The 72,089-nt window shown below is 44.6% G+C and overlaps 4 protein-coding genes across 4 annotated transcripts; 2 read left to right on the forward strand and 2 right to left on the reverse strand.

The window, feature by feature from the left end:
• Positions 1 to 7,834: 7,834 nt before the first annotated feature.
• Positions 7,835 to 8,455, reverse strand: LOC138914919 (uncharacterized). Its single transcript, XM_070219625.1, has one exon. The coding sequence runs from the start codon at positions 8,453 to 8,455 to the stop codon at positions 7,835 to 7,837; it is 621 nt and encodes a 206-aa protein (XP_070075726.1).
• Positions 8,456 to 20,244: 11,789 nt separating this feature from the next.
• LOC138914921 (uncharacterized) lies at positions 20,245 to 21,042 on the forward strand. The gene is made up of 2 exons (XM_070219627.1): positions 20,245 to 20,582; positions 20,679 to 21,042. Exons 1-2 carry the CDS (start codon positions 20,245 to 20,247, stop codon positions 21,040 to 21,042), a joined length of 702 nt encoding a protein of 233 aa, XP_070075728.1.
• Positions 21,043 to 34,732: 13,690 nt separating this feature from the next.
• Positions 34,733 to 35,477, forward strand: LOC138914814 (uncharacterized). Its single transcript, XM_070219474.1, has 2 exons — positions 34,733 to 34,746; positions 34,852 to 35,477. The coding sequence occupies exons 1-2, from the start codon at positions 34,738 to 34,740 to the stop codon at positions 35,326 to 35,328; spliced, it is 486 nt and encodes a 161-aa protein (XP_070075575.1). The 5' UTR covers positions 34,733 to 34,737; the 3' UTR covers positions 35,329 to 35,477.
• Positions 35,478 to 56,634: 21,157 nt separating this feature from the next.
• On the reverse strand, positions 56,635 to 60,353 carry LOC138914922 (uncharacterized). Its single transcript, XM_070219628.1, has 4 exons — positions 60,044 to 60,353; positions 59,811 to 59,961; positions 57,301 to 59,747; positions 56,635 to 57,215 (listed from the first exon to the last, which is right to left on the reverse strand). The coding sequence occupies exons 1-4, from the start codon at positions 60,351 to 60,353 to the stop codon at positions 56,635 to 56,637; spliced, it is 3,489 nt and encodes a 1,162-aa protein (XP_070075729.1).
• Positions 60,354 to 72,089: the final 11,736 nt, after the last annotated feature.

Below are 72,089 nucleotides of genomic sequence, written 5' to 3' on the forward strand. Positions count from 1 at the left end.
ACAAAAATGTGGTGAACCGCGAGTTCTTAAGGAGCGGCTAAAGATAAATTTCACCTCAGGGATTTCTACGGTTAGATACAAACAGTCCTTCGGTGAACCGCGAGTTTTTAAGGGGCATTTAAAGTGGAGCCCAAATGTCTTGTATGAACTGCGATTTCTTTATTGGCATGTTCAAGGTAAATTTACTTTCTATATAATTGGTTCAAAGTTTTTTATAGAACTGTTGGGGGCTCGCCCTAAAAAAAAATAAAAATCACTCACTTAATTTGCTTAATAATTCTATCACTCTAACTTACTCTCACTCTGACTTGTATCACTTGTTTTTCCTTACGAGTGATCAAGTGAACCAAGAGACCCAGCACCACTCACTAGAATCTAACTTGTAAGTGAGTGGACTTGAACTCTATTTTAAAAAACTGACTTGTTTGTAAATTCAAGTGGACTCATGAAGGATTCTAATGTACATATCACACATAAAAAAACGCATAGGCTTACCTTGAGGTGTTTGTGCAGATTTCTCTTCGATTTATCATCGAATTTTATTGTTTTATTAACACACAACACGCACTTGCTGTCCGGGTTAAAAAATTTGCCATTTAATATTTTTGGCAACACTTTCTCATTTAAATTTTTTTTCGGCCATGTCTGTCGCGCAAAGTCAACTCGTTTTGTGCATATGTGAAATTTGCTATGCAAAGGTAACTTCACAAAACAAACATGAGAATGGCTAAGTTCCAGTGAGTTTAAATAATGCGTTCCGACTATTACAATTTCGAAACGAAACGTTCATGTACAATGTAGATGTGTAGATGAGGTGGATTTAGCTTATTTCAGTGTCGCAGTCAGATTTGGCTATTTTAAATCAGTGCAATGTTTAATACTTATGTAAGTACCTTAATAATTCCGAAGGTATATACAAATCTGTAGCTAGGTAAGTTAAAAGGTACCCAATTTTCTTGTATACCTAGGTAAGGTAAAAGGTACCACTAAATTGTACCTAGGTACATACCTAGGTAAAAGTATCTAGGTATGGTCCAACACTGCTCACTAGATAAGTCGATCTAGCCATGTCCGTCTGTCTGTCTGTCCGTCCGTTTTGACGCAAACTAGTCTCTCAGTTTTAAAGCTTTTTTGTTTGCTTATGCTTTGTTTATTAAATCTTCTCTATAATGAGACTAACAATAAGTATATAAAATCTTAAGAATTTAAGAGCTTAGACCAACGGACCCTAATATTTATAGCTTTATCATAGCAGATCGATTCGATTTAGACGAGTTCTGTTCGAAACCCGTGTTAGGTTCATTGCGAGATTACTTGGGTGCAGTGTAAGCTTATTATGGTAGGCCGCTATCTGCTTTGATATTTCATCTTTAACCGGTGGTATGCTTAGATCCCTTTGGATGTTTTCGTTCCGAACATACAATGGCGCCCCAGTTCGCAGGATTTTTGATTGTGAGCGCTGTATGATGTCAACGTTGCTTTTGCTCGCATTCCCCCAAAGCTGGGCACCGTAAGTCCAAATGGGCTTAAGGGTTGAGTTATAGAGACGAAGTTTGAAGTCCAGACAGGGGTGATTGAGACAATATAATCCAGTGTAGGCTGCTAGCTTTAAGTCTGATGAGTACTTTCTTGCATTCAATGTGCCTCCGCCAGGTTAGGCGTCTGTCGAGGTGGACGCCGAGATATGTTACATCGATGGCTTGGGAGATCTGCGTATTATTCAAAGTTAGCGGGGAGCACGATTATCTATTAAGGGTAAAAGTTATATGTTTACACTTTTGTTAATTAATTTTGATACGTGAGTCTGATAGCCATTTCTCGACTACCACCAAATGATCAGCTAGTTGAGCTGTTGCTCTAGTTGGGCATCTCGAGCGGCTCTGGATTTGGTTTGTCGTCAGCAAATGTAGACGTAGTTAGCCTCTCGTTCGTAGGAATGTTTGCTGTGTACAGGACAAACAGGGTAGGGCCCAGTGCGCTACCTTGTGGGCCTCCGGCTTCAATGCTATACTTGTTGGATGACGTTGCATTGCATCTCACCTCGAAGACTCTGTGGTAGACGTACGACTCAAGTAACTTATTAGTGTTTTCTTTAAGTAATGTTATGACTTTATGCAAAACCCGTATTGATGTGCCGGCATTACGTTTTGTTTACTTAAATATGCGTAAGCAGCAGAGCATGTAAAAAACAGTTGACTATTTTTAGCTGTCTCAAAATAACTCTCACTTTGGGACCCTTTGAGCAAATAGTCACATAGAAACTGTTTATTTTCTTTCAAAGGGTTTTCGGTCTTTGCTCAACCAGTAACCGATTTTTATGTTTCAAAATGGTTTCGGTTGATCAAAGACCGTTTGAACTGAACGGAGAACAAAAACGGTCTATTGACTTTTTATACCTATGTGTTTAAACACAGAAGATGTTCTATACTCCAAAAATGTTGTTTGTTTTTTCCAAATATTTTAAACCCAATAACATGTTTTAAATTTAATTTCTAAAAATAGTTCCATTTTTTATTTATAAAAATCTTAAACGAAGAGTATTTTGGATTTTATTGTGTCTTAGGCTTAAACGCAAAGTACAGAACTTTAGCAGACCAATATTTCCAGTTATATTTTTACCTAATGTAAAATTTGAAAAACCGCGAGTTCTTCAAAAGATTATGGAAGATGAAGATGATTTACTCGGATAATACTATCTCTTAGACGCTTTATCAAACAAAATAAAAAACCGCGAGTTCTTCAGAAGATGATGGTCATTATGTATATTTACTCGTATAACACCATCACTTAGAGGCTATATCTTACAAGACATAAATCCGCGAATTCTTCAGGAGATGATGGCCATTGTATATCTTTACTCGTATAACACATCACCAATGGCGTTTTATCATAAAACTTGAAAACAGCGTATTCTTTAGAAACCGCGAATTCTTCAGAAGATAATGGCCTTTGTATGTCTTTACTCTTATAACAGCATCACCAATGGCGCTTTATCATAAAACTTGAAAACAGCGTATTCTTTAGAAGATAATGGTAACAGTAATTGTAATGCACCTGGTGCTAATAATTAAGTTAATTACCATATATGTATTTTCAAATATATGTTCTATATATTACCTTAAATTTTTAAAGGTGTAAGGCAAAGGAAAGGCAGAACTGTCAAAAAAGACCGATTTTACTGAGCATTTCAAAGTTTTGTTTATCTATTATTAGTTTTTTGAAGGACCGAAAAAATTTATTTTCAGTCCAGAACGGTCAACCGAAAACCGAAATAAACTGAAATGAAGGGTTTCGCTCAGACCGAAACCAAATTTTTAAATTTTTTTCGGTTTCGTTCAGGCCGAGACAGCAAATGAAAAAACGATCAACTGTTTTTTACATGCTCTGGTAAGCAGGCATTTTTCTATTAGTTTGGACAGGCACGATAGTAAGCTTATGGGCCTGTTCGGTATCATTATAACCACAGACTTTTTCCATTTTTTGGGGTAGTAGCCAAGTTTTGTGATCCCGTTAAATAGTTCGCATAAAACATCCACTGCGCAGTTTGGAAGTTCAATTATCATTTTTGGGGTTATTAGGTCGCCCCCTGTAGGCTTCTTCGGTTTTAATTGCTTCCTAATGACATTAGCAATTTCAGGAGCTGAAACAAAATCGGGTTAATTGCCATTTTAGAGCTAAGTGGCGGTAGTTGAAAAGAGTTTGTGGCGGCGTTTGGCTGAAATACATTTTGTAGGTACAAAGCAAATGTTTCGGCTTTGCCCAAGTACCCGAGGACTTTCTAACCGGAATGACTGATTCTATCGGAGAGCTTAAATTTAGGTGGGCTCTCCACAAAGGATGCTTTGTGCTGGTCGGCGACAGTCTCTCGATGTACCGGCGCTGCGCAAGCTCTTCTTCTTGCTTAAGGGTTTTGGTGAGTCTGCGGGTGGCTTCACTAAAGAGTTGCTTCGAATGGGGCGATCTGCAAGGATCGACTCCAGGGCATCGGCACAGAAGTCCACGTCATTCTCAGTGTTAAGCTGTGGTGTAAGCTCAATGTGGGAACTTATTTACTTTTTATACTTTAGCCAGCTAGTTATATGCGAGATCTGCCTGAAGGGGTGCTCGATTACTTTGGGGCTTTGAAGGAAAATTATTAAAAGTGATCCGATGATAAGTCCGATAGCGATTTGGCGCTTACTAAATTTCTTGGGATGTTCTTGGTCACAGCGAAGTCTATTAAGTCCTTAAGTTTTCTGGGGCCAGCTGCCAGGAGAGACATAATCGAGTTTGTTGCTCAAATTTATGATTGCTTTATACAGTTGCCTTCCTTTGGGGGTCACGAGTCTTGATCCCCAGTGCGTGTGCTTGGCTATGTAGTCTCCTCCTGCTATAAAGCGATCTCCGAGTGAATTGCAGAAGTCCAAAAATTGCTCTTCATTTATTGTAAAACGAGGTGGGCAATAAATAGCGACTATACTGATACTGCCGTCGCCTGCTTGTAATTTTATAGATGTAGCCTGCAAATAATTTGTTGCAAACCTCTGGCGAAAGTGGTGATTAATGCGTTCCCTGATTAAGATTAAGATTCCTCCGTAGACCTTGCCATCCGTATGATCTGTGCAGTATAATTTACACCCTCTTATTTGAAAGTTGTATTTACTTGTGAGATGAGTTTCTGCCAGCAGCATTACATCTATTTGGTTTTCATTTAAGAATTGAGTTATTTTAAGTTTGTGCCGTAAAACGCCATTGGCATTCCACATGGATATTCGAAGGTGAACTGGCGAGGGGCGGGTTTTCCAACAGGGTGCTCGTAGTGGTATCAATCCCGATAAATACGGAGGAAAAACGGCCGAAATGGTTTCGTTTCACGTTATAAAATTCACAATTTACTGAACTTCACTTGTCTTCGCTTATGCACTTGTGAATTAGAATTAACTTAAAGCTACAGGGTAGAGGTTTTAAGAGCGGCTTGGAGAGTGGAGTGGAGACACTTAACAGCGCGAGAGAACGAGATGCGGATATCTGGAAAACACTGTTCTCTCGGCTGTTAAGACTCCAGGGCCGGTTCCCACGAAACGGGAAGCGCCGCTTTGGCGCGAAAATTCCCCCCCCCCTCCCCCCCCCACCAGCGAGAGAGTTCCCTGAAGCAGGACATCAGGACTGACGGCAGGCTCCGATCCATCCAAACGCCGTGCTCTGAGCGATGGGCAGCCCCTCTTGAAGATTTAGAAACCTGGGTCGGATCACTTTCGGGTACACGTCAGATACCAACACCAGGGAGATGGTGGCCGGACAATGGAACTAGTCATCGGCTAATCGGATGTCATAGAATTTGGCCCAGGCCTCATCACCCCAGCGCACGAATCGGTGTTCGGATCCGCAGACTGTTGTCGATCTTTAGGACCATGTCAATGTTAAAGTCGCCCGACCTCGACCGGATGGTCGTTGAGCACACTCGTTCGTTTCCAACATTCGTGGTCGGCAGCGGAAAAGCTTCTGCCAGCGAGCTGTCGATACTGGTCACGGGTGTACACGGCGAGTTATCGCGGTCATCTCGTGCATGTGAAGCAAGGTGTGATGATCCTGTCCACATTTTTTGCAGGCATTTTGCATACTCACCACTGCGGCATTGCCCTTCAGAGTGTTGATGAGCCAAACAATTGTGGCAGTACTTGTTAACCAGTACTGCTCGGAGACGCTTCTCTGAACTGAGCCTCAGGAATAGGTTACATATACCCTGTATACCTGTATACCCTGGCAGAGGGTCTGGGAAGTGCGTGGGCCAGGACGAGGAGCCATTCTGAACTTCTTGGAAGAGAAAGCAAAAAACAACGAACATATCAGAAAGGTAGTCGCTTTAGTGATGGTTACTGGGAGGACAGCGGGAACAGATGGCATTATTGTAGAGATTTAGAGGTTGCCTTAGCCTCCATAGGAAGGAAGTAAGAATATCTACGACGCGTACTCTAGTATCAGCTCCTGGGATAGCAGCTACGATTCTGCCGAGCCGCCAGTCATTTGATGGCAAGTTATCGTCCTTGATGACTACTTGCAGATTTCTGGATGGACTTAGCCACTTGTGGCGCTTGTGGAGTTCCTTTAGATACTCTTCTTTCCATTGCGAGCTAAATTGTTGAGAGATGTTGCCATCGATTTATAATCGACTTGGCTTCGCCTTTGATTTCGGGCTCCGCCGTGGAAAGCAACGGACCCCCGATCAGAAAATGGCCTGGCGTCAGTGCCAGCAAGTCTGTCGGGTCCTCTGACATTGGAGAGAGTGGTCTGGAATTAAGGCAGGCTTCAATCTTTGCCAGAAGCGTGGAAAGCTCTTCAAAGGTATACTTGCGAGCGGACGAGGATTTGTAAAACAGCACTTTCTGTACGCATGCTGAGCGTCCGATAGATGCTGCTTCTCGGTGTTTTCCCGGATATGAATATCGACCATTCGTTCCAGCGTTTTCATTAGGAAGGAGGTAAGGCTAATCGTCCTGTAATCCTTTGCTAGGACATGACCTCTTCTTCCTGGTTTTGGTATAAATACAACTTTGGCTTCCTTCCATAGAAGCGGTTGATTCTTTCAATGGTTATGATATCCCTTGTGTGTGTTGGTAGATGAGCCCTCTGACCTTCAGTAGGTGCTGGCTTTTCTCGAAGGCTGCCTGGAAAGTGTGTATCCACTAGTGTCTCTAGGAATTCTTCCACTGTTGTAGTCGCTGATCCGTCTTGTTTGTGTAATAGAGTTGGGCTGTTATACCCTTTAGCAAGGACCTTGCTTAGTCTAGCCGAGTCTTTTATACCTTCTAGCGATTCGCAGTAAGTCCTCCAAGAGTCTTTCTTGGCTGCGTATATCGCTTTTTTGTATGCTTTTTGTGCTTCTTTGTATGGCTCCCATTACTTGGTAGCATAGCTAGAGTTATAGGCTTTTCTTGCCATCTTTCTCAGAGTGCTAAGCTCTTTGGTCCACCATAGGGGGTATTGTTTCTTAGAGTATGAAACCTTGCAGGTTTCCTTATATGCATTGTTTAGAATGTTTGTTAGGTCCTCTACTTCCTTGTCCAGGGTCGTCGTAGAGGTTTGTACCCGTATTCTTCTGTTGCTAACTTTCGAGTAGACAATCTTACCGAATTTGTCCCAGTTTGTTCTACGGGGGTTACGTTTCGGTTTCGGTTTGCTAATCGGAATCGAAATTTCGAAGAAAATGTACCTGTGATCTGAAAAGGAATTTTCTTTCGACACTATCCACTTTTCAACTTTATATCTACTAAATTCTGTCTGTAAAGTGAGGTCTAACACCTCTTCCCATCCCTGAAATTCCCTTGTGCTTGGGAATAAAAAGGTGGTTGTGTTACCTCTATTACATATGGTGAAGTTGCGGCAGATAATATTATCAAAAAGAGACTCACCCCTTTTGTTGGTTTCCGAGCTTCCCCATAATGTGTGCCTCGCGTTAGCGTCGCATCCGAGCACCAGGGTCGTCTTTGTATCTTCCGCCCATTGCAGCAGCTTGATGACTGGCTCAAGTGCAGCCGGTTCATCATGGGCCATGTAGGATGAGGCTATCACCATCGATGTCCCATCCGCCGCCACGAATCTGGCAACTGCTAGATCCGGTGTGCTAGGATTGGGGCATAGACGTGCGTTATAGTTATTCTTTATAATAATACCTGCTCTCGGCCTACCTGTCGAGTTATTATAAAAGAGTGTATATCCTTGTTGTGTTAGACCTGATATTTGTCTGTCTCGAGTCCATGGTTCTTGAACGATGCCTATGTCAATGTTCCTCTCACTGAGAAGAACTGCAAGATTGGCTGAAGCATGCGTACTGCGCTTCAGGTTGATCTGCACGACTTTAGGCATCGGTGTTGGGTGTTACGTCTGGGGTCTTGTCGTCGATGACCAGGTCATCCAACAGCTTGTTGGTGTCATCGACCTCCTCGAGTACATCATGCGGCTCTGCCAGGAAGACCTTGATCTTGGCCTTCCGTAGGCCGTACCGGATGGTGTAGTCGGCCTTCTCAAGCTGCGGCAGTTTGATGAGGAAGAGGAACGGCTGGCTCGTCTTCATCTCCTTCTCTACTTTTAGTATCGCCCAGTCCTCTGTGTGCACTTCTGGGTTCTGAGCCCTCAGCAGCGACAGCACCTTTCCTTGGTCAGTCTGCTCCTTTGGCAACCAAATGCGAGCCCGCGGCCTCCTTGGAATCTCCCTGGCGTGGACGAGCCTAATGCTAAGGCCGTCCCATGCATCTCCAATCTTGGCTATGCATTCCGCCAGGAAGGTCATTGAGAACGAGTCATCGCACTTGATCACCCGGTGCCCCCTGACCATGTCCGACGAGTCGAAAGAGGGGATCGGACCATCTGGCACGGATGATAGCCTTTCTGCTATCATGTCGGCCACCTTGACCTCGATCTCCTCCCACTTCTCCGACAGCAGGCGTCCGTCGTCGTGCAGGTCGTCCACCAGTGCCATCGCGAGGCTGTCTCTGGAGGTCGGTCTTGGCCTCCCCTGAGCGTCTTTTGCCCGTTTGGGTGCTGTGAGGAGTCGTGAAACTCCCCACAAATCTCGAGGCAGGAGAGCCCCTAGCAACAGCAAAGGCAGCGAGAATGCGGCAGAATCCAGGTCCACCGGTAAATACTGGACATTGGACCCGGCTAAAGCGGAGAGACCGTGAAGTAACGGTACCGCGCTGGACCTTGGACCCACGCCGCCAAAGGGCAATGAGGTCGAACGGTGAATCCGTGGGCTTCGGACCGGCACAAAGAGGATGCACCGTGAACTAACGGGACATCTTGGACCTTGGACCCGATGCGTGCCGTGTGCAAAGGGAACTAACGGGACATCCTTGGACATTGGACCCTACCGAGCCGTGTGCAAAAAGGGAAATAACGGGACCGCGCCGTAGCCTATATAAAGGACGGCGCAGGCGCAGCTCAGGACAGACAACCAAGATACGCGAGCGAAAGTACAAGTGAGACAACCAAATATCAAGATTCAAGTGCGAGGATTCAATCGAGTGCGTGACCGTGAGAGTACTAGTACTCAGGCTAGAGCCAGACCGACCTCAGGGAACACGACGAAACAGGTGATCCCAGGATCATTCTGGTCGGACCCGAAAGGAAGGTTGTGCAGACTTTTGAGTCCTACAAGCCGGGTGGAACTGGAGAGCTGCCTTTGGAGAACGCGCCGCAGGAGTCCACAAGTAGCACGAAGAGACACGAGAACAGCGACGCCGTCGAGGAGCGCCGCCGGGAAACGCACGAAGAGAATCTTGAGCCGAGGAAGGCACGTCGCCGACCAGGCAAGTCGCAACAGCCAGCTGACGCAGAACCCAATTCCAGCGAAAAGTAAAACTAATAAAGTTTTCCGATTTGTCCCAATCGGATATCTCTGCATTTTCTTGGGTCACGGGCAGTCACGCAATACAAATTTGGTGGAACGAACACACAATATCTCTGAGCTAGTCGCGGCGTTTACGTAGCGATCAAACAGTCAAAACAGTTCGTTACAGTGCGCTCACGCTTGCCTCGTGCGAGCGGTCCCTCTTTGTGTTGGTTTCAGTGGCCTCCAGGCGCGTCGTCATGTATTCTTCGAAGTCTGCGATCTCCGCAAGGCATCGAGTCTTGTCCTCCGTATCGCGCTGGTCAGTCTTGCCCTCTGCCTCATTCTTGGCTATCTTGCCGAGAATAAAGCGAGCCCGGCTGACCTTGGCCTTTCGCTGCTGATGCGTAACAAAGGCTGCCTTGCTGGTACCCGGCTGGGTTCCGCTGTTGTGTGGGTAGTTGTTCTTGGTGTCTAGTGGGGTGCTGGTCTTAGCAGCCCCTTCCGTTCCCATCGGAGCCGGAGCACCCTGACTGGGTGTCCGCGGCCCTTCCTCGATGGTAGCGGAATCGGTTTGGGGTTTAACCTCCCCAGTGAGGTCCGAAGCTACGGTGTTAGGTTTCATTTTCAATACATAATCGTCCGCGTTGCTCGACCAGGCAAGCGCGGCGGGCCTGAGGGTTGTTGGGGCTCTATGAAAAAGTCGACCGTGACTCCGCCCCAAAGCCACGGCAAGGCCACTTTTGACCCAGGGTTGCCCGGCCCTGGGAAGGCTCTGGGAAGTCATAGCTATGACTATGGATGCTGACGAATCTACCCTCAAGTCAGGCGTGCCAAGCGACCCGTGCCCACTGACTTTCAGGTATGCAGCTGAGGGGTAAATCCAGCTGTGTTTTAACGGAGCCTTCCAGGGGCCGGGCAACCCTGGGTCGGAAGTGGCCTTGCCGTCGAGGAAGGGCCGCGGACACCCAGTCAGGGTGCTCCGGCTCCGATGGGAACGGAAGGGGCTGCTAAGACCAGCACCCCACTAGACACCAAGAACAATGTAACGAACTGATTATTTAAGTCTGCTCGCTACGAGATTCGTGCGGCTAGCTCAGTATAGTTGTGTGTTCGTCCCACCAAATTTATATAAACGTGACCGCCCAGTAGATCAGTGAGAAAGCACAGAATTCACGGGTTCTTAGTGGGTTTATTGCGGGGTGATAGTACAGTGATCTTGATATGGACACTCGTGGACGTCGATGATTCCTGGTCGCCTTGATGACTTGGTGCTCTCCTCGTTGACGAAGTGCTCCGGTTCTGTAGCTCCCTCGACGATCTCTGCAGCTCCCTGAAGATCCCTGAGGCTCCCTGAAGATGCTTGGCGTTGCTCGTCTCGGCTGTGTTCAATCGACCCCTACTCGTAGCGTCTTAAACTCGCCAAGAGTTCAGCTGCGCGGGTTTAGGGAAGCGTCACCGTTCTCAGACTAGGGTGAACAGAGGTCGCGATCTCCAGGATTGTCTCCTCTCGATGCACCACCGTCTGTCCCTTGCTCTGTCCCGGATGGTCCCACTAGAGTTCCACTCAGATCGCGCTGGCAGTCCAAGTTACGCAAGGATGCTGCCGAGCGCTTCACTTCGCTTCTACGCCTAGTGCAAACGAACGTTCCGCCCTAGCTCCACCCTTTGGCTTATCGCCCTTGACGTTTCCGCGTAGGTTGGTCTGTCGTGGTGTGTGGCTGCTTGGCTTGACGTAGCGTGGCTTCTGGTACTCGGGGTCTTGGTCGTACGCCGATCCGGGACTACACGACTCAACCGTAGGGCTGTTATGGAGTTCTCCACTTGAGGCCACAGACGCTCGACCGATCTCCCTTCTGGCTCGTTTCACTCGGGGTTCCGACACACGCCGCTCCGGGACTACACAACTCAAGCCGCAGGGCTCTTCTGGAGTGCTCCACTCGAGACCACAGACGATTGACCGATCTCCCTTCTGGCCGATAGGATAGGATCTTCCCAAGCTCACGATTTCTTGTCGCAGGCTTTCACCACTCAGGACCTGTTCGACGCTCCAAGCTAGATGCGAGGATTTCGTTGAGACAGGAATGAAAGCGGATCGCCTTGACCTAGCCGTGTGACGCCCTCTGGACCTCAGCTACCTGTGTCTCAATTCGGAGATTCCTGGTGATCCAATCCCGAACGTCTCGACGTAGCGATCTCGATCCTTGTAGGTTCCCACGGCGTTGCTTCCGGCGACTCGACTTTCGTTGCTCACTGACTGTTCACTGTACTGGCTGACTTGTTCACGTGGATTATCTGGACTGATCTTGATAGATTGACTCTTCGTGATCGACTGATCCTGCTGCCAGTGCCCGGCGGCTTTATATAGGGCCTCCGGGTACCGTTATTTCCCCTTTGCGCTCTGTCCGCAACAACTCTGCACTCTGGGTCCAAAGTCCGTGGTTCCCGTTTGACCCACTTGTCCTTCACGCATGGCCTCCGCTTTTATTTATGCGTGTTGCTGCCGTCCCGCTGCATTCAATGGTGCATGTGGCACGCTTGTGTGTTGCTCCGTTGCGGAGATGTGGCCTTTGTCCATCGTCCACTGCAGAGTCCAAAGTCCGGTGTAGTTCCGTTATTTCCTTCTGCGCTCTGCCCGCGGCAACTCTCCAACGCAGGTCCGAAGTCCAAGGTTCCTGATTGACTCCTTTGCACATCGCCCACAGCCTTTAGCTGTTGTTCTGCCTGTTGCCGTCGTCACGCTGCTTTCAATGGTGCATGTGGCACGCCTGTGTGCCGCTTGGTTGCCGAGATGTGGCACTTGACCTCCTAGTCCGAAGTCCACGGCAGAGTCCAAAGTCCGGCGCCTGTTCCGTTAATCCCTTTTGCACCCGGCGCTCTCGCTCTGCCGGAGAAGTCTCCACTTTCTCTCTCTCTCTGCACCCTTGTTCTCCCGACTCTCACTCTCCAAACTCTCTCTTCACCTTGAAGTCTCCACTCTCTCTTCGCCGCGCCGCTACTACGCTAATTCGCCGTAACTGGTATGCGGCCGGCGATCCGTTATTGTTGTTGCTGCCATTTGTGGGGAGTTATTCAACTCCTCACATTCCCCCCTTACTTCGGGAAGTTTTAAAAAAAACTCGTTCCTACTCTCCGGCGTTTCCTCGTGTATCCTAGCCATTGAGTCCTTGCGCTGCTTCTGCTGCTTCCCTCGGCGCTCCCTCGTTGCTCCATCGTTGCTCCCTCGACGCTTCCTCGACGCTTTCAACTCCGAGAGTTTCTACGGCGCAAGTCGGCATCTCTGCAGCAATTTTGAAGCTCCCGCGCCGATCCTCCCTCTGGTCCTACTGGGCATCGATAACCATCGGCTATCGATAAGCCAGCGGGCACGTAGTTTGAATTTCCCGCGACGATCTCCGATCTGGTTCCGCTCAGAACCGATATTCATGATCTATCGATATCATCCGCTATCGATATCGCAGGTGTAGCGTTGCCACCTGATCGCAGCGATATTCACCATGATATTTTCATTTAGCTTGTGCCCATCGATCGCACTATCGTCCCGTGCTAATCGACCGCCTTATCGAGGCGCCCCCGTCCCTAGTTCATGGTGAGTTGCAAAAATTGTTCCCGTGAGTGCACATTCGGTGATTTTGTTCTTGTTTTCTAACCCTTTTTTTTCAGATGCTTCCAAATTATGCCCTTCCTTGCCCTTGGGTCTTGGGTCAATGCCCCTGACCAGTCTGGCTGCGGCGGAACCGTGGGTTGCCGCATTCTGTCAGCCAATGGTTTGTTTACCACTTTGGTTGTGGTGAGTTGCCCAATTGGCTGGACCGGCATTTACTCTGTTTATATTCCAGGGTTTTTGTGTTTTTCTTCCGTTTGGTGCTTTCTCTCAGGGATGTCTGGCTAGATACGGTATAGCCCTAAAGCTGTACCGTCTCCCCCCTTTCTTCGGGGCACGTAAAAAAAATCTCCGTGCATATGATTTCCTGCGTGGCTTCATCTTGTGCGTTTCTGTTTCCCGCGGCGTGTTCTTGGATGCCTCTGGTGAATGCCCGACGACCAGTCCGCTTCTAGTGTGTGTCCTTGTGTATTCTGTGTATCAGCGTATCTGTGTATTCTGTGTATCTTTCGAGTTCCCTGGGGTTTCCACGGAGTTTCCCTGTAGTTTCCTCGGATTTACCTTGTAGTGTCCCTGGAGTTTTCGTAGAATCCTTGGTGTGATTTTGTAGAATCCTTGGAGTCCTCGTAGTGTCCTTGGAGGGATTTCGTAGTATCCTTGGAGTTCTCGTAGTGTCCTTGGAGGTCTGGTAGTATCCTTGGCGGGATTTCGTAGAATCCTTGGAGTTCTCGTAGTGTCCTTGGAGGAGTTTCAATGTTGTTGTTCGTTTGTTGTTTCTGCCTGTTGCGTTCGCTCGCTTGTTTCTTGTTGTTTAAGCTCGCTTACATGTATGGTCCGCTCTTTCTTAGTGTTTACATGGCGTATTTTACATATTACAGGCGAAACAAAATCCACGACCTGGAATGGCCCGTCGTATCTAGGGGCCAACTTTGCTGCAAATCCTTCGGCCGCTTTTGATAAGTGGTGTTCTTTGGCCCACACGATGTCGCCCACTGCTGGTGTCCATTGCCTCCTCCTTAGATTATAATGCCTGGCTTGATCCTGGGAGGCTTTTTCCAGATTTCGCCGTACGATCTGAAAGATCTCCCTGAGTTTATTGGCGTTTTCGTCCGGCGTTTCGGTAGCTCGTCCGGTTCCCAAGTTTTCTCGATCGTATAGGGCGCTCGGTAGTCTGGGCTCTCTGCCTTGAGTAAGAAACGCCGGGGTGTAGCCAGTGGATTCTGAAACGCTGGTGTTTACTGCCAGCATGAGTTCCGGCCATTTCTCGTCCCAATTTCTCTGGTCCTGCCCGGCGAACTGCGCAATCATTGTTTTCACAGTCCTATTCGCTCGCTCGGTCGGGTTCTCTTGCGGGGTGTATGGAGCTGTGAACTGTTGTTTGATACCCATATCGGCTAGGAAACCCTTGAAGATTCGGCTGGCAAATTGTACTCCGTTGTCCGTAATGACCACCTTTGGGACCCCGTACCTTGCGATTATTCGTTCTCTGAAAGCTTTCTTTAGTGATTCGGCCGTCGCGCTGCGCAGTGGTACTAACTCAGTCCACTTGGAGAATCGGTCTATCAGTACTAGCAGCATTTGGTTGCCGTGCTTTGAACGCGGCAGGGGTCCGACGAAGTCCGCACATACCGTTGCCCATGGTTCCTCTGGCACCTGCGTTAGCATTTTGCCAGCCGCTTGCATTTGATTCGGCTTGAATCTCATGCACATCTCGCATTTTCTCACATGGGCTCGGGCATCTCTGTGCATGCCTGGCCAGTAATATCGTGCAGCCAGCCGTGCAATCGTCCTTCGGCTTCCAACGTGGCCCGCTGAAGGTGAGTCGTGGTTCTCCTTTAGCACCGTTTCCCTGAGAGCTTTAGGGACGCACATCTTCCACGTTGCGACATCCTCGCTGCCTGCTCGGTGTGGTATGTTTCTGTATAGTGTGTCACCTTCCATCACGTAGTCCGGGTACTTTTGCGGTTGGGTCTTAATCTTCTCGCGCATTCCTTGAGTCCAGCTGCATGCTGCAGATGCTTCCGCCGCCGATGTCTCCTTGATCCCTCGAAGCGTTTCTGGTAGTGGCTGTCTTGACAGGGCATCCGCCACCACGTTGAGCTGTCCTTTCCGGTACGATATTTCGAAGTCGTACTGCTGTAGCTCCAGGGCCCATCTGGCGATCCTTCCTGAAGGGCTTTCAATGCTGTTTAGCCACTTCAGGGCCATATGGTCGGTTACTACCTTAAAGTGGTAACCTTCCAGATATGGCTTTAGCTTCCGGATCGCCCAGACGATTGCTAAGCACTCCTTCTCAGTCGTCGAGTAATTCTTCTCGGCGCCGTTGAGTGTACTGCTTGAGTAAGAGATTACCTTTTCGCCGTTCTCCGTCTCCTGGGTTAGTATTGCCCCGATGCCGTAGTCGCTCGCGTCCGTCTGCAGGGTGAACGGTTTGTCGAAGTCCGGGCACGCCAATACGGGGTCTGCAACGAGTCTTGCCTTGACCTCTTCGAATGCCTTCTGATGTTCCGGTGTCCACACCCACTTGATGCCCTTGCGTAGCAAATCGTTAAGTGGTTTGACTATTTTCGCATAATTAGGTACGAATCGGCGGTACCACGATGCTACGCCCAGGTACTGTCGGAGTTCTCTTACTGTGGATGGTGGTTCTAGTTCGGCGATGGCTGCTACCTTTTCCGGATCCGTGCCTATTCCTTCGCTGGTCACTCGATGGCCTAGATATAACAGTTCCTTCTTGAAGAATTGGCACTTGTCTGGGTTTAGCCTCAGATTTGCTTCTTTCAGCCGCCGAAACACTTCTCTCAGGTTCGCTTTGTGTTCTTCTAGCTTGCGTCCGATCACTATTATATCGTCCTGGTAGGCGAAAGCGTGGGGTGACATTTCCGGACCAACTACTTGGTCCAAAACTCGTTGAAAAGTCGCGGATGCTGAATGGAGACCGAAGGGCATAACCTTCCACTGGAACAAACCTTTTCCGGGCACCGTGAAAGCCGTGTATTGCCTGCTGCTTTCCTCCAGCTGCTGATGAATCTCGCTTCTCGCAGTTGGTCGAGGATATAATTTATGCGCGGCATTGGGTAGGCATCCTTTATCTTCACCATTACGATGGGGGAGCTGTATGGGCTCTTTGAGTGCTCTATGTACCCCATTTCGAGAAGCTCATCCACCTTGGCATTGATCTCCCCTTGAACTTTGGGATTCTTGGGGTAGTATCGTTGCTTGATTGGTTTGTCGTCTTTCATCGTGATCAGATGCTCGGCCATGTTCGACGTTCCCGTAATGTTGTTGAAGTCGGCTAGCTGTTCCTCCAGGAATTTCGCTGTGTCGTTATCCTCGCTTGTGTGTTGAACGACTGCCACCGATAGCTTTTCCTCGAGCCACCCATTGTGTCGGTTCCTGGCCGGTATTGTGATCTCGTGTCCGGCGCACTTTATTACGGTTCCGACTCGCGTGAGGAAATTCCATCCTAACACCAACGAATCCACTACCCCTGGTAGTATCAGCAGGCTCATGGTCAATCGCTTGTTTCCGAATGCGATTTCTACCTCCAGCTGTGCACTGATTTCGCCGCTTCTCCCGTCTGCCAACCTAACTTGCCGTCTTGTCCTTGTGATCTGCCCGAGAGCAGCCAGATTGTCCGCCAGTTCCTCGCTTATGAAGCTCGCTGTTGCCCCGGTGTCGATTGTGGCTTTATACGTGCCTCCACCTATCGTTACCGCTGCGGACAACTGCTGCTCCTCCTCGATCAGCTTGCCAGTTAGTTTGGAGAGGAAGCATTTTGCGATCCCCGCCCGCCTCTCTGCGGCTGAGATCGCTGACCATTTCCCACTCTTTGGCAGCACTCGACGCTCCTGATGCCCACTTTGCCGCACACCCAACAGAACAACAGGCGCTGGTTTCGACGGCCGCGTTCCCAGTGCCCGTGACCGCCGCACTTTCGGCAGGCCTCCTGGGGGTCTGTGATGTGGGTACTCTCCCGTGGTCTCTGCGTTGTGATTGGTGGCCTCCACAAGGGGTTTGTTGGCTGCCTCTGTTGGTGTTGTATCGGCAGCCGCTGGTGTTCATACGGTGGGTTGGTTGCCTGTTGTCGGTGGTCTTGTAGGGGCGGTGTCCATTGACTGTTCCCACGGGGTTCCTGGTCGCCAGTGTCCTCGCACCATCTGCACATCGTTTGTGCCAGTTCCTCAAACTCGTCGGCTAGGTCCATGAGTGTATCCAGGTCTGCCACTGTGTATGCCCTGAGGGCGATCTTTAGGTTCGGTGTGCAGTTCTGGCGGATGATGGTGAGGGCCTCTGTCGGCGAATAATTAAGTGGCCTCATCATTGCCTGTATGTCGATCATGTAGTCCTTGAACGTCTCCCCGTAGCCTTGCTTCCTCTGCTTGACTTTGTCCGAAAGTGTGGAGAAGAAGTCTCTCGGCAGGAAGTATGTGTTAAAGCTCTGGATGAATTCCGCCCAGGTTTGCCACTGTTTGTTGTTGGAGATGAACCATTTCAATGCCCTCCCCTTCAGTAGTTCTGGCATGGCGCGGGGGATCATATCCAAATCCAGGCCGTATGTATTTGCGGAACACTCCACTCGCTCCAGAAACTCGAACGGTTTCTCAATTCCGTCGAACTTAAACGACCATTCGCGGACTTGTTTCGCAACCTTTGCATAATCTGGTTGGCTGGGTGTCGGAGTCCGTACCGGTGCTGCTGTTTTCTGTATGAACTCTGTATTTTTCCTCTCCTGGCTTGGCTCCCTCTTTTGTGCCTCCTTTTGCATGTTGTCGATGCTCAGGCTTGCCAATAGATATTCCCCTTCGGCGGGAGTCAATGTGATGCTTGGGGCTGTTTTCTCGGTGTATGCTGCCTCCAGCTCGACCCAGATCCCGACAAGTTCCGGGTCGTTCTCCGTCTCAGAATAGTATTCTGACAATACCTTTCTTTTGTCGTCTGTTCTTCCTTCCAGGGTGATGTTTAGCCTCTCTGCGACGTAGGCAAAATCCTCTGTCTTGAGGCGGTAAATCCACTTCTTTCCCATTCTGCTTTATGTTGCTTTCACTGCTGGGACAATCACGTTTTGGGCGCCAGATGTAACGAACTGATTATTTAAGTCTGCTCGCTACGAGATTCGTGCGGCTAGCTTAGTATAGTTGTGTGTTCGTCCCACCAAATTTATATAAACGTGACCGCCCAGTAGATCAGTGAGAAAGCACAGAATTCACGGGTTCTTAGTGGGTTTATTGCGGGGTGATAGTACAGTGATCTTGATATGGACACTCGTGGACGTCGATGATTCCTGGTCGCCTTGATGACTTGGTGCTCTCCTCGTTGACGAAGTGCTCCGGTTCTGTAGCTCCCTCGACGATCTCTGCAGCTCCCTGAAGATCCCTGAGGCTCCCTGAAGATGCTTGGCGTTGCTCGTCTCGGCTGTGTTCAATCGACCCCTACACGTAGCGTCTTAAACTCGCCAAGAGTTCAGCTGCGCGGGTTTAGGGAAGCGTCACCGTTCTCAGACTAGGGTGAACAGAGGTCGCGATCTCCAGGATTGTCTCCTCTCGATGCACCACCGTCTGTCCCTTGCTCTGTCCCGGATGGTCCCACTAGAGTTCCACTCAGATCGCGCTGGCAGTCCAAGTTACGCAAGGATGCTGCCGAGCGCTTCACTTCGCTTCTACGCCTAGTGCAAACGAACGTTCCGCCCTAGCTCCACCTTATCGTCCTTGACGTTTCCGCGTAGGTTGGTCTGTCGTGGTGTGTGGCTGCTTGGCTTGACGTAGCGTGGCTTCTGGTACTCGGGGTCTTGGTCGTACGCCGATCCGGGACTACACGACTCAACCGTAGGGCTGTTATGGAGTTCTCCACTTGAGGCCACAGACGCTCGACCGATCTCCCTTCTGGCTCGTTTCACTCGGGGTTCCGACACACGCCGCTCCGGGACTACACAACTCAAGCCGCAGGGCTCTTCTGGAGTGCTCCACTCGAGACCACAGACGATTGACCGATCTCCCTTCTGGCCGATAGGATAGGATCTTCCCAAGCTCACGATTTCTTGTCGCAGGCTTTCACCACTCAGGACCTGTTCGACGCTCCAAGCTAGATGCGAGGATTTCGTTGAGACAGGAATGAAAGCGGATCGCCTTGACCTAGCCGTGTGACGCCCTCTGGACCTCAGCTACCTGTGTCTCAATTCGGAGATTCCTGGTGATCCAATCCCGAACGTCTCGACGTAGCGATCTCGATCCTTGTAGGTTCCCACGGCGTTGCTTCCGGCGACTCGACTTTCGTTGCTCACTGACTGTTCACTGTACTGGCTGACTTGTTCACGTGGATTATCTGGGCTGATCTTGATAGATTGACTCTTCGTGATCGACTGATCCTGCTGCCAGCGCCCGGCGGCTTTATATAGGGCCTCCGGGTACCGTTATTTCCCCTTTGCGCTCTGTCCGCAACAACTCTCCACTCTGGGTCCAAAGTCCGTGGTTCCCGTTTGACCCACATGTCCTTCACGCATGGCCTCCGCTTTTATTTCTGCGTGTTGCTGCCGTCCCGCTGCATTCAATGGTGCATGTGGCACGCTTGTGTGTTGCTCCGTTGCGGAGATGTGGCCTTTGTCCATCGTCCACTGCAGAGTCCAAAGTCCGGTGTAGTTCCGTTATTTCCTTCTGCGCTCTGCCCGCGGCAACTCTCCAACGCAGGTCCGAAGTCCAAGGTTCCTGATTGACTCCTTTGCACATCGCCCACAGCCTTTAGCTGTTGTTCTGCCTGTTGCCGTCGTCCCGCTGCTTTCAATGGTGCATGTGGCACGCCTGTGTGCCGCTTGGTTGCCGAGATGTGGCACTTGACCTCCTAGTCCGAAGTCCACGGCAGAGTCCAAAGTCCGGCGCCTGTTCCGTTAATCCCTTTTGCACCCGGCGCTCTCGCTCTGCCGGAGAAGTCTCCACTTTCTCTCTCTCTCTGCACCCTTGTTCTCCCGACTCTCACTCTCCAAACTCTCTCTCCTTGAAGTCTCCACTCTCTCTTCACCTTGAAGTCTCCACTCTCTCTTCGCCGCGCCGCTACTACGCTAATTCGCCGTAACTGGTATGCGGCCGGCGATCCGTTATTGTTGTTGCTGCCATTTGTGGGGAGTTATTCAACTCCTCACAACAACTACCCACACAACAGCGGAACCCAGCCGGGTACCAGCAAGGCAGCCACTGTTACGCATCAGCAGCGCAAGGCCAAGGTCAGCCGGGCTCGCTTTATTCTCGGCAAGATAGCCAAGAATGAGGCAGAGGGCAAGACTAACCAGCGCGATACATAGGACAAGACTCGATGCCTTGCGGAGATCGCAGACTTCGAAGAATACATGAGGACGCACCCGGAGGCCACTGAAACCAACACAAAGAGGGACCGCTCGCACGAGGCAAGCGTGAGCGCACGCAAACGGGCAAAAGACGCTCAGGGGAGGCCAAGACCGACCTCCGTTGTGACGAAGGCCAAGAAATTCAGCGACGTAGCCAGAGACAGCCTCGCGTTGGCACTGGTGGACGACCTGCACGACGAAGGACGCCTGCTGTCGGAGAAGTGGGAGCAGATCGAGGTCAAGGTGGCCGACATGATAGCAGAAAGGCTATCATCCGTGCCAGATGGTCCGATCCCCTCCTTCGACTCGTCGGACATGGTCAGGGGGCACCGGATGATCAAGTGCGATGACTCGTTCTCAATGACCTTCCTGGCGGAATGCATAGCCAAGATTGGAGATGCATAGGACGGCCTTAGCATTAGGCTCGTCCACGCCAGGGAGATTCCAAGGAAGCCGCGGGCTCGCATTTGGTTGCCAAAGGAACAGACTGACCAAGGAAAGGTGCTGTCGCTGCTGAGGGCTCAGAACCCAGAAGTGCACACAGAGGACTGGGCGATACTAAAAGTAGAGAAGGAGATGAAGACTAGCCAGCCGTTCCTCTTCCTTATCAACCAGCGCTGCCTGCCGCAGCTTGAGAAGGCCGACTACACCATCCGGTACGGCCTACGGAAGGCCAAGATCAAGGTCTTCCTGGCAGAGCCGCATGATGTACTCGAGGAGGTCGATGACACCAACAAGCTGTTGGATGACCTGGTCATCGACGACAAGACCCCAGACGTAACACCCAACACCGATGCCTAAAGTCGTGCAGATCAACCTGAAGCGCAGTACGCATGCTTCAGCCAATCTTGCAGTTCTTCTCAGTGAGAGGAACATTGACATAGGCATCGTTCAAGAACCATGGACTCGAGACAGACAAATATCAGGTCTAACACAACAAGGATATACACTCTTTTATAATAACTCGACAGGTAGGCCGAGAGCAGGTATTATTATAAAGAATAACTATAACGCACGTCTATGCCCCAATCCTAGCACACCGGATCTAGCAGTTGCCAGATTCGTGGCGGCGGATGGGACATCGATGGTGATAGCCTCATCCTACATGGCCCATGATGAACCGGCTGCACTTGAGCCAGTCATCAAGCTGCTGCAATGGGCGGAAGATACAAAGACGACCCTGGTGCTCGGATGCGACGCTAACGCGAGGCACACATTATGGGGAAGCTCGGAAACCAACAAAAGGGGTGAGTCTCTTTTTGATAATATTATCTGCCGCAACTTCACCATATGTAATAGAGGTAACACAACCACCTTTTTATTCCCAAGCACAAGGGAATTTCAGGGATGGGAAGAGGTGTTAGACCTCACTTTACAGACAGAATTTAGTAGATATAAAGTTGAAAAATGGATAGTGTCGAAAGAAAATTCCTTTTCAGATCACAGGTACATTTTCTTCGAAATTTCGATTCCGATTAGCAAACCGGAACCGAAACGTAACCCCCGTAGAACAAACTCGGTAACAAATTCGGTAAGTTTGTCTACTCGAAAGTTAGCAACAGAAGAATACGCGTACAAACCTCTACGACGACCCTTGACAAGGAAGTAGAGGACCTAACAAACATTCTAAACAATGCATATAAGGAAACCTGCAAGGTTTCATACTCTAAGAAACAATACCCTTTATGGTGGACCAAAGAGCTTTGCACTCTGAGAAAGATGGCAAGAAAAGCGTATAACTCTAGCTATTCTACCAAGGCATGGGAGCCATACAAAGAAGCACAAAAAGCATACAAAAAAGCGATATACGCAGCCAAGAAAGACTCTTGGAGGACTTACTGCGAATCGCTAGAAGGTATAAAAGACTCGGCTAGACTAAGCAAGGTCCTTGCTAAAGGGTATAACAGCCCAACTCTATTACACAAACAAGACGGATCAGCGACTACAACAGTGGAAGAATTCCTAGAGACACTAGTGGATACACACTTTCCAGGCAGCCTTCGAGAAAAGCCAGCACCTACTGAAGGTCAGAGGGCTCATCTACCAACACACACAAGGGATATCATAACCATTGAAAGAATCAACCGCTTCTATGGAAGGAAGCCAAAGTTGTATTTATACCAAAACCAGGAAGAAGAGGTCATGTCCTAGCAAAGGATTACAGGCCGATTAGCCTTACCTCCTTCCTAATGAAAACGCTGGAACGAATGATCGATATTCACATCCGGGAAAACACCGAGAAGGGTAGTACACTTGAGGGTAGGTACTTTAAAGACCTACCCAGGTCCGCCCGACTACGATTCGTCAGCATCCATAGTCATAGCTAGACTGTGGACCTGCTTCCAGCCGCCCTCACGGGGAGAGTATAGTCGCACTACCATCGGTGCATACAGTTACGGCAGGGGACGAGTCCCCCGTTGGTCCCCCTGTGTACACGACGGCTGACGGCCTACTTGATTTTATACTTTCACAGTATTTTAAAAAGTATCTTAATCACTTTCCCGAGCTACTTAACAAGAGATGAAGTCAGTGATAAAATTCAAAACGTTGGGAGACAATTACAACTTAAAAATAACAATAATAACGAATAATCAATGACTTTTAGAGTAAAAATTATAACTATTACGGTCCCTGAAAAATAATAGTCAATATTGTTGTATCCCAAGCCAGCATTTATTTGACGAAAATTTTTATTGGCGAACGCAAAAGTAAAAGTTAATCTTCAAAATTGTAAAATAGAATCTCTATTTTATTGTGAGTCACAAAAAAAATGGTGGGTCGGGGATCGAACTTGGTCTTTTTTGTTGGGAGACAGAAGCTCTACAGGCTAGGCTACGTCCAACTGTTAATATTCATGAAATAAATTTCTACTTGACTCTTTTATTTGAGCAAAACCAAAAATTTGACATGTTAAAATCTGACAAGAAATGGAATGGGGTAAATTCCTAGTTTTACACTTAATTTTTAGCGAAACTTTAGGGCCATTGCGCACCGCCTAAACGATTATATAAAATTTTTCGGTTTTCGCATAAATTTATTGGACACAGAAACGTACCATTTAAGATGCTGCGCTCAGCTGACCTTAAAAAAGTCCACCCTAGTGTACATAGCAGAGCAAATCATTGTTTGTTTTTGTGTTTTACAGATCCAAAGTTTGTCGATAACTTAACTAATAAATAGTTTGCTGATCGGGCTTTTGCATTTTAAAAAACAAAAGCAATTTTAAGGAAAATTTCGACTGTAAAATTCAGCTTAATGGGATTTCTGTAAAGTCTACCGATATTTTAAAATTTAACGTTTAGTTAAGAAAAAGAAGCAAAAGAAAAGATTTGCGATGTAATCAATTTTTTAACCGCGAATTTTAAAAGTATTATGAGTGTGGTAGTTTCGTTTTAAAACTGTTGGCTGTGGTATTTTCATTTTCTCCTTGCGCGACAGCAGGACATACATACATACATATGTCGGAGACAGGGGTCTCTTTGTCGCTTCGCGTATTGGTTTGTCCGTCATGACTTCCTTTTACACTTGGGTCTTTTTAAGATGCGTAGCGAGTTGCACTTGTTCCTGTTGCCCGTTCGAAGGTTCTCGAAAGAATGAATCCTGAACACTCTACTGCTTTGCACAACTCTACGTTGCAACAACAACTGCGCCACACTCGGCTAAGGTGAGTTCCCACCTAGCCACGCTCTTGAAACCCTTAAACGGTTTAAACGGTTCCTTTTCTCAATACTTTATTTAAAACTAGCTATACCCGGAGCGACTTCGTTCGCTCAAAATTAATTTGCAGTTAGGAAATTAGGTTGTCAGGACTTTCTTATATCTTATTTGCGCGTTTGTTGAAAACCTTTGCGTAAACAACCTTTCTAGAAGAATCTTCCAGAGAGAGAATCCGAAGGCTACTGGTAGAGCTACATATATAATAAATGAATGCGATCTAAGTAAAAGTCAGTTACAATGTTATCAATGAAATTTTAATTTGCGCACAAATGTACACTTGCTTGTAAATTGGAATTTGTTATTTTTAAATTTATTGTTATACCCGTTACTCGTAGAGTAAAAGGGTATATTAGATTCGTGCAAAAGTATGTAACAGGTAGAAGGAAGCGTTTCCGACCCTATAAACTATATATATTCTTGATCAGGATCACTAGCCGAGTCGATCTAGCCATGTCCGTCTGTCCGTCTGTCTGTCCGTCTGTCCGTCTGTCCGTCTGTCTGTCTGTATGAACGCTGAGATCTCGGAAACTATAAAAGCTAGAAGATTGACATTTTGCATGCAGATTCTAGGAGTTCCTACGCAGCGCAAGTTTGTTTTAAAAGGGTGCCACGCCCCTCTAACGCCCACAAACGCTTATATAGGATTTTAAAAATCTCAATATTTCGGAAAAGTAAAAATGCAGTTCTATTGTGTTTATGAATACCTATCGAAATGTAGAAGAAATTTTTTCCCTTTAGCTGAGTAACGGGTATCTGATAGTTCTCTCTTGTTTTGAATGAAACGAAAACATTTGTACACACACGAAAAGATTGACATCCCATACAAAAGTAGCGAAGTAACTTATTATTTTCCGATTCCACATTTGATTGATAATTATTAATTTTAAACTCTTCCACTTTTGCATTGGCTGAAAGGAAATGAATAATTTTAAATGTATTTAAGCACATTATGTACTTTCAAGTAGAAACATAAACACACATTGTGTGTATGTATTGCATTGTACAAATCAAAACATTTCTTAATATGCATACATATGTACATACGTATTTGATGAAAAGTTAGAATCTTAAGATTAATAATTAACTTGGAAACATTTGGCTTTGTTTACAGATTTAGTAGTAATTTTTTATCTTCTTCCATGGTGGAAATTAAATAAGGCTCTTACTTCTGCTACAAAATGAAAAATATTTTTTGAAAAATAAAACCTAGACATTTGATCTACAGGACTGACTATTGATCGAAAATCATATTGATCGGAACAAATTTTAACTTAAATTGCCCTTTTCCCCTCCCCCTTCCCCACAGCACTACCCCACCCCATCGACAGTTTTCTTGGCTGCTGCTCTCTCGGCCGTCGCTCTCTTAGCATCCGCTCTCTGGGTTTCGCTCTCTCGGCGGGCTCCCACAAAATGCAAAGCAATAACTTAGGAAATCTAAATAAATTCGGTAAAAATACTTTTAAAAAAATGTTAAAAATTAAAAAAATTAAACTTAAGCATTTGGGCCATAGAATAACCATTTACTAAAAAATCATCTCGATCGGAGCAGCGGTTTAGATTTTTTAAATCGAAAAGTTAATTTTAAATGTAGCCCCCAAATTATGGGGGATATCGAAATTTCTTTTAGATTTCTAATTAGGCCCTTTCAAGACCTAAAATTCTGCAAAATCAAAATTTCGAAATTCCAACCACTTTAGAAGCTAAGCTTAAGTAAATCTAGTGATTTTTTGCTCTAAATATGGATATTGGAGCTGTTTGGGGCCACTGGGGGGACATGTCGGACCTTAGTGGGCGCCTACGCCCCCAATGGAATACTGTGAAAAAATTTTGCTGCTCTAGCTCTTATGGTTTAGGCTGTGGTCGTATCCCCCTAAAAATCGGTCTTTCATTTTATAATCTTTAGAGATTTAGAGATGAATGTGATCCAAGTAAAAGTTGTGAACTTGTATACTTTTTATCAGTTACAATGTTATCAATGCAATTTTAATTTGCGCACAAATATGTATACTTGTTTGTAAATTGGAATTTGTTGTTTCCAAATTTCTTGTTTTGAATGAAACGAAAACCTTTGTACACACAGTTAAAAATACTTTAAAAAAATGTTAAAAACTTAAAAAATTAAACTTAAGCATTTGGGCCATAGAATAACCATTTACTAAAAAATCATCTCGATCGGAGCAGAGGTTTAGATTTTTTAAATCGAAAAGTTAATTTTAAATGTAGCCCCCAAATTATGGGGGATATCGAAATTTCTTTTAGATTTCTAATTAGGCCCTTTCAAGACCTAAAATTCTGCAAAATCAAAATTTCGAAATTCCAACCACTTTAGAAGCTAAGCTTAAGTAAATCTAATGATTTTTTGCTCTAAATATGGATATTGGAGCTGTTTGGGGCCACTGGGGGGACATGTCGGACCTTAGTGGGCGTCTACGCCCCCAATGGAATACTGTGAAAAAATTTGGCTGCTCTAGCTCTTATGGTTTAGGCTGTGGTCGTATCCCCCTAAAAATCGGTCTTTCATTTTATAATCTTTAGAGATTTAGAGATGAATGTGATCCAAGTAAAAGTTGTGAACTTGTATACTTTTTATCAGTTACAATGTTATCAATGCAATTTTAATTTGCGCACAAATATGTATACTTGTTTGTAAATTGGAATTTGTTGTTTCCAAATTTCTTGTTTTGAATGAAACGAAAACCTTTGTACACACAGTAAAGGATTGGCATCCAATACAAAAACAGCAAAGTAACGTATTATTTTCAGATTCCACATTTGATCGATTATTATTAATTTTAAGCTCAAAAAAATTTTGCATTGGCTGAAAGGAAATAAATCATTTTATTTGTATTTAAGCACATTATCTAATTTCGAATAGAAACATACACACACATTGTGTGTATGTACATGTATTGTACATACATATAAGCAAATCAAAACATATCCAAATATACATATGTACATACGTACATACGTATTTTAATATTTAACTTGGAAACATTTTGGCTTTGCTTACAGAATTTGTAGTAATTTTCTATTTTCTTCCATGGTGGAAATTAAAAAAGGTTCTTACTTCTGCTACAAAATGAAAAATAAAACCGAAGCATTTGATCCACAGGACTGACTATTGATCGAAAATCATTTTGATCGGAGTTTAAGTTTTTAAAATCCAAAACAAATTTAACTTAAATTGCCTCTTTCCCCTCCCCTTTCCATGCAGCACTACCCCACCCCATTTCTCCCCATTTCTCTCAGTTAAATTTAACATTGATTTGCATTATTACTAATTCTCTCGATACGGCTATCCTGACTATCACACGTCCTCGTGTGCATGGCTTAACATTGGATTGGCATCACATTTTGCTAATCTGAAACAAATTTGAAGTTACTCATTAACTTGAATCATGATTTTTTTTTTTAATTCCTCAATACACCTCTTGTGTCTTCAAATGACAGTTTGGCAGGATAACTCTTTCTTATTAGTAGCTTGTACTCTTCTGAGCAAACCCGACCATTTGGCTTACAATTTATCACAACACAGTGCAGGCTCTTGCCGCCACTTGCGACGATATGCACCTTTAGTGCCACAATCTCTCATTAGGTCAAACTTAGCCTCTGTGTGTGATGTTTTGTGCACCCCTCTTAGATGACAGATCTCAACTAATCTTCTGCGTCTATTTCAACGCCATCACTCTCTTTGAGCAACTCAGATGCAACTCGATTATCTGGTAGTTTTCGCAAGCTCTCAATGGGATACTTGGATGCTCTTTTACTAGTCAATGATTTCAACAGGCAACGATCACCTTCCAACAATTTTGTTTCAACAAACGGTCCCTCGAACTTGGGATCCAATTTCGTTTGATGCCGTTCCTCACTTCTTAGCAAGACATGATCGCCAATCCCATGTTTCACAACTTTTGCCTTATTTTGATCAACTCTACTCTTGTCATATTTCGCATTCTTATCCATATTCTCTTTAGCTTCTGCCCTAGCTTCCTTACAATCTATCTTAGGTTCAGATATTATGGGTAACATGCCCAAAGGTCTTGCCTGCTTTCCTGTTAGTAACTCTAAGTGGCTGAAACTAGTCACCCGATTACTAGTACAGTTCATAGCTAATTGTATGTCCATCCTGCCAAGAGCGTTCCCTTTCTCAACTGCCGTCAACATTCCTTTCAACGTGCTCATAACGCGCTCCACTTGGCCGTTTGCCCTGCTTACCCCTGTTGCAATTAAATGTAAGTGAATTTTATTTGATGAACAAAAATCCCGGAATCGACCACTGGCAAAGCTCCTACATTGATCTGCAATGATACGGCTAGGAACCCCAAAAAGTGATATACCTGCCTTTACTGCGTTGATACAATTTTCCGTATCCAAATTCAGTGTGTGATATAGGTAAACATACTTGGTGAATGCGTCTATTTGTACTATGAAATACTCCTTTAAGTCATTTTTGCCGCTCAGCTTCCCACTAAAATCAATATGTACGGTATGCCAGGGAATTTCTAACTTGGGAATGGGGTGCAGTTCCATTTGTACTTTGCCTGTTGAGGGTTTTGAGAGCTTACAGGTTATACAGTTTTCCACAAACTTTCTGACGTACTTCGACATACTTTCAAACCAATATTGTTCATAGACCTTGCTTAGAGTTTTCTGCCATCCAAGATGCATTATAGCCTCGTGTACATGATTAATGACCGACCACCTAAAAGATCTCGGAATCACTGCCGCTTCTCTGAATTTTGCGATACAACAAACCGGCTCTTACTTCGTAAGTTTTAGCTCTATCAACTTGCATTTCACCTCCATTTATTTATGTCATGATATCAACTATACGTAAGTCCCTTTGTTCAGCGATTAGCCAATTATTCGTTATCGCTGCCAAGTCAATGCGAACCTCAACTACTTTGTTTATCGTTTTCGGGACATCTGGAATAGGATTTCGGGATAGGCAGTCTACGTGTGCCATTTGAGTTCCCATTCTATATTCTACGCTAAAATCGAATGCCTGCAAGAAATCGTGGTGTCAGTTCAGCCTTTGTGCGACTCGCTTTTAAGGAATTGCAGTCAGTATGGACGACGAACTTTCTACCATGCAGGTAATGTCGAAAATGTTTGACAGCATTATACATGGCTAAAGTCTCTAGTTCATAAGAATGATATTTTGATTCTGAAGCCTATGTACACTTACTGAAATACTCGATCACCCTACATGTGCCGTCAATCCTGTGAAGGAGCATTGCACCGTAGCCATCCGCGCTGACGTCTGTATGAAGCTCGATCGGAAGCTCAGGGTTGAATATGCTCAGCACCGGGTCACTTGTCAACACGTCAATAATCTTTTTACGTATTTGTTCATGATCCTCCTTCCAAGGAAATCCATTTACCTTAGAAGTAAACTGATACAATGGTTTCATCTGTTCAGAGAATCGTGGAACAAAGTGTCTGAAATATGAAGCCAAACCTATAAATTGTCTTAACTGCGTGGCAGTAGTTGGTTGACTTAATGCGGATAGGGCTTCTATTTTTCTAGGATTGGGTTTAATTTCGCCATCTTTAATATAAAACCCGAGATACTCTATTCCTGTCTTGAAAAATGTGCACTTCTTTATATTGAATGAAAACCCGGCATCTGAGAAGGCTTTAAGAACAACTTTCAATCTTGTAAAAGCTTCTTCTTTGGAGTTTGCGACTATTAACACATCATCAATATAGACAATTGCATACGAGTATGCCAAATCACCTAAGGCTCGTACATCGCTCTTTAAAATACTGACGAAGCGTTCTTCAAACCGAATGGCATAGCAAGGAACTCATAGCATAGCAAGGAGTCAGTGTGAATCGGTATCTGATAAAATCCGCTGGCCATGTCCAAACTGCTAAAGTATTTACTACCACGTAATCTATCTATCTGATCTGCTATTAATGGCAATGGATATTTATCAGACACCGTATTCGCATTTAATTCGCGAAAATCAATGCATAGTCTATCACTGCCATCTTTCTTTTTAACTAAAAGCATCGGACTAGCGAATGGAGAGCTACTTGGGCGGATGACATTGCTTTCAATCATTTGTTGAATTTTGTCCCTGACTATTAGTTTTTCTTCTGCACTTAGTCTATACGGACGTCTTTGTACAGTCTTATGTTCATCAATTACGCCTGTGTGGCATGCCGGTTATAAATCGATCTGAGAATTCATTTAAAATATTTCTTAATATTATCTTACCATTGTCAGCTAATTCCACATTATCGTTAAGCAGATTTTCTAAGATACTTATCGAAGTTTCATTACTCACTTGATTTGATTCCAATACATTGTTAATTTGTTAGTATCAATCATGACACCAAGACCTAGCTGCAATATTTCTCGACCAATTATAATATCGTACTTAAGGTAATTATCCTTTACTACATGAAATAGGACTTCTACATTAAATTCGAAAATATTTACAGTTGCCAATACTTGTAAGTTGCTTTTAACAATGTTGTCACCTATTCCTCTTAGCACTACCGTATTATAAATACTTTTTTCAGCCAGCTTGTTGCAAAGTTTATCCTTGACCAAAGAGCATTCGGCACCCGAATCGAAGAAGAAGATAAAACTCTCACCCATTTGCTTCATAATACTAGTTGGCTCCAACACTGCGCACATGTCGACCCGCTTCTCGTTTTTGAAGTTGTTCGCCGATGTAGTTCCCTTCATACATACAGATGCAATGTGACCAGGATTGCCACACTTGAAGCAAGTAACTGCTGACCTCTCTCGTCCAGCCAAAGGTTTGCCAGCATGATGATTTGGTTTTGCGACGTTTCTTTCTTCTTCCTTTTTCTTGCGGAACTCAAACGCTTTATGTCCTATCTTGCCGCAATAATGACATTTGATTTGCGCCTGCGCTTTAAACTTCTTCATGTCCGGTCCTTGATCCAATTTAGAGTAGTCGCTCACTTTGTTGAATGCAAACGCCTTTAAGAGCTGCTGCAGTTCATTTCGAGTTTTTATGTTTGTAGTGAAAACGGAACTTTGCAGCCTGGGCTCGATTTGGGACGTGTGGGCCAACACTAATGCACTCGGCCGTCCGTTGAGAATGTTGAGCAATACGGCAGACGGTGGCTCGATGCCCTCATAGCGGTGTAAAAACAAATCCTTAAATTCCAGCCACGACATTCCAGCGAAGCAAATTTGTGACAGCCATTGCGAAGAGTTTCCAAGCAGCGACTTCCTAAGCGCCATGACTAGTGCTCCGCCTTCCAGTGGACGCTCGGCAATGTCACCAAAATATTTTGCAAGGATCCAGTCGATGTTGTTTGCACAGTTTTAAGCAACTCTAGAAAGTTTCGGTTTTGTGTCTCTAAAATCGCCTACAACACACTGTCAGAATGTTCTTGTGGCGATGGGGATCCCACTTCTGATGTCGGAGACAGGGGTCTCTGCGTCGCTTCGCGTATTGGTTTGTCCGTCATGACTTCCTTTTACACTTGGGTCTTTTTAAGATGCGTAGCGAGTTTTAATTGTTCCTGTTGCCCGTTCGAAGGTTCTCGAAAGAATGAATCCTGAACACTCTACTGCTTTGAACAACTCTACGTTGCAACAACAATTGCGCCACACTCGGCTAAGGTGGGTTCCCACCTAGCCACGCTCTTGAAACCCTTAAACGGTCTAAGAAGGTCACACTTCCTTTTCTCAATACTTTATTTAAAATGACAGGTTTCTCTCAGTTAAATTTAACATTGATTTGTATTATTACTAATTCTCTCGATACATACATGCGCCAGCACAACATACATACAAACATATGGGGAGGCCGTGATGTCACATCAGGTAAGCCAAATTTGAAAATTTTTTAAATCGGACCATTCGTTAAAAAGTTACGGCGGGTCAAAGTTTCTATCTCCATCTCCTTCGCACTCCCTTAAGCTAAGTAACGGGTAGTCGGGGCACCGGACTATAGCGTTCTCTCTTGTTTGTTTTAATCTTTCTGTCACACTCTGCGCCTAATTGTTTCCGATTTAATTTGATTTTTCTAGATTTTTAGGTCAATCCGTTCTGGGTGGAATTTGCTACTGACCAAATTTTAGCCTTGCAATTCTAACGAAAGCAGGTGGAAGGAGATGCCGTGAATCAAATTGTTTAAACATTTGAATTTATTTAAACAATATGAGGCACGTGTAATAAAGAGCAAGAGAATCAATTGGTTTGAATATTTAATGTTCTTTTAATATTATCAATGCGATTTAAATTTTAATTCACAAAAATCGGTTACAAAATGTCTTATGTAAGTATGTTGTGGAAATGTAAATGAAATATTCTTTTAGCAAAAGGATATCAGTATTATCTTGAATTTGAATTTGATCGAATCTCAATTCCTTAGTCAGCTGCAATGCACACACACAAACGTACACACGCATATATGTTGTTGAGAGATTATTGAATTCGTTACTGAAGTTTGAAGTTTAGTGTAAGTTAGTTTAGGACGAAGGCGGGTGCACAATAAAGTTCTCTCTCGCTCTCTGCGAATTCGCCCCGTCTTCGTCAACTGTCGTTAAGCTAGGCTCTAAGAACTTTGTGAAAATATAGTCGTTTAATCGTTGAAATTGATTTAGATCGACCACACGCAATATTATCGTTTTCGCTTTCGTAGTTGCCCAATCAAAGTTTATTGCCACCAAAGTTTTCGGTTTTCGTTATTTGGAAAAACTATTCTAAATTTTCATGGCGCCCCCGGGTGGACTTTAAACTATGAATAATTGAAGGCAACAAATTAGTGACAGTGACACAAAACCAAAGTGCAAGTGAAACTTTATTTGCATTAAAAAATTAATAAAAAAAAACACAAAATTGAGTGTATCGTTGCCCGCGTCGAGTTCGGTGTATAAAGTTAAATAGATAGCAGCTTTGCTAAATTGATCGTGCCGGTCGCGAAATACCCTGTTAATCCGACGAAGTACTGCCGTTGCCAAGGGATGCCCTGTGATTGCTCAATGTGCACAAGGAAAGTGGCAGCTGGATTAAAAGACCCCAACGCAGAACCCGAGGTATTTGTGCAAAAAATTGAAAGCTAGAGTTTGTTAACAAAACAATTTATTTGTTTCTTGTCTTGTGCTGAAAAATTGCACCTCGCTTTCAATTCTTGGCACAGACGTATCGATATAGTAGAGCTAGTCGTGCATGCATTAATTATAATAAAAAGAAAAATTGCAAACTTACACAAACATACAGAAGAAATAAATAAAATTTATATCATCTTTATTATACATACTAGCAGGGTCTGTAGCCCGCAGCTTCGCCTGCGGAAATTAAAATTGAAAATTAAGAATTGCTTTATCTTTGGTACTTATTTTAAATTTTAAAAATTCCTAATTTTTATTCTATAAACCGAGAAAAGATTTTATCAGAACATTTTCCCTTGATATCCGTAAAAACAAAAATATTTTGTCCTTTGAAAACTACTTAAAAAAACATGTGTCTTTTGTAAATATTTTTAAAATTATTATGGATTGTTTGCATAAGTTAACAGATGGACAAAACAGAAACAAACAGATTCCTTTTTCGACACAAATCCTTACACTAATTTCATTCAAACCATTAGTATTTTGTCCAAAACATATTATTTAAATATCGAATGTCATACTGCGTTGAGCATGTAGTAAAATCCCCAATCCATTGCTATTAAAGCCTAGAAACATTATTTCAAAAAAAATTTCTTTAAGAAAAAAATGGATAGGATACGAATTTGATTAAATTTACCTACATGTTAAAAATATTAAACTCTTTTTCAATTTCGGAGAGTTTTGACTATTGCTGTCCCGCTCTTACCCAGATAAATTTATGCATTTTTTTGTATGAATTAAGAGTGCAAAAATATGAATTTCAAAGCAGTACTTTATCGAAAGCAAAGCAAAAAACTGCCAAAATATGGATTATCACGCCGCGTTAAGTATGTAATTCAATTCCAAATCGATTAGCGTTTAACTCTGGAAAAAAAACTTGTATTCTTAAAAAAATTGCTAAAAGTTTTACATAGCTCTCCAACAACCAATATAATAATTTTGATTAAGATTTAAAAAATTTTAGGGAATATTTTTAATTTAAGTTCGCCTTGAAATGTTACAACCGCTTCAAAATGTGATGGGATGTTTATCCTTCGACAGTTAAAAAAAAATTAATGTCTCCAATTCTTATTTTAAAAAAATGAATGCCAGAGATAGGATAATTTTTGGCTTAATTTTATTTCATCGGTCCCCTAAAACAAATCCTGTTGATATTGGCCTTGCTACCTCGTTCTACATTTTCTATTTCTATTTTTTATTTCTATTTTTTATTTCAATTTTTTGTTTTTTAAAGATGCAATTTTTAAACTATTACAAACCAAATACTCTTGGCGAATTTGCTACCGGGGGGTTTTTGGAAGGTATCCACAGTAGACAACTATTATAAGGGAAACAAATATGCGGAGCAATGTTTTGCTTTATGTATTTGACTAATTTAAGAAAAGACATCAAGAAAGGCAATTCCAAATTACTGCATTTTATCATTGATATTTTGTTTCAGTATTTTTGTTTTCACATTAATTTTTCACCTTGATTAGAATTATATTAATAATAGGGAAGGCAGGTGGGCGGGGAAGCCGTGAATCAAATTGTTTAAACATTTGAATTTGTTTAAACAATATGAGCACGTGTAATAAAGAGCAAGAGAATCAATTGGTTTGAATATTTAATGTTCTTTTAATATTATCAATGCGATTTGAATTTTAGTTCACAAAAATCGGTTACAAAATGTCTTATGTAAGTATGTTGTGGAAATGTAAATGAAATATTCTTTTAGCAAAAGGATATCAGTATTATCTTGAATTTTAATTTGAGCGAATCTCAATTCCTCATCGTCAACAGGGCCGTAAGAAGTCTGGTCCCAAATTTGAGCTGTCAGAGGCGCAGAAATGTGACATTAAGGAGGCGTTTGATCTATTTGACAATGAGTGCACTGGCTACATCGAGGTCAAAGAGCTTAAGGTTGCCATCAGGGCTCTGGGCTTCGAGCCAAAAAAGGAAGAGATCAATCGAATGATTGCCGAAATCGACAAGGACTGCAGCGGACGGATTGTGTTTAATGACTTTCTTCACCTTATGACCATGAAGATGGCAGAAGAGGACACCAAGGAGGAGATACTGAAAGCTTTTCGTCTTTTTGATGACGACGAGACAGGAAAAATCTCCTTTATGAACCTAAAAAGGGTGGCTCGCGAACTGGGCGAAACCCTGACGGATGAGGAATTACGCGAGATGATCGACGAAGCCGATTTGGACAATGACGGGGAAGTCAACCAAGAGGAGTTTTTGCGCATCATGAAGAAGACCAGTTTGTATTAAAGAGGTGTCCTAAGATGTATTCCGTGTTTTTCCTACTTTAAAAAGGCAGTTCTAAAAGCAAATTTGTTAAGAAATTGTAAAGAACAAACTTATTATATTTATGTATGTATTTTTTTTACAGTTAATGGCCTATTTACAGTTCAGATTGAATGTGAAATGGAACTCAACTCGGCAAAACTGTCGTAAAATTACGTTCTAATAATACAATTGCGTTCATACATACAAACATATGGGGACGCGTGACGTCACATTAGGTTAGCCAAATTTGAAAATATTGGAGACTTGGTTAAGGATGCTGAATCTCCAAGAAATTTAAATGCAGTTATTTGCGGGTATGCCATAAGATTATGAACATCACATTTTTAAACCATTTTAACAACATTTATAACAGAGAAATGGCAAAAGAAAGAATTTAAAAAAAAAACAAATCGAATTTTGGGGCACTTTGGGGTTGTTTTTTATTCTTAAAAGTACCCCTTACGCGGCTCCTAATTATTTTAGTAATTACTGTGATTTTTCTAGATTTTTAGGTCAATCCGTTCTGGGTGGAATTTGCTACTGACCGTTTTTTAATCAAGACAAATATTGATATAGATAGGGAAGGCAGGTGGGCGGGGAAGCCGTGAATCAAATTGTTTAAATATTTAATAATATTTAATGTTCTTTTAATATTATCAATGCGATTTGAATTTTAGTTCACAAAAATCGGTTACAAAATGTCTTATGTAAGTATGTTGTGGAAATGTAAATGAAATATTCTTTTAGCAAAAGGATATCAGTATTATCTTGAATTTGAATTTGAGCGAATCTCAATTCCTTAGTCAGCTGCAATGCACACACACAAACGTACACACGCATATACATATGTATCTAATGGCTGTGTGTGTAAAATACGCATTTATTCTATATATTTATTTTGTTCGTGTGTGTGTACATAGCCGAGAAAATCATTGTTTGTTTCTGTTTTTTACAAATCCAAAGTATGTCGATAACTCAACAATTGAAAACTAATAAATAGTCTGCTGATCGGTCTTTTGCATTTAAAAAAACAGAAGCAATTTTAAGGAAAATTTCGACTGTAAAATTCAGCTTAATGGGATTTCTGTAAGGTCTACCGATATTTTAAAATTTAACGTTTACTTAAGAAAAAGGCGCAAAAGAAAAGATTTGATTCGATTTTTTTGGCTGTGGTATTTTTATTTTCCCCTTGCGCGGTCACACTTAAATTACGACAGCAGGACATACATATGTACATACATACATGCGCCAGCAGAACATACATACAAAAATATGGGGACGCGTGACGTCACATCAGGTTAGCCAAATTTGAACATATTGGGGACTTGGTTAAGGATGCTGAATCTCCAAGAAATTTAAATGCAGTTATTTGCGGGTATGCCATAAGATTTTGAACATCACATTTTTAAACCATTTTAACAACATTTATAACAGAGAAATGGCAAAAGAAAAAATTTATAAAAAAACAAATCGATTTTTGGGGCACTTTGGGGTCGTTTTTTTTTTAATCTTTCTGTCACACTCTGCGCCTAATTAATTCCGAATTAATTTGATTTTTCTAGATTTTTAGGTCAATCCGCTCTGGGTGGAATTTGCTACTGACCAAATTTTATCCCTTGAATTCTATTGGATTAGAGATAAGGAAGGCAGGTGGGCGGGGAAGCCGTGAATCAAATTGTTTAAACATTTGAATTTGTTTCAACAATACACGCAAATTACACGTGCCTTAGTGTAATAAGAGCAAGAGAATCAATTGGTTTGAATATATAATGTTCTTTTAATATTATCAATGCGATTTGAATTTTAGTTCACAAAAATCGGTTAAATAATGTCTTATGTAAGTATGTTGTGGAAATGTAAATAAAATATTCTTTTAGCAAAAGGATATCAATTTGATCGAATCTCAATTCCTTAGTCAGCTGCAATGCACACACACAAACGTACACACGCATATATGAAGAGATGAAGGTTGAAATGTGCCGACGAGTTTTTCCGCGCTCTCCAATCAGACACGAATTTCGACCAACGTAAAGGTTTAAAATACCTAAAAGTGTGACTTGTTTAGTGCGGGACACCTCAGGTTGCAGGTACGTACCACAGACGCGACGGGAAGGTGCTATCCAGCCAACAAACCACATTGCTACGCTTGCCACGGGCGACCAAGCTTGGTGGTCGGAAGGGGGAATCCTCTCTCCCGCACCCACACAGCAACGCTCCACTCCAGAGCGCCACATATTGTAGGGTTTTCTCTCAGCTTCCACAAGCCGCACACGCGCGTTTTTTCCGTCACAACAAGACAACAACGATCAGCAAATCGCAGTGTTGGAAAGCGCCGAGCTTAACAGCAAGCTTAACAACAAGCTTTCTGAGTTGAGCTTTACAGCGGCAGCGAGGGAGCTTTCCGAATCTGCTGCCCGCGATATTTAAAATATTTAAAAGTAAAATATACTTTAGTTTAACTTCATCCCCGTCACTTCGCCATTGCCTCCAGGGGTGGATGAGCATAAAGCCAAGTAACCGGCCAATTCCCAACCCCACCGCGATAGCGTCGCCAGTCCAAACGGGGCCCTGGGGACCGAGTCGGAGCGGTATAGCTCCCATCAGGCATAAGCCGGGGGAAATCCCGGTTCACCGAGGGACCTCCGTCTGGAGCAGGCGATGGACAAGGAGTAAGGCTCCAGACACGACGAGATCCAGAGCCTTGCAGTCGCCAGGGCCGAGGAAGAGTAACCGGGCCAATTTTTAACTTCGACAATAACGAGGATGAACAAACCACGCCGAAGAGATGTAGGGAACCAACCAGCCCTGAAGAGGCGATCGCTGGAGCCCACAAGAAGCAGCGGGTCCAGAAAGACGCCGCAGCTCTCACCGATGAACTGGGAAAAATGCTCGACGAAATGATTGGGAAATTCACCGACACGAAATGTAACAACAAGAAGGTCGTCCGTCATGTCACCCAGGTCACGATCGACTCGCTGTAGGCTATGAAAAAGCTGCAAAGCGAAATTAGTGCGACGCTGGACGAAGCTCACGCCAGGGCCCCGACCGCCTGTGCAACCCAGCAGACAACACCAACCCAGCAGACAACACCATCGCTACTTGCCCAGTAGCCGCTAGCACAGAGAGGATGCATACTGTCGCAGGGAACCCGTTGAGAAACCCGGGCTGGCAGCAGGTGAGGCGCAAAACCAAGAAGCCCCGCGAGACTGCAGGGAATATCGGGGAAGCGAAGATCACGAAAGACACACCTCGAAGCGAAAGGGCCAACGCTCTGACGCTATTCTGATTAAATGTAGCGAAGGATCGTATGCAGACATTCTCAAGTTGGTCAAAACCGAGCCTACCCTACAGGGGCTTAAGGATGGGGTACAAGGCATACGCAGGGCAGCTAATGGGAGTCTGCTACTCAAGATGCAGAAACCCGCAGACCCAGCAACGCAGCAGCTACATACAGTCCGCCTCTAACGGCAAAGCCAAAGTGGCTATCCTGGAGGACGCGGTGCAAGTGGAAATTCGCGACCTGGACAAGATGACCACCTGCGAGGAGGTACTACAGGCAGTATACGCTGAGGAGGAATGCGATATCCCTGCAGGCGCTGCACCTAGGATGCGAAAGGCTTACGGCGGAACCCAAACGGCGACAATCCACCTCAGACCTGAGCATGCTCAGCGGATCCTCGAAAAAGGGAAAATCCGAGTTGGATGGGTCGTGTGCCGTATACGGCAGAACGTGGAGCCCAGGTGATGCTATAAATGCATGGGATTAGGCCACATGTCTGACAGATGCCCAGCGTTGGAAGCAACAGCCAAAAACACGCAGGAATCCTGCTTCAGATGTGGCAAGGATGGGCACAAGTACAGAACTTGTACCCAGGGCAAACCGAGGCGAGGAAAATCAGGAGGAGAGGCCGAACACTCGACCCTCAGCAGGATGTGTCCTGAGTATCGGAAGGCTTTGAACACGGTACATAATGGTTAAGGTTCTACAGCTTAACCTAAACCATTGCAGAGCGGCGCAGGACCTACTAGCCCAGACGGTCATCGAACAGCAGGCTGATGTGGCAATACTCAGCGAGCCCTACAAGGCCAAGCACGAAGGCGTATGGCAACATAGCACGGACGGTAGAGCAGCGATATGGAGCTGTGGGCAACCCCCAGGACACCTATCGAAAAGGGCATCCAGAGCGGGATATACCAGAGCGATGATCAGCGGCATAACAATCTACAGCTGCTACATTGTCCCGAGCGTTCGCATTAGCGAGTTCAAGGCAATAATATAGGAGATTGTTGACGACGCACGCGGCAGGTCTTCCATCCTCATCGCAGGCGATTTCAACGCATGGTCCACAACATGGGGCAGCGCCTGTACGACGCAGCGAGGAACCATCCTCCTTGAGGCAGTGGCGTCGTTAAATGTATGCCTACTCAACGAAGGGAACAGGCCAACCTTTAGCAAGTCAGGTCGGGAGTCGGTTATCGATCTGACCTTCGCTAGCCCAGAGTTGGCGCGTAATTGCTCATGGAGGGTGTCAGACACCTACACCCACAGCGACCACGCGCTGATCATCACCCAATCAAGCCCCAGACTGGCCTCCCCAAGCAGCCACCAAACGTCATACAACGCACGTACCCTTGACACAGTGGCCCTTCTATCCCATATGGAAGGCGTCTGCGTTACAGGAGACGCTAACACCTGCGCGGAAAACATTGCCGACATAATACAGACGGCGTGCAATGCCTCCATGGAAAAAGTCACGAAAGGCGGCAACGGGCATAGACCTGTACCGTGGTGGAATGACGAGATAGTCAGAGCGAGAAGAGACTGCCTAGCGGCCCTACGCAGGTGCCAGAGAAGCAGAGGACGCGGAAACCATGAGCCGAGCGATGCAAACTATAGGGCCAAGAGAAAGGTGCTGAAGAACGCCATCAAGGCCAGCAAGGCCAGATGCTTCCAGGAGTTGTGCGAAGCGGCCGATGCTGAACCATTCGGGGCAGCATACAGGATGGCCATGGGCAAGCTCATAAGACAGCCGACCCCTACTGACCACCTGCAGCTTGGACAGATAGTACCTACATTGTTCCCCACACAGCCGCCCTTTGCCTGGCAAGCTACTGGGGTAGGCGATACAGTTCTCACCAGCGAAGCCGAAGTACTAGCCGCACTTAGGAAAACCAAGGTTGGTAAAGCCCCTGGTCCCGATGGCATTCCCAATGTTGCGCTGCACACAATGGTGGCAGCTTACCCGGGTATATTCACGGAGATGTACAACGAGTGTCTTACCCAACGTACCTTCCCCACAGGATGGAAGCGGATGAGATTGGTGCTCATCCCTAAACCCGGCAAGATGATCGACGACGCATCCTCATACAGACCCCTAAGTATGTTAAATACGATGGGAAAGATATTTGAGCGCATAATCTGCACCCACCACGAAAAGGAGCTCGACGAACTCAGAGCGTTGTCGGACCACCAGTTTGGTTTCCGGAGGAAAATAAGTACCATTGACGCGATCTTAGCGGTCACCCAATTGGCTGCTAACGCTATTGAGGGAGAAAGGTGGCTAGGCGGCTCAAAGGATTACTGCCTCGTCTGCACACTGGATGTTAAGAATGCCTTCAACTCTGCCAACTGGAACCTTGTCCTGCAAGCGCTTCATCTCATGGGAATTTCGGACTACCTTACCGACCTCGTAGTGGACTACTTCAAGGACAGAGTGCTCACATACTCCTCTGACGTCGGTGAGCATGAGTACCAGGTAACGGGTGGAGTACCTCAAGGCTCAGTCCTGGGCCCGATCCTATGGAACGCCATGTACGACGGGATACTAAGGCAGGCACTACCTGAAGGATGCACCGTAGTGGGCTTTGTCGACGACATAGCGCTGGTAACAGTAGCTAAAAACCTTGAAGAGGTCACCGAAAGATGCAGCCTTTTGATAGACACCCTTATAAGCTGGTTCGCAGGCAACGGGCTATCGTTTGGCGAGCACAAAACGGAGGCAGTGCTCATAAGCAGCAGGAAGATTGTTGAAAAAGCAACAATTCGAGTCGGTTCAACTTCAATAGTTACAAGCGACTCAATCAAGTACCTTGGGGTACTGATCGATCACAGGCTATCGTTCAAGTCCCAGCTAGCGTATGCAGCAGCCAAAGCATTCAGATCGACTGCATCCATTTCAAGAATGATGGCCAACACTCGAGGACCAAAGCAGCACACCAGAAGGATCATAGCCACAGTGGCGGCATCGACCATCCTGTACGCCGCGCCCATATGGGCCGAAGCTATGAAGACTGCAACATACAGTCGCCAGAGGAAGCCGCGCTGGTGATAGCCGGTACAATACCAATAGACCTCCTGGCGGCAGAACGAAGGATGGGCAGTACAGGAAGCAGGACCCAGCGCAGCAGTACGATTGAAGCTTGCCAAATGCGGTGGACCAATGCGGACACAGGACGGTGGACGCACAGGTTAATCCCCAGCCTCATCCCTTGGCTGCAGAGAAGGCACGGACAGGTAGACTACTACCTCACACAGATGATCTCCGGGCACGGATGCTTCAAAGCACAGCAAGCATCGAAGATGCGGAGCACGCACTTTTCATCTGCCCCATATACGCGAGGAACCGAGCCGAAGCTGAATCAAAGACCGAGCGTTTTCTGACAGTGGATAACGTGATCAACTGCATGCTCGAAAACCAGAGGAATTGGGATGCAGTAGCCAATAAGGCGTCGAGAACAGAGTCGACGCAACGAGACATAAGGACGAGCTGCAACCTGACCGCCATCCGTCCCGCGAAGAATAGCTTTGCGGCGGTCCCGCGGGAAAGGAACTCTTCAACATCTTCCTCTTCTACCGTTTATAACTGTAACTGTAAATCCTTAACCGATTTAGCGTCGCTTGTGAACGGTTGTGTTTACCATTGTGCTCTGAGTTTTTGGTTTATATTGTGTTACTTCCGCAAGTATTTTGTGTTTATTTACTAACAAAGTTTAGCCTAACAATCGGGTTAGTGACTTTCATAGATCTCCCAGATTACGGGTACGTGGTTATAGTTATTTTAACATTTCCATTTGATTTATTTAATATCTTGGCTTTGTTAGTGTAATTTGCACTCTCTAAATTGGCTCTTATATTCTCTCTCTTACTCTTACTCTCTCTCCCTCTGCCGCTCTATTATAACTGTAATTTCGCTCTCTCTGAACATGCCGAATTTCTTGTAGACCTATTCTCATAGTCTCTCTCTCTCTTGCTTGCTTTACATCTAACTGTTCGTGCGTTGAGTTGATTTGGTGCCCCACAAGCCCTCAGTCGATAGAAGACTTTTCTCTCGCGCTCTCTTTCGATTTAATTCGCGATCTCGCGCTCTTATACTTTTTGTGTTTTTGTGATTTTGGAATTTGATCCCAGTGCCAAATTTACTTGAGGTATTTTTTTATACTTTTTATTTTTTTCTCTTTATTCTCTAATATATTTTTCTTATAATGACTCTTATCTGTACTAAGAAAAATTGTAGGACTGCATCTAATGACCCTTTGGTTTACTGTTGGCTCTGCGAAGCAATGATGCATTCTAAATGTGCAGGATTTACTGGAAGAGTTAAAAACTTTATTGAAATGCGGATTGGTCTCATGTGGGTATGTGAGCCCTGCAGGGATTTGGCAGTTGAGATGACCAGCTTTATGAGGCAGACTCGAGACGGCCTATGTAATCTTTCACGAGTTTTTAAACAGCTCAATGATGGATTTTATTCCGTATGTGAACAATTTAATAATAAAAAATTATTAACCGGGTCGCCCACTTTAAATCCAAACTTGGTAGCTGCTGCAGTTTCTGGTGACACAGGGGTAAGTGAACCACCTGTGCCAATGGATACTGCTAGTTCAGGTGTAGTCCCTGTCCCTGTAGCCCCTGCATCTGAATGTCAGGCTCCAGATCCCTCGGAATCAACCAATCCGGAGCCGACCATACCCATAGGTACAGTGGGCGCCGTTTCTTCCGCACAGCCGAATGAGGTTCAGGCTGCTGCTGGGGGGCGTAAAAATCTCTCAGTTGTACCCAGACGTACAGTAGGTGCCGCTTCTGGCTCTCAGCTGAGTGAGGTTCAGACTGCTGCTGGGGGCGTAAGAAACTCTCAGTTGTTCCACATAGGAAGCAACTATTTGTTTCAAGATTTACCACATCAGAGGATGTTTTGGAAATCATTCGTGAAAAATTCCCATCCGAGGATATTGCGGTTGAACAATTTCGATTTTCATACGCCCGTAGGATATCGTCTTTCAAAATTTTTGCTCCGCCTGATGTGTTTAAAGAACTGCTTTCTGAAAGCTTCTGGCTTAATGATGATCTGGTTATAAAAGAATTTGTTCCTAATAAACCGAGAACAAATAATAGGCCTTCCATGGTGCCAAAAAACTGAAAAGTTTATTATTGGCTTACCAAAATGTTAGAGGACTTAACATGAAGCTACCCAAGCTTTATGCTGACTCCTCGGCATTTACGGACGATATCTTAGCTTTTACAGAAACTTGGCTTAAACCAGAGATAACAGACTCTGAAGTTCTTGCAAATAATTTTAATACCTACAGAACTGATCGCCTTTCCCGTAGGGGGGGCGGCGCTCTAATTGCTGTTACTTCTACCCTAAATTCTGAGAGAATTCACTCTCATGTCCCTAGTGACATTGAATTTGTTGGTGTGAAAGTTACCCTCCAATCCTTGTCTATCTTTATTACATGTTCCTATATTCCACCTGGCTCTGACCTTATAATTTATGAGCAACATCTAGCAGCTATTAAATCTATTCTATCCTTTCTTTCCAATAGAGACCTTTTGATTGTGTTGGGTGATTTTAATCTCCCGGATATTTCTTGGTCCCCTCCTACTGACTCACTTGTCGCTCTACCTTTATCCGCCCATGACTTTGTGGATGGCCTTTTAGAATTATCGGTACAGCAAGTTAGCTTTATACGAAATTCATTACATAGACAACTAGATCTTGTGTTTTCTTCAGAGCCGTCTGAAGTCACGGTATCTAGAATTGACGCTCTTGTGGTACCAGAAGACCGATACCATCCAACTATAGAATTGACAATTTGCATCCCCTACCTTGATACCCTCTCTCCTTTAGTCTCTCCAACTAAAATGAGAAGCTTTCGTAAATGTGACTTTAGTAAACTAAACTTAATGATTTCTCAATATAATTGGACAGAATTTTATAACTGTATGGACATCGAAAGTGCCACTGAACTGTTCTATAGCGTTCTAAACACTTTTTTTTAATGAATGCGTTTCTGATAGGCTTCCTCCAAAGCCAAACAGGCCCCCTTGGTTTACAAATGCGCTTCAACGACTTAAAAATCTTAAATCAAACACTTAAAAAAGTATAAAAAATCGGGTAGGCCATCCGATTTTTCGAAATATGTGGTGGCTCGATCTGATTTTAACGTTCTTAACAGTCATTGCTATTCTATGTGTTTAGATCGCTGTAAATTTGAATTTTCAAATGACCCGAAGCAGTTTTATAACTTTGTCAACGCTAAGCGTAAGTCATCAGCTTTGCCTTCATCGGTTCGATTTAACTCATTGGAGGCATCGACTGACTCTGAAATTGCTGATTTATTCTCTGACTTTTTCCAAACTACTTATAGCTCTTCTTCATGGTCAGAATCAAATTACCGTAATCCCTTAAATAGGGCAAATTGTATTTTTTCCCCTATAATTACCGAAAGTTCTCTCTTAAGAGATTTAACATCAACAACGCCAACTTATTCTCCCGGTCCTGATGGACTTCCTGGGTGTGTGCTTAAGTTTTGTGCATCAACCATCTGCAAACCTATTCTTAAACTTTTTCAATTGTCTATTTCATCATCAGTTTTTTCAACTATCTGGAAGGATTCTTTTATTATTCCACTCCGCAAAAAGGGTGCGAAGGCGGATGCCCAGAATTATAGAGGTATTTCTAAATTGTCGGCTATTCCAAAAGCCTTTGAACGTATTATCACTTCTCATTTTCAACATTTATGTTCCTCGCTAATATCACCGTGTCAGCACGGTTTTGTTAAGCGAAGATCGACTACCACCAACCTACTTGAATTGTCATCAATTGTAATAAATGGATTTAACAATAAAATGCAGACTGACGTTGTATATTCAGATTTCAGTAAAGCCTTTCACTCTGTTAACCACTCTCTTCTTTTATTCAAATTAGATTTGCTTGGGTTTCCATGTAATCTATTAACTTGGATTTCAAGCTATTTGAATGGGAGGACTCAGAGGGTTATATTTAAGAACGCTGTTTCAAAAACGATCCATGTGACATCTGGAGTACCTCAGGGTAGTCATTTGGGCTACTTTGTTTATTAACGATCTTCCCTCTATTGTAACACATTCTCGTGTACTAATGAATGCTGATGATGTTAAGCTTTGTTTGACATATAATAATATAGAGTCTGGTTTTGGCTTACAATCAGACATTGATCATTTTCAAGTATGGTGTGAGTATAACCTCTTAAATTTGAACTGCCTAAAATGCAACGTAATCACCTTTTATAAGGTTACCCCTACCTTTATAAGTTATTCGCTTCAGAATTTGCCACTTGACCGTATATATTCAGTAAATGATTTAGGCGTTCTTCTGGACCCGAAGCTTAAATTTGACTGCCACATAATGTCGACAGTCAATAAAGCTATGAGTGTTCTTGGGTTTATAAAGCGTTGGTCAAAAGAATTTGATGACCCTTATATAACCAAATTATTATTTACCTCCCTTGTCCGTCCTATATTGGAATATTGTTCTTCGGTTTGGAGCCCACAATACCAAGTCCACATTGACCGTATAGAGTCGGTACAAAAAAAATTTCTCCTTTTTGCCCTTCGTAGTTTGAGCTGGGATCAAAACGTAAGGCTACCTTCCTACCAGAGTAGATTATTATTGCTTAATTTGCCGACACTTGCAAATCGTAGAATAATGCTTGGTACCATTTTTATGCATAATCTTATAAGAGCTGATATTGATTCTGTAGAACTTGTTAGCCGCCTAACTTTTAATGTTCCCGTTAGACTAACACGTAATTATCATCCTCTTAATTTACCTCGATGTACATCAAATTTTGGTCTGCACGAGCCCTTTCGCGTTCTATGTAATAACTATAACGTTCTTTATCATTTAATTTGCACATCAACTTCTATCCCGGTATTAAAAACTAACATTTTAACTCATTTGCTTCACTCCTAACTGCATGTTTATTTCATTATTTTGTCCCGTCTTTATTGGTTTTATGTATTCTTCCTCGCGAACTCGCATTTTTGCCCAAATTTACAAAAGGGCCCCGCGCGTAACAAGCACGTGCTTGGTGTCGTTGGGCCACTTGTTTGTACTTCTCGTAGTGCATCAACGTCCATCATATATATATCTTTGCTTTCATAAAAAAAAAAAAAACGCATATCTAATGGCTGTATGTATCTAATGGCTGTGTGGGTAAAATACGCATTTTTTGGATATATTTATTTTGTGCGTGTTGGTGTACATAGCAGAGCAAATCATTGTTTGTTTTTGTTTTTTACAGATCCAATGTTTGTCGATAACTCAACATTTGAAAACTAATAAATAGTTTGCTGTTCGGGCTTTTGAATTTTAAAAAACAAAAGCAATTTTAAGGAAAATTTCGTTAAAATTTAACGTTTACTTAAGAAAAAGGCGCAAAAGAAAAGCTTTGCGATATAATCGATTTTTTAACCGCGCATTTTAAACGTGTTGAGTGTGGTAGTGTCGTTTTAAATGTGTTGGCTGTGGTATTTACATTTTCCCTTTGCGCGGTCACATCTAAATTGCGACAGCAGGACATACATTTCTACATACATACATGCGCCAGCAGAACATACATACAAACATATGGGGAGGCGTGACGTCACATCAGGTTAGCTAAATTTGAAAATATTGGGGACTTGGTTAAGGCTGCTGAATCTCCAATAAATTTAAATGCCGGTATTTGCGGGTATGCAATAAGATTATGAACATCACATTTTTAAACCATTTTAACAACATTTATAACAGAGAAATGGCAAAATGTCACACTCTGCGCCTAATTATTTCCGAATTAATTTGATTTTTCTAGATTTTTAGGTCAATCCGTTCTGGGTGGAATTTGCTACTGACCAAATTTTATCCCTTGAATTCTATTGGATTAGAGATGAACAAGAATATGGAAATGGAGAAATATGAAGAAAGAAGCCGGACCGTATGAAAATAGAAATAGCAATACGAAAAAAGAAGCCGGAATATGGCGGTCGTATGTACAATGAAATGGCCAATCAGACAGATATAAGAAATTGGATTGGAAAAATTGGAAATAACTGGCTGGTCGGCCGTAATAAGTAGAGATAAGAAAGCTCAAAGAAGCTGGGTTGACAAAAATGAAATTTTTGAAATTTGAATAGCGGAATCGTTTGCCCATCTTTTGCCCATGTTTGCCCACCAATTAGTTTTTTTTGCCCACGTCCAGTTTTCGAGATATAAAATTTCGAAAATTTTCGAAAATTTTCGAAAGTCACAAATTTTTGGAATTCGATTTTTTTTTTTTTTAATCGTAAGAGAATCGTTTGCCCACGTTTGCCCACCTTTTAGAATTTTGAAAAAATGTATACTTCAAAAGTTATCTTAATTATAAGTTTTTCCTTAAGAAAAAATCGTTTGCCCACCCTTTAAAAGTGAATATTTTTGGAAAAAAACGTTTGCCCACCTCTCAAAACTAAAAAATATTGACTGCCCACCCTTTAAAAATACATTTTTATAAAAATTATCGTTTGCCCACCTCTTAAAACTAAAAAATATTCACTGCCCACCCCTTAAAACTAAATATTAATGAAAATAATCGTTTGCCCACCCCTTAAAACTAAAAAATATTCACTGCCCACCCTTTAAAAATACATTTTTATAAAAACAAACGTTTGCCCACCTCTTAAAACTAAAAAATATTCACTGCCCACCCCTTAAAACTAATTTTATATAAAAACCATCGTTTGCCCACCTCTTAAAACTAAAAAATATTCACTGCCCACCCCTTAAAACTAAATATTAATGAAAATAATCGTTTGCCCACCCCTTAAAACTAAAAAATATTCACTGCCCACCCTTTAAAAATACATTTTTATAAAAACAAACGTTTGCCCACCTCTTAAAACTAAAAAATATTCACTGCCCACCCCTTAAAACTAATTTTATATAAAAATTATCGTTTGCCCACCTCTTAAAACTAATAAATATTGACTGCCCACCTCTTAAAAATTAATTTAAAAATGTTTTTAAACCGATTACCAGCTCAGAGAAGCTGGGTCGGGTAAAATTAAAATTTCGAATTTTTAATATGGGAATCGTTTGTCCACGTTTGACCACCTTTTAGTTTTTTTTGTCCACGTCCAGTTTCAAAAATATGGGATTTCGAAAATTTTCGAAAATCAAAAGGTTGAATTTTTCAAATTTTTTTGTATGGAATTGTTTGTCTATCGTTTGTCCACGATTGTCCACCCTTTAGAATTTTGAAACAGTCAAAACTTTAGAAAATACAATGTGCATAAAGTTAGCAATGCAACTTTTGAAAATGCAAATTTTTTTCTATCGACAATTTGCCGTTATTTTTCCGTAAATTATTCGTGAAAGAACAAAATTTGCCGCACAATTTTTTTTAAAATTATGAGATGTTCTGCTAAGTTGATATCAACCCCCACTAAAGTGCAAAATTTCCAAAATCTTTTTTAATAGGAATTTGCAGTTATTTATCCGTAAATGATTCGCGAAAGAAAAAGTTTAGTTGCTCTTGCTTTAACATTTTTTTTTTTAAACAAAATTGTTCTGAATTATTTAAAAAAATTCAACCTTTTGATTTTCGAAAATTTTCGAAATCCCATATTTTTGAAACTGGACGTGGACAAAAAAAACTAAAAGGTGGTCAAACGTGGACAAACGATTCCCATATTAAAAATTCGAAATTTTAATTTTACCCGACCCAGCTTCTCTGAGCTGGTAATCGGTTTAAAAACATTTTTAAATTAATTTTTAAGAGGTGGGCAGTCAATATTTATTAGTTTTAAGAGGTGGGCAAACGATAATTTTTATAAAAATGTATTTTTAAAGGGTGGGCAGTGAATATTTTTTAGTTTTAAGAGGTGGGCAAACGTTTGTTTTTATAAAAATGTATTTTTAAAGGGTGGGCAGTCAATATTTTTTAGTTTTGAGAGGTGGGCAAACGTTTTTTTCCAAAAATATTCAGTTTTAAAGGGTGGGCAAACGATTTTTTCTTAAGGAAAAACTTATAATTAAGATAACTTTTGAAGTATAAATTTTTTCAAAATTCTAAAAGGTGGGCAAACGTGGGCAAACGATTCTCTTACGATTAAAAAAAAAAAAAAATCGAATTCCAAAAATTTGTGACTTTCGAAAATTTTCGAAAATTTTCGAAATTTTATATCTCGAAAACTGGACGTGGGCAAAAAAAACTAATTGGTGGGCAAACATGGGCAAAAGATGGGCAAACGATTCCGCTATTCAAATTTCAAAAATTTCATTTTTGTCAACCCAGCTTCTTTGAGCTAGATAAGAACGGTCGTACTTATCTTGAATTGATGGAAGAGAAATTAGGAAAAATCCCCCGGTTGAACGCTGGTGCTGGAACTTCTTCTCCTCTTCTGGAATTATCCGGCTCGAAGGACCATGAACTGGCGAGGGACGGGTTTTCCAACAGGCTATCAATCCCGATAAATACGGAGGAAAAACGGCCGAAAAGTTTTCGTTTTACGTTATAAAATTCACGATTTATTGAACTTTACTTGTCTTCGCTTATGCACTTATAAATTAGAAGACGCGGCTTGGAGAGCGAAGCGGAGACACTTAACAGCGCGAGAGAACGAGATGCGGAGATTTGGAGAAAACTGTTTTCTCGGCTGTTAAGACTCCAGGGCCGGTTCCTACGAAACGGGAAGCGCCGCTTTGGCGCGAACAGAAGTCAAGAAGTAGATTATTTAAATTGTTGGAATGTGAGCAAATTTATAAAAATGTTTTGATTTTGCATAAGGTTTTGCATTTCGGTCTGAGGAACGTGTGAGATTGTTCTGAAGCCGCCTAGCTGGGGCGACCGAGCGGGTCGCAGGTTGCGGATAGCGGACGACCTCACTCGAGGCCAACTGCGAATAAGCCGGAGGTGGAAGTCAAACACGCAATCGTGGACGGAAACCCCACCAAATAAGCAGTCCCGGACAAGCCAGCGGGTATCTTGCAACGACGCAATACCGACGATGCGATTTGTTCAGCCGCATCTAAACAGTTGCCTCACACAAACCCAATATCCCCCACACACCACTTACCCACTTCCTCTCTCAAACAACATCTCACTCCGGGCCGGACTACGGTGTAATTCGGACCGTGCCAAGAGTCAGCCTGGCTGGGGGCCCGGATCAACAACTAGCTCAGTCTCAAACGGTGGGCTCAGGGAGATGGCGACCCCCTGTTCTATCTACCGCCTTACCCGGGTACCGCGGATCTCTGCCCGGGAGGACCTTTCCCCTTCTCCGCAGAAGGGCTCAGAAGGGGCCCCATCCCAAACTAAGGATGTCGGGGGACAGAAAGATTGTCGCTAACGCCTCCGCTATGTGCGCATCTGCGCCAAAACCAGCGGTAGGCGCAGCAAAGTCGATCGAGTCACCCGCTGGTGTCAAGGCGAAGTTCACGTACGCAGAGAGACGGACTGCTGCCCAAACCCTGCGCTCGCATGCCAGAAGCAATGTCGCCACGCCTTCGCCCGAATGGCTAAAGAAGGTAGACTGGGCAAGGACGGTGTTTCCTAACTATGAGCTAGAGAAGCCCCAGCAAGAAGGTGCTCAGGCGAAGAGGCAACGCTCCATAGAGCTGCCCGGTCCGTCGGCGAAGAGATCCAGCCATCGGTCTCCTTTGCCGAGATTACCAAAGATCGGGTCCTACTTGGACTTATAGACAGGGGAAATCCGGAGAACAGGATCCCCAGAAACAGATGGAAGGCGGTTGAGACCAAGCTGTATCTTATTTGCCTGCGTATGGTACGCGAGAAGCCCGGTTCATCGCCTTGCTGTATAGACGCGGGCTGGTAGGGCAGTGTAAAACTGGTGGCCTGCGATAATCAGCGATCAGCTGACCTATACAAACAGGCGGTAGCACAGCTCGGAGCAGTTTACGAAGGGGCGAACATAGTCGCACTAGATTGGTGTGACGTCCCCAGTAGACCACGAGCCAGAATTTGGTTCCCAACAGCAATCGTATCACCGGAGGACATCCTTTATATGTTGCAGGAATGCAACCCACAGTTTCCAGTCTCCCCACAAAAGACTGGAAAGTCGTTAAGGTGGAGGAGCACGCAGGCGACGTGAACCAAGCGATCGTGGTACTAAATAAGAAGTCGGTCGCTCCCATAGAGGCTGCTCGGGGAACGCTCAACTTTGGTTTCAGTGCCATTCATATAAAGATATGTAAAGGGGACTCTAATTCCTCGGGAAGTCCTGCCGGCAACCCAGCTGAGCAGGTGCTTGCGGAGGAAGTGGAGGCCCCTGGCATGCCGGAGGACGGCTACTCAACCGACTCGTCGCTAAGCAGAGAGATGCGAGCAATGGGACAGGCAATCGATGAAGTGGACCTGAGCGACTCGGAGGCCGACGTTACTGTGGTGGAGGTTGCAGCTGGGGATGTCGCTAAGACTCCTGCAGATCAACCTACATCACAGTAAAGCAGCTTCCGCTGTGGCCAGAAGAAGCCGACGTGGTCTTAGTTCAGGAACACTGGATAGCAGGAGGCAGGGTTGCTGGACTGGGAACAAAAGATTACAAGCTTATGCTTGACCCCAAACAAGGTAAAATTCGAACCTGCATTTTAGCCAAAGGGCATCTTAGTACATTTCTGCTTCGCAATTACAGCAAGGGAGACAACACAGCAATAAGCCTGGAGCTGCAAAGCGGCTCTATTAGGATGCTATCGGCCTACATGGCTTTTGAAAAGGTAGACCCCCCAGACGCGCTAGTCAGAGGACTGGTACAGGAATGTGAAGAGCTTAAGAAAGGTTTGGTGATAGGATGCGATGCAAATGCCCACCATACTCAGTGGGGCTGCCCTATCAACAACGACAGAGGTGAGTCTTTATTCGATTTCATTCTAAATTCCAACTTATTTCTTTATAACAGGGGAAATACCCCTACTTTTATAACAAAAACTGCCAAACGATCATAGATCTAACCCTGGCATCAGATTCACTCATAAGCACAGTCACAAACTGGGCTGTCTCCGACGAGCACTCATTTTCAGATCACAGGTTTTTAGAGAACTTTGTCCCTCGTGTCACCTACGCCGGTCAGCTTTGCCAACCCCAGGCGGGCAAACTGGAATAAATACAAAGAAATTCTATTGAGCTTCCTCCCCAGGGAGCCACCAGAAAGCACACTTTGCACTCAGGAGCTAGATAATATAGTAAACAATTTCACAGAAGCATGCAACGCGGTATTCACAGCTGCATGCCCGTTAGGAAAACCTAGAGGAAAAAAAAAACCTCCTTGGTGGACCCAGCAATTATCAATTCTCAGAGCGAAATGCAGAAGCCTGTTCAACAGAGCGAAAGCTACAAATGAGGACATAATCTGGCAAAGCTACAAAAAGGAACTAGCCACATACAAAAAAGCCATCAGAAAAGAGAACTGCGTGGCAGAACTTCTGCTCGGATATTGAAAAGACAACTGATGCCGCAAGGCTCAGAAAAATACTTTCTAAGACAGCCGTATCCTTGGGCTATCTACAAAAGGCTGACGGATCATGGTCGGACTCTAGTGAAGAATCCCTAAACCTACTCCTAGACGCTCACTTCCCAGGGAGCCTGCAAACAGGACATCCCCCAGGAAGACACACTGGAGAAGGAATAAACCTAAATCTCCTACTATCAGACCGTAATATAAACTGGTCCTTTCATAATTGTAAAACGTACAAATCGCCGGGACCGGACAATATAACACCAGCACATATTCAGCAAGCAGCACAGCTAGCTATAAACTGGCTGAGAAAAATCTTCCAGACCATTCTTGCAGTAGGAGAACTACCTACAGCGTGGCGGGAAACGAAAGTCGTTTTCATCCCTAAGGCAGGGAAGGCCACCCATACTACAGCGAAGGATTTTAGACCGATAAGTCTGACATCATTCCTGCTAAAAATCTTAGAAAGACTGATAGGTCTACACATTAGAGATATTATTGACCCGACGCAGATATCACAGATATCGCTAAACTTCCTCCAAGGTCCTGCAGTATGACGAGACCAGACCACTCTCTCCAATGTCAGAGGACCCGACAGACTTGCTGGCACTGACGCCAGGCTATTTTCTGATCGGGGGTCCGTTTCTTTCCACGGCGGAGCCTGAAATTAAAGGCGAAGCCAAGTCAATTATAAATCGATGGCAACGTCTCAAGGCCCAGCATCAACAATTTAGTTCGCGATGGAAAGAAGAGTATCTAAAGGAACTCCACAAGCGCAACAAGTGGCTGAGTCCATCCAGAAATCTGCAAGTCGACGATATGGTAGTCATCAAGGACAATTACTTGCCATCAAATGACTGGCGGCTCGGCAGGATCGTAGCTGCTATCCCAGGAGCTGATACTAGAGTACGCGTTGTAGATATTCTTACTTCACGTGGAACCATCCAACGTCCGGTCCACAAACTAGTATTCTTCCTATGGAGGACAAGGCAATCTCCGCACTTCCGCAATAATAACTTCTGTCCTCATTCTAGTACTTCTTCCTATGGAGGCCAAGGCAACTTCCGCTTTCCAAAAATAGTGCCTTCTGTTCTTATGTTTCAAAATCCGTTCACAATGGATACTAAAATTCGCTTATCATTTTTTATTAAAGCATAAAAACCATGGCTCCACGTCCTCGCAGCGCCCAAACTTTGGACGACAGACGTTCACGAGGTACTCGATCCTACCGTTGCCGAGTCTGTCGGGGAATCCATCCTCTACGGAAGTGCACCCGCTTCCTCAGGTTTAGCACGGAGAAGCGGCTCCGCGCCGTCCTTATTAACAAATATTGTGCGAATTGCCTGGCTCATCAACACTCCGGGGGTCAATTCGATGACATCCGTCTGGCCGATGAGCAGTTCCATCGCCCAGCAACAGTCTCGCTGGTGTTGGGCTCGGACGTATACCCCGACGTAATCAGGCCCGGGTTCCTAAACATACGTAATGGGCTGCCCGTCGCACAGGGCACGGTCTTTGGATGGGTCGTGTCTGGAGCATGCAGACACGCCTAAGGATTAATCCTTTGCTACGTTCGCCCTCGCAAGGGGGGGAAGAATGTTCGCGCCAAAGCGGCGCCCCCAGCCCCGGCCAATTTTCCCTTCAAGCGCCCCTGGAGCCTTGACAGTCGAGAGAGCAGTTCTTCCAGATCGCTCGCATCTCGATCTCTCGCACTGTTAAGTGTCTCCACTCCGCTCTCCAAGCGGCTCTTTGAACTCCACTCTGTAGTTTTAAGTTAGTTCTAATTTACAAGTGTACAAGTGAAGCCGAATAAACCGTGAGAAATTTTTTTATAACGTTTAAAAGCGCGTTCGAATTTTCAATCGGAACTAAACCTTCAACCCACCCTGCTGGAAAAACCCGCCCCCGAAAGTTCACACAGTAAATACTAAATTAATTAGGAGCCGCGTAAGGGGTACGTTGTAGAACAAAAAACAACCCCAAAGTGCCCCAAAATTCGATTTGATTTTTTTTTAATTTCTTATATAGGCCTCCGGGTCCCGTTTATCCTCGGCCTCTCCTTTTCATCTCTCCAATTCAGGGTCCAAAGTGCACGGTTTTACCGTTCGACCTTTCGCCCTCTGCACACGGCACTACACTTAAGTCCAAAGTGCGGCCGGTCTCCATGTAGTTCTCCATGTCTTTCTTGTGTTTATTTGTGCGGAGTTATTTAACTGCTCACAGCCTTTTTCTTAAGTAAACGTTAAATTTTAAAATATCGGTAGACCTTACAGAAATCCAATTAAGATAAATTTTACAGTTTAAATTTTTCTTAAAATTGCTTTTATTTTTATAATGCAAAAAACTGATCAGCAAACTATTTATTAGTTTTTAAACGTTGAGATATTGACAAATTGTTTATTTGTAAAAAACATTATTTCGCTCCGTTGCACACACACATGGACGAAATACATAAAAGCCACAAATGAGTTTTTTATAAACACAATCCCTAGATATGTGCGTGTGTGTGGATTGCAGCTAACTAAAGAAGTTAAATTCGCTTAAATTAAAATTTATGTTAATACTGATATCCTTTTGCATACAAAAAATTGCATTTACATTTCTACAACAGATCGAATACATTTTCTTATAGATTTTTGTGTTTTACAATGCAAATAGCATTGAAAGTATTAAAAGAAAACTAAATATTCAAATCAATTGATTCTCTTACCCTATTTTACACGTACCTCATATTGTTTAAACAAATTGAAATGTTTAAACAATTTGATTTATGGCATCCCCTTCCACCTGCCTTCCTCCTCTTCTATCTAAACTATAATATAAAAGTACCCCTAAAAAACGGTCAGTAGCAAATTCCACCCAGAATGTATTGACATAAAAACCTAAAAAAATTACAGTAATTACTAAAATAATTAGGAGCCGCGTAAGGGGTTCTTTGTAGAACAAAAAACAACCCCAAAGTGCCCCAAAATTCAATTTGTTTTTTTTTTAATTCCTTCTTTTGCCATTCTCTGTTATACATGTTGTTTAAATGGTTTAAAAATTTGATGTTCATAATCTTATGGCATACCCGCAAGTAACTGCATTTAACCTTCCTTAACCAAGTCCCCAAAATTTTTTCAAATTTGGCTAACCTGATGTGACGTCACGGCCTCCCCATATGTTTGTATGTATGTTCTGCTGGCGCATGTATCTGTTGCTGCTGTCGCACTTTAAGTGTGACCGCGCAAGGGGAAAATTAAAATACCACAGTCAACACATTTAAAATGGAAATGCCAAGCTCATAACACGTTTAAAATGCGCGGTTAAAACATCGATTATATCGCAAATCTATTCTTTTGCGCCTTTTTCTTAAGTAAACGTTAAATTTTAAAATATCGGTAGACTTTACAGAAATCCCATTGTCGCTGGCCCCACGGAGTTGCCTTCAACGGCCGATTTCCACCCCGCGAGTAGAAAGGTTACTTCAGGCTGACTGCCGTTGTAAAGCCGTTTTATTCTGGAAATATTCAGTTAGAACATAACCTACCACAATTCTGTTAACTAAGAGACGCTTCACTCAAATCCAAAACTGCTAGTTTGGACACGGGACGCATCATTATCCTAGATAGGCCGTTGTCGCTCACGCGTACTCTAACGCGTCTGAAGACTCCATCCACTCCATGATAGACCTCCTCGATGATTCCCTTGCGCCACTCTCTTCGGGGCAAGGCTGGATCGCAAACGAAGACCATGTCACCCTGGCGAATCGGCTCCGTCCTCCGGCACCACTTCTCGCGGCGCACAAGTGTAGGCAGGTACTCCAAGACCCACCTTTTCCAGAAACGGTCCCTCAGTAGCCGTGCTATCCTCCATTGCTTCCGTGTAGCGCACTCCTTGGGCAGCTCCACGTCTCCGCCAGGCGTTTCTGGCAAGTTGGCTACTCCTCTGAGTAGATCATTTGGCGTCAGAGGCGCCTCCTGGTCCGCATCCACCGGCAAGTGGCTGAGCGGACGCGAATTGACTATGTTCTCCGACTCGATTAGAAAACTCTCCAGTACGTGATCCCGCGGCGCCACCTCTTTCAGTGTGTGGCGCAGGACTCTCTTGACGCACTGCACCATTCGCTCCCAGACTCCTCCTTCAGATGGGTTTATTGGGCAGTTAAAAACCCACTCGATGCCTCTTGAGCTCTCCTTGAATTCTTTCCGGCTCGAACACATCACCAAATCGTCGGGCTTCCCTGTCAGCTACGACGAAGTTCTTGCCGTTATCACTGCGCAGCTTGTACACTGGCTCTCTACGGCAGACGAAATTCCTGATCGCAATTATGCAGGAATCCGTCGACAGGTCATGCACCAACTCCAGATGTATCGCCCTGGTCGTCAAGCACGTGAACAGGGCTACCCATCGCTTCTCCATGCGTCGAGCCACAGTTACCATCAATGCCCCAAAAAAATCCAGTCCAGTGTTCTCAAACTGCCATCCGTTGGCCTCCAAGCGATCCTCCAGGAAGGATCCCATCATCGGCGGCACCGGCCGCGCTCGTTGTAACTTACACACGTTACATGCTGAGATCACCTTCCGTAGGACTCGTCTCAGCTTCGTGACCCAGAACCTCATCCGGATCTCAGCAATCGTCGCATCCACATTCTGATGCTTCATCTTGTCGTGAAAATGGTACACAATCCGTAAGACTGTGTCGATGCGATCTATGTAGGGCATCAGCCCTCGAATGTCGCTTCCATTGGCGACGGCCTTGCAATCCTCTATCGCCCGCATCTCATCGGGAAATGCCTCTCGTTGCGCCTGTCTGACCAACAGGTTCTCCGCCGCATCACACTCTGCTGCGGTAATTCCGTATTCCTCGAGCTCGCTTCTTTGTCTACGACACCGGCGCGTAAACCTTAAGACCCAGGCTGTGGTCCTGAGTAGCCGATTGTAGCTCGAGAATTTCCGAAATGAAATAAAAAAGTCGTTTGCCGCGACCAACGCAAACTCACTTGAGACTTCCACGACGTCGTTTATATCCAGATCTCGTTCAACTCCAGATTCAGGCTGTGGCCAGCTACCCGCTGGCTGCCTCAAAAACGCCGGTCCGCTTAGCCATCGTGACTGCTGACTGAGGTCCACGTGGCATTGCGAACGCGTTGCATCATCCGCCGCATTGTCGGCGGTTGGCACCCATCTCCATTGGGTTACCTTCGTCGACTCCAAGATTTCGGCCACACGATTACCGACAAACTGTTTGTAACGGCGATGTGTGCTGCCGATCCATCGAAGCACCGTCTTGGAGTCCGACCATAGCACAATATCATTGATGGCCACGCTGTGTACCAGCCTGACAGCGTCCATCAGTCTTGTTCCAAGAACTGCTGCCTGCAGCTCCAGCCGTGGGATTGACATTGTTCGCATCGGAGCGCACTTTGTTTTGGCACGTACAAAGCTCACTAGCACGTCATCGTCCTCATAAGTGACCCTCCAGTAGGCCACTGCCGCGAAGGCTGATTGGCTCGCATCCACGAAGACGTGCAACTCTATTCCCCGTACAAGTCCGCGCCCAAAATAATGGCGAGGACATCGGAACTGTCCCACGGCGTCCATCTCTTTACGCCAATTCACAATGGCTTTGTTGATCTCATCCGGTAGTGGTTCATCCCACTGCACTTTCTGCCTCCAGATCTCTCGCAACAGCAACTTGGCTGTTATCATGAGACAGCAAAGAAATCCCAGAGGATCAAACGTAGACATAACCAAGCTCAAAAACTCCCTCTTGGTAGGGACTCGTTCTCCGTTTACTACGCTGCTCGGAGTTCGATGATACTTCACGTTAAACTTGAAGCAATCCGTGGCTGCCTGCCAATACATTCCCAGAATTTTCTGTTCAGACTCACCCCATCCGACGCACCTCACGTGTCCTGGTGAACCCAATGCTGTCTCCTCAACGGGTGAACTGGATAAAAACTGGCATAGCTCGAATCCAGCGTTCGCATGTATCTCCTTCACTCGGGTAGATACGCTGATGGCCTCGCTCTCGGTAGCGAAGCTGTCCACATAGTCATCCACATAATGACAGTCGATGATGACCTTGACTGCTCTCGGATCCGAATGCTCAAACTGTTTGGCATTCACAGTCTTCACGTAATGCGCAGCACTTGGCGAGCAGGCTGCTCCGAAGGTCATCACGTTCATCTCGTAAACATCAGGATCCCTGTTGTCGTTGCCATCTCTCCACAGGAAGCGTTGGGAAAGTCTATCCTCGGGACGGATCAGAACTTGGTGGAACATTTCCTTGATGTTCCCACATACTCCGACGGCTCCTTCTCTAAAGTGAAAGAGCTTCATCTTCTTCTCGACATTGACCAACCGCTTGTACGCCATGTCATAGCTTGGTGGCAGCACAATGTGGTCGTCCTTCCATAGTAAACCTGTCTGGTAGCGTGGGCCCACTTTCATCGTCGTGTCTTCGAGTATCCTTTGTGCCCGCACATCATCGCTGCCTGCGACTGGTGGCGCGAGCTTCACACCAAAGTTCTCAATATCAAAGTAGTCTTCCACCATCCTCTGAACAGTGGCATCCGTTGGCACGGTTAAAAGGCAAGACATCGGTGATGGCGAGATTGGCCCAAAGACAACCCAGCCCAGCTCGATTGCGGCCGCATACGGTCCCTGTCTGGCAAACCGTCGCGTTCGTAGTGGCAATCCCAAGTGTCCGTGATCAAGCCCAATCAGCTACTTTGGCACCACGTTGCTGTAGGGTCTCATCGGCAGTCGTGCGTCCTTATGCACGCCTTGAACATCTCGTCGGTGTAGGGTCTGCATCGGCAAGCTCAGGTCCGGAACGGAATACGCTTCGCAAGGCATGGCGAACTTGCTTGCCCATTCCACTGATTTGCAGACTCACGACGTTGGTAGGCTGTCTGGTTGCTCTAGCTCCAAACCACTGTATATTAAGTTGTCGACGCTCACCTTGAACACCAAGGTCTCTCCGTAGCTCGGCGTCGATCATCGTTACGGACGATCCCTCATCCAGGAGTGCGTACGTATCCACTCGTCGACCAGCCCCGTACAGTGTGACTGGTAATATACGGAACAGTAGACGGCCTCCTTCTGCGTCGACACAGCTTAAATTCCTCTCTACGGGCGTCTCCGCTCGCTGCGGAGTTCCTCCGTTCTGGGTACGCCTGGAAACTGCTGACTGCTGGTTTCCCTCGTTGTACCTTCTATCGCTGCCTTGTTGCGGCGATCTTCTGCGTTGGCTGTCCGCCTGATGCAGCATGCTGTGATGCCTCTGCCGGCATCCATTAAATTGACACTCACCATGCGAGTTGCAGGATCTAGTCATGTGACCACTTTGTAGGCAAGTAAAGCATAATCGATGCCTTCTCACATATCTCCACCTGTCCGGCGGCGAAGCTCCAATGAATTCTCTGCAGTCCCTGACTGCATGTTGTCCTCCACAAATTGGACAACTTCTGGGGCGGCACTGTTGATCGCCTTGGTTATGGTCGATGCTTGCGTGCAGCAATCGACGCCTTGGTTCTTTCCCTTCGACGTCCACGATAGTACACACTACATTCGCGTACTCCGTCAACCAAGCACTGAAATGCACAATGGTTGGGAAAGGTGTAATCGTCGCAGCATGCCTTGCCCACTCCACACGCTTGCTGGTAGGGAGCTTGGCCACAAGGTCTTCCATTAGTGTTGGATTCCCCAAATGCTGATCTGCCTTTGCTGACTGCAAGAAGGCTGTGAGGTTACTCACATGGGTTGCGAAGGGTACAATCTTCGCCAGGTTGTGCTCCGAAATGGGGGGCACCTCTCGAATACCACTCAGCTGGCTGCGAATAAGTTGCTCCGGTCGGCCATACCTAAAGCGCAGCTGCTCTACCACAGCGCTGACATTCCTTGGATGGATCAGGAGAGACTTACGGTCTCACGTGCCTCATCCTTCAGCGCCTTTAGCAAGCGTTGGTTGTTCTCCAAATCCGTGCAGTTGTACGCTTGAGTTGTCTCGGTAAACGCACAATAGAAGATCGGCCAGTCCTCTGGCTGACCACCAAATACTGGCAGATCAGTAAGCTTGCGTGGCATGTAGTTCCCACTGTTCCCGTTCGGCGTCATCCAGGATCCAGCTATTGACGTCGGCGTCAGTATGTTCTGGATGCTCACACCCGGCGGTGCAAAACCATGCGCTTCTTGGTCTGAGGAACTTGTGAGATGGTTCCGAAGACGCCTAGCTGGGGCGACCAAGCGGGTCGCAGGTTGCGGATAGCGGACGACCGCAATCGAGGCCAACTGTGAATAAGCTGGTGGTAGAAGTCAAGCACTAAATCGTGGACAGAAACCCCAGCAAATAAGCGGTCCCGGACAACCAGCGGGTATCTTGCAACGAAGCAGTACCGACGATGCGATTTGTTCAGCCGAATCTAAACAGTTGCTTTACACAATCCCAATATCCCTCACACACTACCTACCCACTTCCTCTCCCAAACAACATCTCACTCCGGGCCGAACTACGGTGTAATTCGGACCGTGCCAAGAGTCAGCCTGGCTGGGGGCCCGGATCAACAACTAGCTCAGTCGCAAACGGTGGGCTCAGGGAGATGGCGACCCCCTGTTCTACCTACCGCCTTACCCGGGTACCGCGGATCTCTGCCCGGGCGGACCTTTCCCCTTCTCCGCAGCTCGTGGGACCAATTATGGAAGCATCAAACAAAAATAATAAAAAATCAGAGACGGGTACTCTCAACAAACCCAACACTGCAATGACGAACGTTGGCTCCGTTGCAAGCACCAGTAAGGCTCAGAAAGGGCCTCATCCCAAACAAGGGGTGACGGGAGACAGGAAGACTGTCGCAAACGCCTCCGCTATGCGCGCATCTGCGCCTAAACCAGCGGCAGACGCAGCAAAGTCGATCGGGTCACCCGCTGGTGTCACGAAATTCACGTACGCAGAGAGACGGACTGCTGCCCAAACCCTGCGCTCGCATGCCAGAAGCAATGTCGCCACGCCTTCGCCCGAATGGCTGAAGAAGGTAGAGTGGGCCAGGACGGTGTTCCCAAACTATGGGCAAGGAAACACCCAACAGGAAGGTGCCCAGGTGAAGAGGCAACGATCCGTAGAGCTGCCTGGACCGTCGGCGAAGAGATCGAAGATCCAGCCGTCGGTCTCCTTTGCCGAGATCACTAAAGATCGGGTCCTTCTGGGACTCATTGACAGGGGAAATCCGGAGAACAGGATCCCCAAAAACAAATGGAAGGCGGTTGAGTCCCAGCTGTCTCTCATATGCCTGCGCATGGTACGCGAGAAGCCCGGTTCATCGCCTTGCTGCATGGACGCGGGCTGGTACCAGGGCAGTGTAAAGGTGGTGGCCTGCGACAATCAGCGATCAGCTGATCTATACAAGCAGGCGACAGCGCAGCTAGGTGAAGTTTACGATGGGGCGAACATAGTCGCACTAGATTGGTGTGACGTCCCCAGTAGACCCCGAGCTAGAATTTGGCTCCCAGCAGCTATTAAATCACCGGAGGATATCCACTATATGTTGCAAGAGTGCAACCCACATCTCCCCACAAAAGACTGGAAAGTCGTAAAGGTGGAGGAGCATGCAGGTTATGTAAATCAGGCGATCGTGGTGCTAAATAAGGAGTCGGTCGCTCCCATAGAGGCTGCTCGGGGAGTGATCAATTATGGCTTCAGCGCCATACACATAAAAATCTACAAAGGGGACTCCAGTTCCAAGGGAAGCCCTGCCGGCAACCCAGCTGAGCAGATACTTGCGGAGGAAGTGGAGGTTCCTGGCATGCCGGAGGACGGCTACTCAACCGACTCGTCGCTGAGCAGAGAGATGCGAGCGCTGGGACCGGCAATCGATGAAGTGGACCTGAGCGATTCGGAGGCCGACGTTACTGTGGTGGAGGTTGCAGCTGGGGATGTGGCTAAGACTCCTGCAGATCAACCTACACCACAGTAAAGCAGCGTCCGCTGCCCTATTGCTTCGCCTTGCTAAGCGACGTGGTCTTAGTTCAGGAACCTTGGATAGCAGGAGGCAAGGTTGCTGGACTAGGAACAAAAGACTACAAGCTTATGCTTGACCCCAAACAAGGTAAAATTCGAACCTGCATTTTAGCCAAACGGCATCTTAGTACATTTCTGCTTCGCAATTACAGCAACGGAGACAACACGGCAATAGGCCTGGAGCTGCAAAACGGCTCCATAAGGATGCTATCGGCCTACATGGCTTTTGAAAAGGTAGAATCCCCAGACGCGCTAGTCAGAGGACTGGTACAGGAATTTGAAGAGCTTAAGAAAGGTTTGGTGATAGGATGCGATGCAAATGCCCACCATACCCAGTGGGGCTGCCCTATCAACAACGACAGAGGTGAGTCTTTATTTGATTTCATTCTAAATTCGAACTTATTTCTTTGTAACAGGGGCAATACCCCTACTTTTATAACAAAAACGTGCCAAACGATCATAGATCTAACCCTGGCATCAGATTCACACGTAAGCACAGTCACAAACTGGGCTGTCTCCGACGAGCACTCAATTCCAGATCACAGGTTTATAGAGACAACTTTGTCTCTAGTGTCACCTGCGCCGGTCAGCTTTGCCAACCCCAGGCGGGTAAACTGGAATAAATACAAAGAAATTCTATCGAGCTTCCTCCCCAGGGAGCCACCAGAAAGCACTCTTTGCACTCAGGAGCTAGATAATATAGTAAACAAATTCACAGAAGCATGCAACGCGGCATTCACAGCTGCATGCCCGTTAGGGAAACCAAGGGGAAAGAAAAAACCTCCTTGGTGGACCCAGCAATTATCAATCCTCAGAGCCAAATGCAGAAGCCTGTTCAACAGAGCGAAAGCTACAAATGAGGACATTAGCTGGCAAAGCTACAAAAAGGAACTAGCCACATACAAAAAGGCCATCAGAAAAGAGAAGAGAACTGCGTGGCAGAACTTTTGCTCGGATATTGAAAAGACAATGGATGCCGCAAGGGTCAGAAAAATACTTTCTAAGACAGCCGTATCGTTGGGCTATCTCCAAAAGGCTGACGGATCATGGTCGGACTCTAGTGAAGAATCCCTAAACCTACTCCTAGACGCTCACTTCCCAGGGAGCCTGCAAACAGGACATCCCCCAGGAAGACACACTGGAGAAGGAATAAACTTAAACCTCCTACTATCAGACCGTAATATAAACTGGTCCATTCATAGTTGTAAACCGTACAAATCGCCGGGACCGGACAACATAACACCGGCACACATTCAGCAAGCAGGACAGCTAGCTATAAACTGGCTGAGAAAAATTTTCCAGACCATTCTTGCAGTAGGAGAACTACCTACAGCGTGGCGGGAAACGAAAGTCGTTTTTATCCCTAAGGCAGGGAAAACCACCCACACTACAGCGAAGGGTTTTAGACCGATAAGTCTGACATCATTCCTGCTAAAAATCTTAGAAAGACTGATTGGTCTACACATCAGAGACATCATTGACCCGACGCAGATATCAAAGGCGCAACACGCATACACCAAAGGTAAATCGACCGAATCGGCGCTACACTTGGTAGTAAGCAACATCGAGAATTCACTCAGTATACAAGAATACACCTTGATCGCCTTCCTTGACATAGAAGGAGCTTTCAACAACGTGCTTCCCACGGCAATAACAGAATCCCTCACTGAACTAGGGGTTGAGCCACCGCTGGTGGGGCTGATCCACAAATTGCTGATAAGCAGACTGGTCACGCCAATCCTACTATATGGAGTGGTGGACCGCTCTACACAAACAATGTATCCTAACTCCCCTTAACAAAGTACAGCGCATGGCGGCTTTGTGCATTAGTGGAGCCCTTCGAACTACCCCAAACGAAGCGCTGAATGCGATCTTGAACCTCCAGAGCCTGGACTTAGCAGGCATGGAAAGGGCGAAATCGGCAGCTATTCGACTAAGGGATACGGGGCAATGGAAATTCCAACTGTTTGGTCACGCTAAGATTCTTCAGCATGACAATTTGATCCCGCCAAAAACGGATCTATGTAAAACCCGTGAATACAGTCACACGCCCTTCGAAGCTCTGATCCCAGGCAGGGAAGCATGGGATCGGGGCCGACCGGGCTCAATAGACGCAATCTGTATATATACAGACGGCTCCAAACTCGACGGACACGTAGGTGGAGGCATATACTCCGAGCAATTAGAGATCAGGTAGTCATTCAGACTTCCTGACCACTGCAGTGTCTTCCAAGCGGAAGTGTATGCTATAATGGAAGCACTCGTCTGTTTAAGGGGCTTAAACAGCCAGAACAGACACATAAACATATATAGTATATAGATAGCCAAGCGGCTATTAAATCAATAAACTCGACGAATACAAACTCCCGAACAATAGCAGACTGTCGCAAATCTCTTCACGAGATGGCTAGTCAGTTTACTGTCAGCCTTATATGGGTTCCGGGTCACCGGGATATCGTAGGCAACTGTATAGCAGACGAGCTAGCCAGGCAAGGCACCTCCATACCTCTCCTTCCAGGAAAGGAGAATGTTGGCATGCCTATGGTTACCTGTAAGCTAATTATTAAAAACCATTTCTGCAAATTAGACAACACCAATTGGCAAAACACACCGCAGTGCCGAATCTCTCACCAGACATTGCCTGCAATAAACAATAAAAAAACATCAGACCTACTGAATTTCAGCCGCACTGAGTGTGGCATGCTAATTCGAGTACTCACAGGCCACTGGCTCGTTGGCGCACACGCCGGCAGGCTAAAAGCCCCAAAAAATGATTTTTGTAAAAGCTGCAGGGATGAGGAAGAAGAGGAAACGGTGGAACACCTACTCTGTTCATGCCCAGCCCTATGCAGGCTTAGACTGAAACACTTAGGATATCCTTTCATACTGACCGAAATATCGCAGATTAATCTGAAGAGTCTAAGCTCTTTTATTAAATCCTCCGGATGGGGGACTTGCTGATCGACCAACCTACAGGCTGACCCTTAACGGATAGGGGACCCAAAAATAGAGATCATACGGTATCACAATGGACCCACAGAGGTCTAAGTGTGCCAGGCTATAGTCTAGCAGCCGTCCTAACCTAACCTAACCATGCGCTGCCTGCGTCGTACACCGAGAAAAAAAACCGTTCTCATCGATGTTGATTTTAGTATTTTTGATCACAAAACCTAGCCGAGATCGAAAATACTAAAAACAACATCGATGTCATCTCGGTTTTGAGAATGGTTTTTTAGTATGTGTGCTACCGATATCGAGATGACGTCTTCTCGGTTTCAACATCGAATCGATGTCGATTTCAAGATAAAAATTGAATAAGAAGAAGAAAAAAATATAATTGAGGAATCGGGAATTATGCCTCCTGCACCATCCCCCCCCCCCCTACTGTCCGACGGTGTTGTTGTTGGTTCCCCCGTTTCTCAACTTATTTTTCTCTCCTTTATTTAAACACATGGATGACATTTAGTTTCAAATTTTAACTGAAACAATAACTGAAAATATTATATAATTAACAAATGATAAATATAAAAATCAATTAACTTACTATCTTGGGAAAAACACGTTTGGTCGCTCGTAGGAATCGAACCCGTTGCCTCACAGTTTGCAGTCAAACACGCTACTCTCTCCTTTTCCTCTCATTTTTTCGATGTCTTTCCCTCACGTCCCTCTTCTACAACATCAAAACTAAGATTGATTTTGACTGGGAATACTAGAATCAACACTGCTTTCATCTTGATATCAAGAAGAAAAAAGTGAGAATACAAATACTAAAATCAAGATCGGTCGATGTTGATATTTTTCGTTCTCAATTTTTCTGGGTGTACTTGTTGCACAATATGGGGGGTGATGACTGCTACTTGCTATCAGTGCTGGCCCGCTCCAAGATGGCGGCGCCACATGTGCCGTACTGCTCGTACCGACCCCGTTATGTGGGATCCCGTTACTGCTCGTCAAAGATGGCGGCTCGAACAAAGATGGCGGCGGCCCTGACGCGGCGTTACCCACCGACGGTTATTGAATCACCAGCACTAAAGTTGTTGCGAGCTCTTACATTTTCCAGCTCCTTCTCCAACGCTGCGATTCTCTCCAAGAGATCCAACACTGGAGGTGGCCGGATCTGTCCTGGTGCGGTGCCTCTAACCGTGGTAACAACACTCCCAGGCTGGGAGGCTGTCAGCGGCGCCGTAGTAGCTACTACCTTCTTCTTAGCCGGCTTATTTCCCGCGCCACTGCTTCCGGGTGTCTGAACCGCACTCGTTGATACAGGAGTGATCTGCTCCTCGTTCAACCGGTTACTTCGTCTGGGGGAATGATGCATTCTGCTCAGGAACTTAACCAATCCTTACGCTGTCCGCGTTCCGACGCTGCCCGCGTCTTTCTCTGCGCTGCCTGCGCCTTACGCTGTCCGCGTGTCTCTGCGCTGCCCGCGCCTTGCAGTCGACTTCTAGGAATGCGAATAAAAGACCGTGTCGCTGGCCCCACGGAGTTGCCTTTAACGGTCGATTTCCACCCCGCGAGTAGAAAGGGGTGGAAATCGTTGTAAAGCCGTTTTATTCTGGAAATATTCTCTTAACCTACCACAATTCTGTTAACTAATCTTACCGCAGTATGTCCTCCTTAATTCACCACGCGACAATCAATGTGGAAGCTTAAAATCATAGCGCCAAACATGGCCGCTCAAATATGACCGTTCAGCGGTCGAGATCAAATCCATACATTTCTCGATATATACTAAACTTAATCTTAAGACCTATCGGATGAACTATCGTCCGTCGACACTTGCCTATATCACAAAATACTAACAAAGAAGCCAGTAATATAAATAAAATAATTTTACAAAGTGCTAATAGAAGCATCTCCAAACGTACCCTGGTGGAATAAAATCTTAGAATCCTTAAAAAAACAAAAAAACACCGCCTGGAAAAAATTTAACCAAAATATGAACAATGAAAACCTAATAAACTTTAAACGAACTAACGCCCTATACAGAAGGGAAATTAGAACAAGTGAAAAAGAAAGTATACAAATATTAACATCCAACATCAACCCAGACACCAAAGATCAAACAATTTGGAACAAAATTCGAACGTTCTGTCACTTGCATTAGTCAACTACAATTCATTGTATAAATGACCAAAATTCAAACGACCCCTTAACAAATCAAGAGGATATAGCAAAAGCTTTCGCTAACCATTGATCTTCACGATCCGAAGACAACAATTTCTCATCTTCTTTCCTCCAAGCCAAAAACGACATAATAAACAACACGCAACTCGATCTACCGCACAAAACAGCAGAATTTATGGAACACAACATTAATTTCATAGAATTCTCTGTAGCCTTGAATAGCCTTAAAGGAAACACACCAGGATACGATAAAATCAATTACACAATGATAAAGCACACTTCAAAACTCGTAAAAAATAGAATAATAGCCCTCTTTAACAACATCTTAAAATCACATATACCCCAAATATACAAAGTCAGCACCATTATACCAATCCATAAGCCTGGAAAGGACAAAACATTGATCGAATCCTACCGCCCCATATCACTAAATCCTTGCTTATCAAAAGTATTAGATAAAATTATTTCCAAACGACTGTGCTGGTTTGTTACAACAAACAAACTGCTTAATAGTCACCAACTTGGCTTTTGCAAATCAGTTACAGACTGTCTACTGTACGTAGACGCTTTGATCAGCAGAGCCCTCTCCGAAAAACGACACGTATCCATAATATCATTAGACTTTGAGAAGGCATTTGAAAAGATAGGATTGCACACATTACTAAGCCAATTACGGACTTGGGGTTGCGGTGAAATCATCATTAACTATGTAAGCAACTTTATGACAAACCGGAAAATTCGAGTACGCACGAACCAGATACACTCAGACATTCGCAATCTGTATAATGGTATTCCCCAAGGATCCCCATTATCGGTCATTCTATTTCTAATAGCCAATAGATCCAATCTAGATACTCTTTTCAATGAAATTAACAACTGGTGCTTAGTCTCCGGTGCGTCACTATCCTTAAATAAATGCAACCACCTACATAAATGTAGGAAAATCATCTGCAAATGAAAAATAGACATAAGCTCATGCGTGATCAAAACATCTAGAGAAATAACCATCCTAGGGCTAACTCTTAACTCAAAATATAGGTGCAACTCCCACATTAATAAACTAAAAAAGTCACTGTCTAAACCGTTAAACATTATTAAATGTCTGTCAAACTATAAGTACAACTGTCACCCATGCACCCTAGTCCAAATAGCAAAAAGTCTCTACCAATATACGGGAACGCCCCAAAGTCTGCTTTGAGGTCAATTAAGACCTACATGAACTCAGCTCTGCGTTCAGCGTTAGGAGCATTTTACTCTACTCCAACTCCTCTACCTCGAGGCGAATGTATGCCCAGTGGAAAACAAAATCCTATTTGCAAAAGCCAAACTTTTCAATACAATAGTACTCTCCCATGACCAGTGTTGGGACATACCTAGATACTTTTACCTAGGTACGTACCTAGGTACAATTTAGTGGTACCTTTTACCTTACCTAGGTATAAAAATAATTGGGTACCTTTTACCTTACCTAGCTACAAATTTGTATATACCTTTGTAATTATTAAGGTACTTACATAGGTATTAAACATTGCTCTGATTTAAACTAGCCACATCTGACTGCGACACTGAAATAAGCTAAATCCACCACATCTACACGTCATTGTATCATTTCGTTTCGAAATTGTAATAGTCGGAACGCAGCATTAAAAGTCATTGGAAATTAGCCGTTCTCATGTTTGTTTTGTAAAGTTACCTTTGCATTGCAATTTTCTCAAATGCACAAAACAACTTGATTTTGCGCGACAGACATGGCCGAAAAAGAAAATTTAAACGAGAAAGTGTTGCCAACAATATTAAATGGAAAATTTTTTAACCCGGACGGCAAGTGCGTGTTGTGTGTTAATAAATCAATAAAATTCGATGATAAATCGACAGGAAATCTGCACACACACCCTATGCCTTTTTTTATGTGTGAGATATGTACATATACACATTACTTACATATGTACATATTTGAGAATGAAAACTAATCGCGGTGTTATTTTATATAACGAATATATGTTCCCATCACTATATGTTCCCATCACTACATCAATTTATTTATGAAACCAAAGTGTATTTGGCGCGCAAAAATGCCGTATGTACGTAAACAAACGGCATATACATATGCACAATATACATATAGTCAATGTTTCTACATACGGAATTTTCGCGCGCCAAATATGTACATGAGGGTTTCATAAATATATTAATGAAGTAATACGTGCATACAATTATTCATGCCGCGTGTTTTAAAAATATATACACAAAATTATTTAAGCTTATATTTATAAATAATTGGATTTAATTTCAACAACTTTAGAGGGTTCATCCAAGCAGTTACACGGACTACGAGGCCTTGAAAGCTAAGAAAGCTAAGACAAATATGGAACTTTGTAAGGAAAATTAAAAATCGTTTTTTCGGTTCCTTGAGCTCAGCTTTTATAAAAAATAAAAAAACAATATATTTACCTTTTACCTTTACCTAGGTACTGGGAAATTGAAGTACCTTTACCTTACCTAGGTATTTATTTTTGCCCAATACCTTTTACCTTACCTAGGTACAAAAACACAGTACCTTTCCCAACACTGCCCATGACACCCCCCTTAAGTCATTAGCGAAAAAAATTATAAATAAACATAATACAAAATACAAGAACTCAGTGCTTTAAGACTGCATCAACATTTGCTCTAACCTTAACCTAACAATTACACTAGCTAAACAAGAAAAGAAGCTAGCTTCGGCCAGCCGAAGCTTATATACCCTTGCAGATAAAGTCAATACCTATAGTTTAATGCTCACTCGGTGCAGTTCCAGGGATTCCAGATTCAGCGTGCCTTTTTAAATTTTGCTTTTAAGTTGTCAAAAATCAAGTCGCCTACTTCCTACAAAGTTACAATGTATTTTCTTATATTTGTTTAAATATTCCTATGGGAGCCTTAAGATATAGTGGTCTGATCCGGCTCGCTCCGACATATGTACTACCTGCAGTAGAAAGAAGACTTTCGGGAACGTTTCATCGCGATAGCTTTAAAACTGAGAGACTAGTTCGCATAAAAACGGACAGACGGACAGACGGACAGACAGACAGACGGACAGACGGACATGGCTCGGCTATTGGTGCTGATCAAGAATATATATACTTTATGTGGTCGGAGACGTCTCCTTCAATGCGTTGCAAACATCTGACTGAAATTATAATACCCTCTACAAGGGTATAAAAACTACCTAAAGATAATCCACCATGGCACATTAATCCCGATACAATAGACACCTACCTTAATAAAAACGGAAAAACAATTACCTCAAAGGAGGTATTTTTAAAAGAATTTTGGGAAACTAAAAACAAATTAAAAGACTATACCCTTATATACACAGACGGGTCTTTATCAAAAGAAATAATCGGCTATGCAGTAACAACAGAGAGCTCAATCTTAAAATAGGAGTACTTCCGTAGTACTCTTCAGGGTATACAGCTACAGCAATCCTTGAAGCGATCCAGATATCCCTAAAAGTCAGAGGGAAAACATGCATCTGCACTGATTCCCTATCGGCAGTTGAAGGCATTAAAAACATAGAAAATTCTACATATATTATCTCCAAAATTCGAAGTCTGCTAATAAACAACTTTCCAAAAATACTACGAATTTGCCGACCAAGCTGCTAAAGCAGCCACGATTTCCCCCTTAATAGCATCAGAAAACATAAATAAATCAGATATAAACAGATATTTAAAATCAACACTCCTAAATTTTTCTTTACACCTGCCTAATCAAACTTTCACCTGGTACCAAACGTTTAATGACGGCCAACTCAATATTGCCCACTACACAAAAAACACATTCTTTGCTAGGCTGACACGAATTGAACAAATCAAACTTATCCGA

This window comes from Drosophila takahashii, chromosome 2L (genome assembly GCF_030179915.1).
Source record: "Drosophila takahashii strain IR98-3 E-12201 chromosome 2L, DtakHiC1v2, whole genome shotgun sequence".
Lineage (NCBI taxonomy): Eukaryota > Metazoa > Arthropoda > Insecta > Diptera > Drosophilidae > Drosophila > Drosophila takahashii.

What these genes read in the sequence shown, in the direction of transcription:
- LOC138914921 (XM_070219627.1), top strand. Translation starts at nt 20,245, where the DNA reads ATGAGGACGCACCCGGAGGCCACTGAAACCAACACAAAGAGGGACCGC. An exon ending in AGGGGGCACCGGATGATCAA is followed by an intron (nt 20,583 to 20,678) that starts GTGCGATGACTC and finishes CGTCCACGCCAG; the next exon opens with GGAGATTCCAAGGAAGCCGC.
- LOC138914919 (XM_070219625.1), bottom strand. Translation starts at nt 8,455, where the DNA reads ATGGCACTGGTGGACGACCTGCACGACGACGGACGCCTGCTGTCGGAG.
- LOC138914922 (XM_070219628.1), bottom strand. Translation starts at nt 60,353, where the DNA reads ATGCTGCATCAGGCGGACAGCCAACGCAGAAGATCGCCGCAACAAGGC. An exon ending in TACAGCAACGTGGTGCCAAA is followed by an intron (nt 59,748 to 59,810) that starts GTAGCTGATTGG and finishes ACGGTTTGCCAG; the next exon opens with ACAGGGACCGTATGCGGCCG. An exon ending in CAGGGAAGCCCGACGATTTG is followed by an intron (nt 57,216 to 57,300) that starts GTGATGTGTTCG and finishes ACCCATCTGAAG; the next exon opens with GAGGAGTCTGGGAGCGAATG.